We start from the raw sequence: 72089 nt of genomic DNA, 5'->3' as shown, positions 1-72089 counted from the left end.
AAAGTATGGTCACAAGACCGGATGGCTAAATGTAACAAGATCCTGAAATGGGAGACGGCTACGAAGGAGGACTGGACCCTGAAGAAGATGTGCAAGGGCATGGAAGTGGAAGAAGAGAAGAAGAGCAAAGAGAGGAGAGAGAGAATGACAACATCTGGGAAGGAGAAGACAAAGGAACTGGCGAAGAGACGACTCAGAAGGAAAGTAGGAAGGAACTGGACTAGAGTAAACGTGAATTGGAGCAAGGAAGCAACAGCGAGAGATATGGGCAGAACACCACCCATAGATCAAACGGAGGTGCGAGTGAGATGGAAGCGGTGAGAACTAGAGCCGGCAGAGTCGTAAGAGTTCCTAAGAAGTTCGATGACTTTACAATGAGCATCGAGTAAGACTGTTCCGTTGAACTGTTTACATATTGTTGAGGGTGCTAAAGGGGGGAGATATGTGGTGACGGTCTAGTGTGCCATGTAGGCGGAGACCGGAACGGGAAGGGCGGCCATTTTAGTTAGCGGCCGGACCCCGAGATAGCGAGAGCGTTTCCCCGGCGCTCCGAGGATTATACAAATACTCACCCACAACTCAGGCTAATGTTTTTTATTTAAGGTGGAAGGGCCTTTCGACACAATGTATCAGTTCTTTTGGTGCTTGGACTAATATGTAAGTATTTTATATTTTGTTAATTTCCCTTAATGTTGCCTCTGGATATACGAGTCATGCAATGCAGCCTAGTCGATTGCCTATTGCTGAGCTCCATCACTAAGTGTCTTTCCAACCTCTTTTGGCCTGGTATTTTATCTAGTGAGGCTATTTCCTGCTATGGTTTTATGCAGTATTGACACTATGTAGCTAACACCGCTACTTTCTTATAGCCACCTCTAAAATGTCGTTAATGGTTGCTTGGTACCCTCTATTACCCATGACTGAATAACTGACTGCCTGATTTGTAGCTAACAAATGAGTTCTGTTTCTGGCAGTTTATATTGTTCTTTAATGGCTTTAAAATGTGTAATCACTCCTTTTGCAAGCATGGAGCTGACTAATAAGCCTCTGACATTTTGCCAATGATGGAAATTGTTTGCTTCTTGCGCAAGGGTAGAATCTTACGTCACTGGGAAACCTGATGCACTCAAGCAATTTGTGACTTCTCTGTGCCCAAATAAGTTGTTCAGTTCTTGCTAGGTTTGGAAAAGTCTGTACTTCATCTCAAAAGAACCTTCTCTAACTCTCCCATGAGTTCAGTGACTTTCAGTGAGAGATGGTGTCCATTTAGTTTGCAGTTCTATATAAACCGTGCCCAGAGCTTCAATAATGTTCAGTCTGTAGCTGTTCACCACTAGACAGAGCTTACTCATTTTGCTGCTCATCACCAGGAAATTGACAAAAAAGGCCAGTGACTTAGCAAAAATGAACTGGACTTTTTCACAGCATATTTGTGAAATAAATCAATTGTGTAGAAAGATTAACATTTTTGGAAATAGAATTCAGATTAAAAACTTTGAATCTTGCACATTGTGTGTGAAAATAAATACTTTGAAACATTGTGACTTTTGGAATTTAAAGTGGCATGAGTCAATACCAATATATGAAAGACTGATATTAAGATAAAACCACTAACTAAGAAAAAGGTAATCAATGAAAAAACCAAACTATTGGTGAGAGAAAATCCTTGTTGTGGATCTTACGAAAAGAGCAAACAAACTGAGAAGTATTTAAGAAACAGAGTCAAGGGCCAAGTTAACTGTAATGTCGTAATTTGACAGTGATCGGGTTAGCGTTAAGCTTTGCTACACAAATTTCCCTTTATCTTGACTAATGTGTTCGGAGGCCATTTTGAGAACACTGGCGTCCATTTTATATGAACGCGCTGCCTCGTGATCAGCATGCCCTTTTCTCCTTTCTCTGTACCACTGACCACCTAACTTGCCCAGCAACAGGCTATTTTTAGTACTGGTCAAGCTTGCACATGCGTAGTCAAACCCTCTGTATTAGTGGACAGTCATCACTTAGGAATGCCCTTTCAAACTGACCAGTGGTGTTGTAACTCCTCCCATGAGTTGGCTGTGTTCCAAAAATGACCTTATATGTACCTAAACTGAGCAAATGTGTTCCGCCTACTCTTTTTATTACTGTAAAACTGAATAAAAGATGTCTCGCACCGATGTTCGGTGTGATACTTCTTGCATTGTCGAAGGGTGCTGTAGGAATGTACCACCACCCCATGGGGTCTTAATAAACTTGTCTTTTGCATTTCCAGTTTCCGTGCCAACGTCTGTTTATGGTGTAGCGGGTTTTTGCGGAATATGTAGGCCTGGAGAACCCAATACCACAAATTGGCGACCACGAAGGGACTCATCGGCGACTCGGATGCCCGAAGGAGAGGTCATGACGAAGGATTGGAAACTCGCCATGGACGCGTACGCTGCCACTGAGTGACCCGAGTCTTGGCACCCACTGTGTTTTTTCCTTTCCTTCTGATCTGACCTTCCAGGTGGCGCCGGTCCTCGACTGAGATCCTGATTGCTCGAGTGTCGTACAGTGCCGGTTTGGCTGATTCGATTAAAGAACTTGGCAGTTGGAACCTGGATATTTGAGAATTTGGTAAGCTTGTGATTGGTAAGATAGTCTACGGACGCTTACTGTGGCTTTTTGAATATGTTTTGAGTTAGCTAACATTTGATTCTATGATTTGAGTTATATGTGCAGTGCACTTCACATAGGCGGGCAATGTGGAGATATTTCTCTAACTTTGTATTTGTTTGAACGGCATACCTTGTGTGAAGTATAGTAAGTGCCATTTTTGTAATATCACCTTTCCGTGATATTTTGACATGCCCGTTTTAAGCACACTCCGAGGAATGTGCTGTCTTGAAAAAGGTACCAATTATCGATTAAATGTATCTCAGCCGGCTCCCCCAGAGGGGACACCTGATCGCGAAATGTACGTTAAATTTGGCATTCCCCCTATTCTATACAGTACATTGTGGCACAAATATACCAAGTCTGATCCCGAATTGCAATGGCCACTACATGGGTCATTTGATTTATGAAAGGTTCAGTATGTGGAGCAATGTTTGTTTCAGCGCAGGTCTAGACAAGATATGTTTGATTGTGTACGTATGTGGGAGAAAGCGGTGCATGAACGAATGAAGCGTGAATTAGCCTTGGCGGACAAGGAGCAGCGGAAGGCTGCTCGGGATAAGGCTTTACAGCTGGAGGAGAAAGAGTTGCAGGAAAAGAAAGAGAGGGAGGCACGGGAACGTAATTTGCAAACGAATGGTCAATATCCTATTCGACGTCCTCTTTATCCTGTCCTTACTAATGAAACTGATGATTTTTCATTATTAGATCGTTGCCCGCCTCCGTATGTTCCACCTACGGCCCCAGCTGAGGATTCAGACGGAGATGATCGAGAGGGTAGTCGTATTAGGCTAAGTGCTGGTGAAGCTGCGGAATTGCGTAGTTTTGCACGTAAGCTAAATCCTAATGCAATAACTATTGCAGAGATTGATGACCAAATGCGTAAGTGGTCCGAGTGAGAACAGTTGTATTTCTTGAGCCAGTTCGGAGAGGAAGTTGTAGACCGATTTAGAAAATATTCAGATGATTTGGAGCCTAAGGATGTATCAGTGGGTTGTGAGGATATGCGTAAAGGTCTTTTTGTTATTGCAGATGCGGATCGTTTTTTTCAGCGGTTGGTCCAGCTACGGGATGAGGCGTCAAGACTACGGAAGGCGAGAAAAGCATCAGATGCGCCTGCGCCGGGATCGACGGAGCAATCCAAAGAGTGTTCTATCTTTGGAGCAGATAAGCGTTCTACAGTTCATGTTATGCCCATGCGTGAAGCTGCACCTTTATATGTTCCTCCTAAAGGGCAAGGTACAAGTGATGATAAAACGTCTGTGGATGCAAAGGGTTATTTTATATATAATTGGGTTTACACACCGTGGAATAGAGCAGATGTTATGGCACTTAAAAATGCTTTGCCTGACCCCCGTAAGAATCCGGCAGCTTTCTATGAAGGAGTGGAAGGGGCTATTTCTTTGTGTGTTATGACGTAAGTTGATATTGACCTTTTCTTTGGGTTAATATTGCCTCCTGATATGTGGAGGGTGATTCGTAAGTTCGATGATCGAGCGATCCTGGGGGCGGATTGGAAAACTTTAGTCCAAGCTGATTTAGATAGGGAGCCTGCATGTAAGCCATGTCAATTAATCTTAGACCTCCGGACGGCTATTTTGAATAAATTAAAAACGCTTGTTCCCCCTAAAAAGATTGATTGGACCATGCTAGCCTCTTGTACACAGAAGGCGGATGAGTCCGTTTCTGACTTCTTCTCACGTTTTGAAGAAGCATTTCATGACTATAGTGGGCAGTTACTAACAGACGAAACGGGTAGGCATTTGTTCGTTGACAAGTATGTAGCGAATCTCCTACCGGGGATTGCAAAATGTTTAAAGACTAGTGAAAGTTCCTGGACCACGGCGACCCCTGCTTCTTTACTAACTATGGCTCAGTATTATGAATGACAGGAATTGGAGGCTAAAGAAAGTACTGATAAGAAAGCGAAAGAATTAAAGACGAAAGTGATGTTGCTCAGGTTTATGCTACACAACCAAGAGGGAGTGATAGAGGTAGGCGTGGATCGTACGGTACGTCTTTTGGTCGTACCGACATTTCTGAGGATCAGTGTGCATACTGTAAAAAGTTTGGACATTGGGCCTCAGACTGTCCGGTGCTTCGAGAACAACGTAATCAGTGTGGTCGAGGAGGTGGAAGGACACGGAATAGTTATTCAGGAGCGAGAGACGGAGCAAGTGATCGTGGCAGGTTTGAAGCGAGGGGTCGTGGTCAGGTTGACGATAATACTTTCGATCGATGGAATCAGTATCAGATAACGGAGGGCGAGCATGCAGAGTCTCAGGACTATGTCCATGCATAGGATTGCGTAGGATGGGGTGTGGAATCGGTTGAAGTACCAGTAGATCAAAGAGGTCCATATGTATCAGCGGGCGTTTTGGGTTCTACTGATCAGTTCCTGGTTGATACAGGAGCTACTCGTAGTGCTCTGTCTAAAAACTTGGTTCCAAGGGCTCCCCTGTCTGGCGAAATGATTACATCGATAGGGTTCGATGGAACACCCTCTCTTAGCCCATTGCCCATTGTCACAACCCCTTACATTTTACATTGACAGATTCTTTGGCCCGTGCCCGTTTTTATTGTCACCAAGCACTCCAGACAATATTATTGGAATAGATATGCTTAAATATTTATGAGCGACCATACGCTGCGCTCCTGAAGGAGTGCGGGTTATTTTGAATGACAATTACCCAGATGTAGAGAGATTGTGCTCTATGCAAGAAATCGAGGCGTTAGCCTCTCTCCCACAAACGTTATGGGCTACTTCAGACACGGATGTGGGACAGATGATTATACCTCCTATTCGAATAACTGTAAAGGAGGGAGCGTCTCTGCCTCATGTGCCACAGTATGAAGGTGAAGTTGCCTTAACGCATATTGTACACAATCTGATTATTGCAGGCATAGTAGAGAAAGTCCCCTATAATGTCTGTAACAGCCCTATTCTTCCGATGTTAAAGAAAGATACTGATGACAAAATCTATAGATTTATTATTGATTTGAGAGAAATTAACAAGATAGTAGTGCCCCAATACCCGGTGGTGTCTGATATTACTACTTTACTTACTTTGATTCCACCCACAACCACCACGTTCACCGTGATCGACCTGAAAAAGGCCTTCTTTTCCATTCCCATCCATCCTGATAGACGATATCTATTTGGCTTCACATTAAATAATAAATCGTATAGATTTTGTCGAGTTCCTCAAGGCTATACAGAAAGTCCTAGCATTTATAGCCAGGCTTTAAAAAGACAGCTTGATTCTTTCAATCTACAGTCTGGAGTTGCTCTCATTCAATATGTCGATGATATTTTACTTGCAGCAGACACGCAGGAGCAATGTGAGGAGAGTAGTCTTGCTTTGCTTTCTTTTCTTGCCCAGAATAATCACAAGGTTTCGAGGAAAAAGCTTCAGTATTGTAGACCAAAGGTGACCTACCTCGGTCATCTTTTGTCTAAGGAGGGACGTGCATTGACATCTGATCGAATCCAAGTGTTTTAGATACACCAGTCCCCGCACTCAGAGAGATGTTCGGGCTTTCATAGGTTTAACGTCTTTTTGTAGGCAGTGGATAATGGGGTTTTCACACATTATAAAACCTTTGTTAGCATTGTTGTCCAAAGCTACACTGATTCCCCTTGAATGGACAGATGAATGTCAGAACGCTTTTGAACAATTGAGACAAGCCCTTTGTTCCGTACCAGTGTTAGGTACACCAGATTATATGAAAATGTTTACACTATATGTACACAAGAGTGATGGGTGTGCATTGTCAGTCCTAGTACAGAAACACGGGGATAAACAGAGACCTTGCGCGTACTTCTCAGCAGTGCTTGACCCCTTAGCACAAGGATTACCTGGGTGTTTTCGGGCAGTTGCAGCAACAGCAGTGGCTATACGACAGAGTGAGGGAATAGTTTTGTCACATAAATTGTTGGTGCTAGTTCCCCAAGCAGTGGACGCTCTGCTAAACCAAACGAAGACCCAATACTTAACGAGTGCACGTTTAACAGGATATGAGCTAACACTGTTGGCGCCGCATATCACACTAAAGAGATGTGCTACTCTGAACCCTGCTACTTTATTGCCGTATCCAGTTGCTGAGGGCCAGGAGGAAGAACACCATGGTTGTGTTTTCCTGACTGAAGAACAAACAAAGGGTCGTGTTGACTTACAGGATACGCCACTTCCAGATGTGGATGGGGAACTGTGGGTTGATGGATCGTGTTTGAGGCTGCCAGATGGTACAACTTCTGCAGCACGACACTTAAGACAGTGGTAGAAGCAGAACGAATACCACAGAAATCGGCCCAAGCAGCGGAATTGATAGCCCTAACAAGAGCATGTGAATTAAGCGCTGGTTTATGTGTGAACATCTACACTGATAGCCGGTACGCCTTTGGAGTAGCGCATGATTTTGGCCTACTCTGGAGAGAGCGAGGGTTTTTGACTTCACACGGAGTGCACATCATGCATGGAGAACTAGTGCGTGATCTCCTGAATGCGTTACTCTGTCCTAAGAAAGTAGCGATAATTAAATGCAGTGCACATAGGAAAGTGACAGACAAAGTAGGACAAGGAAACGCCTTTGCAGATTGCATAGCGAGGGAAACTGCTATGTTACGAAATGCCTCGCCAATGTTTGTAGTGAAATCGCAGGCTGAGCGATGGCATGATGCTAGAGAGGAAATACTAGACATTCAGAAATCAGCATCTGAAGCAGAACTCGCAACCTGGGCAACGGAGGGAGTGTTGGACGATGAGGGTTGTTGGAGAAGCAAAGATATGGAGAGATGGAAATTGCCTGCAGCTTACTTGCAAGCAATGGTTCAAATGACACATGGATTGGCACATGTTGGAGCTCTCGCAATTAATAAATTGCTTACGCGAGTATGGGAGCATCCTGAGATTGCCAATACAGCCAAAAGAGTAGTGCAGACCTGTCTGATATGCTTGCAGCACAATCCTGCTAAAGGGACATATACTCCGAAAGGAGGGTTTGTTCCACCTACTGCACCATTCGAAGTGCTACAAGTTAATTACATCCAGCTTGAGCGTTGCAATAACCTTAATTATGTCTTAGTGGTGGTGTGTGCTTTCAGTAAATGGATTGAGGCCTTCCCCACGAAGGATAATACAGCGCTGACAACAGCCAAGGTGTTCCTCAAATACTTACCGCTCTATGGTGTTTGTAAATTTTTGTGGAGCGATAATGGTCCTCATTTTGTTGGGAAAATTGTGGAATACATCATGAAGGGATTAGGAATTCAGCAAAAATTCCATGCTGTATTCCATCCGCAGTCAGCAGGTCTGGTGGAAAGGTACAACGCTACTTTGAAATTGAAGCTAGCAAAGATCGTGGCATCCACGTCTTTGAAATGGCCGGATGCTCTGCCTCTGGCATTGCTATCTATTAGATCAGTGCCCCATTCCCGAACTGGCCTCACACCTTTTGAAGTGGTGTTTGGAAGGCCTATGAATATATAGGGATTTCCTAAGCCTCGATTGTTACATGATGTGCCTTGTATAATGATGAACGATTATTTGGCACGATTAACAAATTATTTACTTTCTATTCATCAACAGTTTCAAGAAGCGCTCCCCGACAATTCCATTGGAGAGGCTCACAATCTTCGTCCTGGCGACCATGTGATGGTCCGGTCCTTTGAGAGAACAAGCAGCTTGGAGCTGAGGTGGCATGGCCCCGAGCAAGTGCTATTGGCGACTCGAACGGTTGTGCGAGTTACTAACAGGAAACGATGGGTGCATTCGACTCATTGTCGTCGTGTCTCTCCGGATCTGGTGAGCCCAACTGTGCTGTCTGATTATCGAGACATCTTGGACGAGGAGAAGAGCCCAGCTGTTACGTCTACTGAATCGGAGGGAATGAATGAATGAATAAAATATTTAATAGAGCGCACTGCGGCCAAGCGGCTTCCTGGCGCTAGGGACCTGATCAGAACTCACAGAGGAGACCCAGGGAGACTAGGAAGGGAAAGCCTGAAAGAAAAGGAAGGTTTTGAGGGCTTTGCGGAAATGAGTGTAGATGGGGATGGAGCGGATGGAGAGTGGAAGACTGTTCCAGAACTGGGGGGCCAGGACTGAAAACCCGGTACCCCCCGTTCTGGATTTACGGAAGTGAGGGATGTGCAGAAGAGAAAGAGAAGAGTGCGGCTAGGGGCATAAGAGGAGATGAGAGAAGTGATGAACAAGGGGGCAGAGCGGGCGAGGGAGGGGGACCAAAAGAAAGGGGCTAATGTGCAGGAGACCAAGGGTTCGAGGGGCCACCAGTGAGGACAAGTTCCTTCTTGTCTGGATTGAGCTTCAAGTGGTTAGCGCTCATCCAGTCAGAAATAAAAACTAAAGTGGAACAAAACTTGGGGAGAGAGTCAGGAGTAGAGGAAAGATCAAAAACGAGCTGGAGGTCGTCTGCGTAGTTATACACAGAGACCCCCAGCTCAAGAAGGGAGGTGATAAGGGGATGGATATAAAGATTGAAAAGAAGGGGGGAAAGAGAGGAACCTTGGGGGACGCCACAGGTGACTGGGCGGGGAGGGGCAGAGAAACCGGGGAGATGAACTCCCTGGGACCTGTCTCGAAGGAAGGAAGCAAGCCAAGAAAAGGCCGCGCCCCAAATGCCCGCTGCGCTGACACGGTCGAGAAGGATGGAGTGGTCAACCGTGCCAAACGACGCGGACAGATCAAGAAGGACCAGGGCTTGAGGGAGGTTAGAGTCGGCCTTCCCCTTGAGCTCGTCCAAGACTGCGAGGACCACCACCATCTCCGTAGAATGGCCCGGGCGGAATCCCGCTTGATGGGATGCCAGGAGGCCGTTCTCCTCTATGTAAGTGGAGAGGCAGGAGGTAACATGGGCTTCAAGGATCTTGCCGAGATAGGGAAGAAGAGAGATGGGTCGGAAATTGGAAGGGAGAGAGGGGTCCAGGCCGTTTTTTTTAGAATGGGAAGGACTATAGCGGATTTAAAAGAAGAGGGGACAGAACCAAGAGCCAGAGAGGAATTAAGAAAAAAGAGGAGGGGCGGGACAGTTAGTGAAAAGAGTTTTGAGAATGCGTGCCGGCGCGCAGTCCGCGAGAGAGCCAGACTTGACCTTGACCAGAAGTTTTAGAAATAGATCGGTAGAAATAGAGGGGAAAAGAGCGAAAGAGGAAAGGGGGGGAGTAGAGGGGGAGTAGAGGCACAGGTAAGAGGGGGTTGAGGCACAGTGGGGATGTTGGCTTTGATCTTCATGATCTTGTTGATGAAAAAATCATTAAGTGAAGAACAGAGGGACTGTGAGGGGACCAGGCTAGGAGTAGAGCGATCAGAGGTGGCAAGATTGTGAACCAAAGAAAAGATTTCGCGAGATTTATTGGCCTAGAGAGCTACTCTCTCAGTGAAATATGTGGTTTTGGCCGCTAGGATCGCTTTTTTATATTCAATGAGGAGTAGTTTGTATTTGGCACGCAGAGAGGGACAGTAGTTCCGTCTCCAATGGCGTTCCGACCGCCTAAGGTCGAGTTTAAGCGTTTTAAGCTCTGGGGAAAACCATTTGTGCGCGTCATGGGGGCGGACCACCTTGATCTTTCTGAGCGGGGCGACTAGATCACACGAGGAAGAAAGCCAAGTGCCAATGGCATTGACCTGGGATTCGAGCGGAAGATCAGTGAGATTAGGGGCTGAGGAAGCCAAGGTAAACGAGAGGGAGTCAAGGTCGGTCTGATTCCAGTTACGGGCTAGAATGTTTTTCGGGAGGGGAGGCTTGTCGACCGCTCCCAAGTAGATAGAGAAAGAAATAATAAAATGATCCGACCAGACACAAGGCGATATGAGAGGAGGTGAAACAACAGGACGTGAGGACCGGATTTGATCCAGGATGTGACCCTGGGTATGAGTGGGGACTGAGACATGAGATGTGAGGTTTAAACATTGGAGAGTGGCAGAAAAATCTTTGGAGGGAAGGTCTTCCCTAGGGTCGCCCGGCCAAAAGTTAAAATCGCCGCGCAAAAGGACGGAGGAATTGTTGACCACAGGAGTGGCCAAAAGGTCCTGAAGGGAGGCTACAAAGGAAGGCATAGATTGAAGGGGATGGTACACAAGGACAACAGTGAGGGGGGCAGAAAGGTTGAGGGAGCGGGCCACCAGGTAGTCCACGTTGGGTATGGGGGGGTGAGTAAGAAGCTGAAATTTGAGAGTCGACCGAATGAACATTGCCACACCTCCACCCACCTTACCGTCCGGACGATCAGCTCGGAGGGCATAATGGGTATCGGGGAGAATGGCTAGAAGGTCGAGAAGGGAATCAGCGGTGAACCAAGTTTCAGTCAGGAAAAGGAAATCTGGGGAATCAGTGGTCAAAAGGTTGAAGAGTGCTGTCTGGTGTTTAACTGCAGAACGGGCATTGAGCAGATAAGCGGAGGCTACAGTGGGGACAGGAGCAAGGGAAGGATGGGGGACGAGAGGGGGGAAACAAAGGGAGGGGTAGGACTGTGAGAGACCGGGGTCGGATGAAAGGGGGAGGAAACGAGAATACCAAGTGAATCAAGATGTCGCAGAAGTGAGGGGGAAGGTGGAGAGAAAGCAGAGGAGGCCATAAGTTTAGCTGAGGTATAAACCAAAGAAGGAGCAGAATGTATGGCCCCAGGTCCCGGCCCGTTACGGATGGGCGCAGACGGGCTTAACTTAGGCGCAACTTTGGCGCGTCTTCGACGCGCCCGCTGCGCTCACCCGCTGCACGGCCAGGGTTGAGTAGCCATAATGTAGGGGCACATGGGGAGGAGGATCAGGGGCCGTGGCAAGGGGGGAGGGGCCAAAGAACTGCAACACCGAGCCCAGACCCACCCAAGATGGTGGAGCCGCCCTTCCCACTCCGAGAGTCAGGCAAGGAGGGGGCGATCAGCGGAGGCGGTCTGGGTCACGTGCAGGACAGGGGGCAGCCAGGAAGGATCAAAGCGCTAGGTCCGGAGCGCTGAAATAGCTGTGCAGGTAGGCGGTAGGCGGCTTTAAAACTTTCCAAGTGAAGTAAAGCAAAGTCTCTAAAATCAAACGTTGCTCCCGGAGACGCTTTAGGAGATCTGGGGTAGGTACAGGAAGCCTTCCCGGACTACACCATCACTGGTAGAGAGAGATATAATCTACGTCCAAGAAAAGCAGTTGTTTTGTGCGAGACTGGTTGAGTTACCGCTCCAGGTTTGTGAAACGGAAGCCGGGAATATCAAGGGGGGGGATCAGTTCTGCCAAGTGTAGCGACACCCGTCTTGAATCTCGGAGAAGAAACCAATGGCTGCCTCGGAGCTCAGCACTCATATTTTTATTTTTTTTAGTTGCTTTCTTTTTTGAGACATTTGTACTTTGAACTATGGCATCTTCTGCGATGCGGAATAAGAGAATTCTTGGTGCAGTACTTTTTGTTATGACAATTGTGGTAATAGCAGTAATAGCTTGGGTGGTAGAACTACTGGTGCCGGCAAGAGAACATTTATTGCCTACTACCCCAATTCCATCTGAACATTTTCATTTCACTTCGCCCTATCATGAAGAACGACATAGACAGACTTATCTGAATAATAGTTTCATCCAGATTTTGCATCACACCCATAATATGACGAACACTTCGAACTGTTGGGTGTGTGGAATGTTGCCTGGACATCAAAAGAAAGGAGGCACTCCGCTTATTCCTCTCCCGTTTTCTCACAATGGTTCCTGTAATGCTTGGTACACTCTTCTGTTCACTTTGAAATGGCCAACAAAGGGTGGACTACTTTTCCGACTTAATAAAGTCTATTTTAATGATCGAGATGGTATCCACAAGCTGAAGGAACTAAATTTGAATGGGAAGAATATCGACCAGATAATGTATCTTCGCCTTGAATTTATTCATTGATACAGTCATTGATACAAAAGCAGATCTATATGTCCGTAATAAAGGTACAATCCCAGTAGGAAGAAGTGAAAGTAACACTACTCTCACCTTTGACACACCAAATGGTATCACCTTTGTGGCTTCAGGAAATACTTATTTTATCTGTGGAAATAAAGGTTATCACTGTCTCCCTCTAGGATGGTTAGGAACATGTTATATATCCTTTGTATTACCTCCTGTGTTTATTGCCCCGCCTATGTACCATAATGACTTCGTGCTTTATCATGATTTTATATTGAATAGAGTGAAGAGAACATTAGCCCTCGATGATATTGACCAGACCGATACTTCTCTGCAGCAGTATGTCGATTTCAATTTAGGTCTCTTTTCGTTTGTTGGTGCTGCCCTAAATAGCAGAAAAATTAGACGACTGACACGTGTTGTAGAAGCTGTTGCTAATGAGACAGTTTTTGCTTTAGGGAACTTAACTGAGGAACTTTAAATCACCAGAATTGTAACACCCCAGAACTGAATGGTTCTAGACATAGTGTTAGCCGATCGTGGGGGTGCATGCCGCATTATCGGAAGTAGTTGCTGCGTGTACGTGCCAGATAATTCACCCTCTGTATATGATGCTATTTCTAAATTACACAAAATGGCTGCTGAGATACATCCTGATAATGGCGCTTGGACACTTTCGGGTTGGTTTTGGACATTGCTTAGTACTTGGGGCCGGAAACTGTTAACGATCTTATGTATAATAATTGGGTTACTATTCTTTCTATGTTTGTGTATTCAGTGCGGCCCTATGTTATGTTCCATATGCCTTTCTGCTTGTATTCCCTCCAAACAAGCTATTGTTAAGAATGAACAAATGATTCATAGAGAAGTAGCAAACATTATGTCAATCAATATTGATGATGAATATCCTGAGTATGTCCACTATGAGGTAGCTTCAGCTAAACGCTAAAAGGGTCGTCTGTCGTAATTTGACAGTGATCGGGTTAGCGTTAAGCTTTGCTACACAAATTTCCCCTTATCTTGACTAATGTGTTCGGAGGCCATTTTGAGAACACTGGCGTCCATTTTATATGAACGCGCTGCCTCGTGGTCAGCATGCCCTTTTGTCCTTTCTCTGCACCACTGACCACCTAACTTGCCCAGCAACAGGCTATTTTTAGTACTGGTCAAGCTTGCACATGCGTAGTCAAACCCTCTGTATTAGTGGACAGTCATCACTTAGGAATGCCCTTTCAAACTGACCAGTGGTGTTGTAACTCCTCCCATGAGTTGGCTGTGTTCCAAAAATGACCTTATATGTATCTAAACTGAGCAAATGTGTTCCGCCTACTCTTTTTATTACTGTAAAACTGTATAAAAGATGTCTCGCACCGATGTTCGGTGTGATACTTCTTGCATTGCCGAAGGGTGCTGTAGGAATGTACCACCACCCCATGGGGTCTTACTAAACTTGTCTTTTGCATTTCCAGTTTCCGTGCCAACGCCTGTTTATGGTGTAGGGGGTTTTTGCGGAATATGTAGGCCTGGAGAACCCAATACCACAGTAACAACTCTTTAAATTGTGAAAAGAACTTATGACCAAACCATAGACTAAGTTTCAAATTTAAGGAGGCTCATCTCATAATTAATTAAAGAGAGAAGGTATTAAGGAAGTGACTGTGGGATTAAGGAAGTGACTTATGTTTCTTTTTCCTGGTCAGGAAAGCAAAGAAAGAATCTCCTGTCATTCAAAGACATTGAGGTGTGAGCTTATCTCTGAGAAGAAAATATTTTATTGCTCTCTCTTTTCTGTCCTCTTTACCTTATATTGTCCAAGTAGACAAATACAATCAAAGAAGTACTGGTCATCTTTAAAAAAGCAAGGATGTATGGGACCTACATCGGTTCTGCATTGTGCCTTCACTCCTGGGAGCAATCAGCTGTGATGAAATACTAGTTTGTGCAGACCTCTCAGGAGAAATCACCTGAAAAACATAAAATATTCTGGCAAGGATCTTCATTTTGGGCTTTGCTACTTTGCTCATAAAGGAGAAGAGGGAGTACTGCCACTTCTAGAGGTCATGCTTAAGCTACTTCAGAAGATTAGAAAAGATGAGGACAATGATTTGTGGCACTGAAGATGATAGGTGGACTCCCATGTAGTTGACTACTTTGGAGTTCTAATGAATTGAGATTAGTGTCTTCTCTTTGTTTGAGTGAAAAGTAAAGCAACTTAAACCATTTAATGCACCGTTGCAGGTTATTTTATAACAATATTTCTGCAAAATAGCCTGCTTGGGCTGTCTTAAGATGCTACAGCAAATACTTGAGCTTCTTCCACAAACCAGTTATTTTACAGATACTCTAAAGAGACAACACCCAGCATGTTTCCTCTAGAGAAAGAGACACAATGATGGTAGTATAAATACAGAATTATGTAGTTAGATGTAGTGGTCATGCTGAATGTTGGGGGGGGGGGTGTGCAGTATATCTAATGGCTTTTTGAGCACTGCTGTGTTGTCAGCCCTATGGTTGTAGGTGATACTGTGTAGAGCTGAAAAAATAAAACGTTCTTAAACATAAAGGCAAGCAGTGGAGTATTCTGTTCATTATCTCCCAATCATAACCATGAATACAATCCCATATGATAGTTCTGAATGATGAGGAAATGGCCCTTAAATTCTACATCAACTCAATTTTCAGTTCCAATTTCAACATGAACCAACTTGTGTAGTAAAACGACAGACCTGTTGAAAAACTCAGCACTCTGTTGACGAAGTAATGTTTTGCTTTATTTTATGTATTTTTCTGCCAATATTATTATATATGAAAAAATATCAATTAATTAGTTATTTAGTTGAAAGCTGTAGTACTTTTATGGTTGATATGATAAGCTTTAATCTGACAAGCCTGTGATATTGTGTTTAAGAAAACTCAAAGAGAAAACCTTAACATAATTCTGTGTGTAACTTGGAAATATAATATGATAAACTTTGCTTAACTACATCCATTTTAAGTGCCTTAATTAACCAGTCACTCACTCTGTACTTGTAGAGCATGGTGTATCCACTGTGAGAGTATCCAGGCCCTGGGTATCTGGGCATAGTTGAAGGGCCAAGTCTTTAGTCTCTTCGTGGAGTCCATCAGTGAGGGTGATGTTTGAAGGTGAAGAGGGAGGATTTTTCAGGACTTGACGGTGAGGTGGGAGAAGGAGCTGCATCCACTGTAGCTACAGCAGATGTGTGGTGTCTCTGCTTGGGCAAGGGAGGTGAAGTGATGGTTTCTGGATGTTTGATGGAAGTTCAGGTGTGGTTCATAGATGTTGGTCCTTGGTCATAAAGGGCTTTGTGGGCGTGTCAGCAGTTTGAATTGCCTTCTTTCCTGGACAGGGAACCAGTAGAGGTTCATCAAGTTTATGGTCAAAGTGGACCCATTTGGGCAGGTTTAGGATCAATCTTGATGCTGGATGCTGTATGGTCTGAAGCCTTCTCATCAGATTGATGGTGATTCCTGTGTGCAGTACATTGCCGTAGTTCAGATGTGATTTTAAGATTCTTTGGAGCATACAGAGAGTGTGGAAGCAGACAGAAGAGTGTGTGTTGATCTGCTTTTTCATTATGTGTTTGCTGTTGAGGATGATGCAGAGGTAGCGGGTGTGCTCTTTTGGTGTGGGGGAGGGTCTGAGTTCAGCGGGCCACCAGGTGTCATTCCAGAGGGAGGCATGGTTGCTAAAGATCAGACCTTCAGTTTTGTCCAGGTTGAGCTTCAGACAGTTGGCCTTCCTCCAGGCTGCAATGTTCTTTATGCACTTGTGGAAATTGGTCTTGGTGGTGGTGGCATTTGCAGAGAGATAGGATTAGCTGGGTGTAGTTGGTGTAGGATATGATGTTGATATCGAGGGTTCTGACAATGTCAAGTAGGTGGGGGCTGAGGGATGATCCCTGAGGGACACTGCAGATGGTGCATGTAGGTTCTGATGTAAAGGTTGGTCGGTGGATTCTCTGTGTGCATCTTGAAAGTAATGATGCATTCAATCTGAGTGCATCTCCCTTGATGCCGATCTGGTGCAGTCTCTAGATGAGTGTGTGGTTGGTATGGTGTTAAGGGCTGTGGAGAGGTCGAGGACTATCAGGCCCACCAGTTCTCCTCTGTTGCGTAGGGTGTGAATATCATCCATGGCAATGATCAGGGCAGTCTTGGTGCTGTGGTTGGCTAAGAAACCGGATTTGTACGCATGTAGCAGGTTGTTCCTCTCCAGGTGTTTGGTGAGCAGTTGGTTGATGGCCTACTCCAGGACTTTGGCAGGAAACAGGTGCAGCACTATGGAAGGCTAGTTCTGGAGTTCTCTGGCATCTGCGGAGGGTTTCTTGAGGAGAGGTCTGACCTCTGTGTTGTTCCATTTATTGGGAAAGGTGGTTGTGGTGGTGGATACCTTGAAGATGGTCGTGAGTTAGTGTCTGATCTTGTTGCTTCGTATGTTGAAAAGGCAGTGAAAGCATGGGTCAGTGGGTGCTCCAGAGTGGATGGAATTCATGAGGGATTTGGTGTTCGGTGTGGTGAGCTGCTCCCATGCTGTAAAATGTTTGTTAGGGGAGTCTTCATTTGGAGTGAGGAGGCCAAGGAGGTTGATGGGTTGGCATCTGAAGTTCTTGTAGATGGTGACTTTCTTGTTATGTAAGTGATTCGCTAGAGAGTTGCAGAGTTCCAGTGTGAGAGAGAACAGGTTTCGGTGGCTGTTGGGTAAGAGAACTCTCTGATGATGGTAAAATGTTCCTTGGTGTGGTTGGTGCTGGCCTCGATGCAGTCTGCAAGGGTGTCCTTTTTTCACGTTTTTGATCATTTATGGTATATTTTGAGGGCTCACTGCATCGTCTCTGCTGGTACGTCATCCTCTTTCCAGTTGTTTGGATCAGCGTTCCATTGTGCTGAAAAAGTACATTGTACGAAGTAAGCGCCTGTATCTAAGGCTTCACTGAGTTGTTTTCGATCCAATCAGTCCGTCAATGCGTCAGAGTCGAGCCTTGCAGTCAGTGTCGAAGGAATGGCTCTGTGTCGACGTCCAGGCTCGAGGTTGGTGGTGAAGGATAGGTGCTATGTGGTCACCAAACCTCGCAGATGGGACCAATGTTGTCGTTGAATCAGCACTGCTTCTGCGTCTGAAAGTACTGAGCTGGTTCTGACTTTCACAAAGGTGTCACAGCATCACTTGTTGCAGAAAACAGCTGCAGAACCCACAAATGACTCCCAAGACTGGAGGGGGCACCTCAGGCAAGGGTAGGGCTCACAGATGACAGAGTCCAGCAGCATTAGCAGAGTTGCAAGAAGTCTTTTATGACCCTGAGACTTCAGAGACTAAGAGGCAATCAAAAAAGGCCGTTTGAGAAATGTGGGTTCAAGGATAAAGGGAGCTGGAACTGTCCCTCTCACTCTCAGGCAAGAAGCAGTAGGCCAACACAACACAGCAGAGCAGGTAGCAAAGTGGCAGTCATTCCTGCAGCACAGCAGCTCTTCTTCTATGCTGAAAATCCTTGTTTCCATCAAAATTCTGATTGGGTGGTATCAGGGATCCAGTGCTTATACCCAAATGTGCCCTTAAAGTAGGGGAGATATCAAAGAGGCCTTTGAACATCACATGCATTTCCTGCCCAGGCTCCAGACTCACTACAGGGGGTATGCAGCTCTTTGTGTGTGGATATGCACAGCACTGTCGAGGTGCAAGTGTCAGCTCCTTCTACTCAATCTACCTCAGGGTGACCCATCAAACTGTTGATCGGACATCTGGATGCAAATGTCACACGATTTATCCCTTTGTGTAACTATCTAGAGGAAATGCACACATCCGAGCTGTCACCCAACCCAGACAAGTATTCCTAAACAGGCAGAGGCACAGAATGGCTCAAATAAGAAAACATCAACTTTTGAAAAGTGGCATTTTCTAACTTCCAATTTAAAATCCGACATCACCATCAGTTGTGATTTTAAATTGTGAGACCAGAGACATCATACTCCAAATATATATCTGCTTCCAATTGGAAATTTCACTTAAAAGGTGTTTAAGGCAATCCCAATGTTTACCTATTGGAGAGATAGGCCTTGCAGTAGTGAAAACTGAATTTAGCAGGAAATGTAAAACTTAAAAGTAAATGTCATGTCCTACTTTTTTAATACACTGCACCTGCCCATTGGGCTAGCTATGGCTGCTTTTAGAGGTGCTTACATGTAATAAAACAGAAGGTTTGGGCCGAGCAAGTAGGTTAACCTAGCAGGTCAAAATGTCAGTTTAAAACTGCATACACAGGCTCAGCAATGCCTATCCTGAGCCACTGTGCGGGTGGCACAACCAGTGCTGCAGACCCACTAGTAGCATTTCACGTACATGCCCTGGGCACGTGTAGTGTATTTTGCTAGGGACTTAAAAGGAACTGTCATATACCAATTGTGGATAAGCCCAGTGTCCTAAAACCCCAAAAAACGTGTTCAGAAAAAGGTAGGAGGAAGGCAAAATGTTTGGGGCGACCCTGCAGAAAGGGCCAGGTCTGACAGTTATGGCCTCTCAACTACCCCACATCCTTCTCTCTCTGCATTTTGGACCATGAGTCACTGGTGGATGTTTTTGGCAGTTATGGCCTGTCAACTATCCCACATCCTTCTCTCTCTGCATTTTGGACCATGAGTCACTGGTTGATGTTTTTGGCTCACATGGCTCTCTTTTCTGATGGGGCAGTCCTACTCAAAGGCCTTCCTTGGGCACTGGCTTCAGAGAGAAAGACTGGAGCATTATTTCCTGCTCCTCTTTTGGGAATCTTGGGCAGGCAAGGCAGTTCCTTCAGTTTAAAGGTGTGTCTTTCTCCTTGTCTGGTTGGCAGGAGTGTTGTAAACTCTTGTTTGCCTGATTTTGTTGGGCTGTTACTGGTAGACCATCCCTGGACTTGTGGGGTTTGGTTTCTTCTGTTCTTGAGTGTGTTTGGGTCACCTTCTGGGGCGATATTAAACATTGTTCTCTGCGGTGTAAGGGGCATATGCAGTCTCTTGCCCCTGAGTCACAATTGTATTACGGAAGGGGCTGCAGATGCTTGTGCGTCCCCTTTTGTTATACTGATAGCACTGGTGCACATGTAGTGCCAGCGCTATTATGAAAGGGTGTTCCCTCATTTGCATATAGGCATGAAGCTGTGCAAATGAGGGAATCACTTTTCCTCTGCGCTTATGCCATATTTCCCATGTGAGCATAGAGGCAAACATGCTTTTAGCATGCATACTGGAAGTGCACCACAAAAAGGTGACACACTTTCAGTTTACCTCCTAAAGGTACCCTTCTGGTGGGAGAAAGTGGTTTCCATGGACCCCCGGATCCCTCTCTGCAGGCCAGTGCAGTCAGTCACTGCAACCCTCCTGCATGGGAATCTCTTTCCCCTCTTGAAAGTGCAGTGTCCTTGTTAGTGACATAGTAACCTTTAGAGCACTCTTTATATTGTCTTGTAATTATACAAAATTCACTTTTACTAAAGATAAATAATGATCTTTTAGATATAATTTGTGAAGGGTACTGTCTCATTATTTATGTATTTTGATTATTGTGTAAAATCATTATTGTTCTCTGTTTGATTGTGTATCCGAACCATTGTAGCATGCATATTGGTTTCATCCTTTGCCTCCTTTAAGTGGTGACTTCTGTAAATCCTATACCTGGATGTAGTTAATGGAGCTCTACTCTCTGATCTCCGTGAAGTGCCTCAAAAACTCTGACACACTCCATGGAGTTCTGCCAGCGGCAGGGTTTACTAAGTCGCTCTGCTTGTACTTATTGTAAGCGTCGCGAGTTTTTCCTGCACTGAATGAATGTTTCTTTATTCGTTTTTTTAAAATTTGAAAAACCATAAACGCAGTATCAAGGGTTAAAAAACAGATAATTCACTTTTAAAATAGATACAAATCAGTATAACAGACAATATCAAGAGGGAACAACACAGAACCCTAACCATGATATCTAATAGATAGTAATACTGAATTTATCTAAAACAATTCATTAGAGGGTTGTCACAAATTCATCCTATGTCTTAGAATACATTGCAGAAATTTGACTATGGGTTTAGAAATCCATTCCGTCTCTAAAAACTGAAGGCGTAGCAATGCTGGGCGGCATCTTCTAATACCCAACAATTGTAACAGAGGTACCAGCAAAATCTTTCGATGCCCATCATGAAATTTGCAGAACAAAAAAGTGTGAATGGTTGCCTGCACAGAAGTCTTGTCACATGGGCAAGGCAGTAAAGTTAAGTACCAACTGTTTCTCACTGGGAAGGTAACCCATCAATGAAAGATATTTAGCCTGAACCTCGTCAGGAGCAATCTCTCAAATGTGGTGAGGTCATAGGCTAAATACGGCTGGATTAGAAGGGTGGTTTGAACCGCCATTGCGTGTTGCACCGAAGCTTTGGTTACTTCCTTGGCTATTTGTAGTTCTTCTAAGTGACTAAGGGGCATTACTTTTAAGGTCCTCCTTGATATTGCCCGGACCGAACCAGGAGCAGTATAATAGCTCCCTAGTCCTAAATCATTCAGAAACTTTTTTACATATGATAGCCATCTAATTTTATACGAGTAATCCAGTGACATACAATCTGCGATTATTGGTTGGGTAAATACATTTTTTTCTGAGGACCAAATTCGATGCCAGAGAAGAAAAGGTTCAATTTTGGCCAAATCTAATAGGCGGGGGAGCCCCAATTCCATATGGCATACAAGTGTAGACACGCTCTTGGGTACCGCTAAAAAATTTTTTTAAATAGTGTTCTCAGCCACTTGCAGAATACTAATGTTCGCGTACCCCCACACACCAGCCCCGTAAAGAGCAATTGCCTGGCATTTGGCTCTGTATATCCTTAACAATTCTACAGGTGGCCTCTTACACAGCTTTTGAGAAAAATTTAAGAGTGCACCAATTGCTCTCATAAGATGGTGTTTTCTAGCCTCAATCGCCGGTTTCCAGTTTAGTTTATGATCAATAATAATACCCAGATAAGGGTATTGGCCAGTGGTTGCAAGTTTCTCTTTGTTGAGGTAAATGTCCTTTACAACTTTATTCCCTGGACCAGCTATCATTACATATGTTTTTTTATATTTATGTGTAAGTCTAGCTTCCCCATAAAGTCTAAGTATCTATCCAACGCCTTCTGGAGTTCACGGGGGTACGTGCCAATGTCACGGCGTATTCCGCGTTGAGCAGAGCGGGGATCGGACGGTTGTTTACTTGTGAAAGATCCTGGCCCCCCCTCAGCATGGCCGTCTACAGGCCATTAGTATGGAGAGAAAAGAGAAAGGGGGCCAGGACACACCCTTCCCGAACTCCCCGCTCTACTCCAAACGACGCCGACAACTCGCCTTTCACCCCAAACCGCACCCTCGCTAAGGCATTAGAATATAGTTCTCCTAGGAAATCCACCAGAGGTGAGTCGACCCCCATTGATAATAAGACAGACCATATTTTTGCGTGAGAGATGCAATCGAATGCTGCAGACAAATCAACATATACCATGAATAGTCTACTCGGCTTAGCGCAACCGTATTTACCCAGTCACATAGATAGATTCAAGGCTTGTTCAGTTGTTCCAAAACCCTCCCGAAATCCAAATTGGAGTTCCGAGAGGACCCTGCCATCGTCCGCCCACCGCTGGAGACGCTCAAGGACAACTCTGCCAACCAATTTCCCCAGCGAATCCAGCAGAGAGATCGGGCGATAGCAGGCAACCTCGTGGCGGTCTCCTTTTTTAAATATAGGGACCATGATAGATTTGGTCCAAAAGTCCAACAGACCCACCTCCATAACTGCGTTAAATATTCTTGTCAGCATTGGGGCCCACAGGTCCGGGTTGTATTTAAATAGATCTATGGGAACCCCATCTGGGGCTGGGGCATTTCCATTTTTGCTTGCTGTTAGGGCTTGGAGAACCTCATCTATAGTAAATTCTAGTGCGATGGGGTAGGACACCGCAGGAAGGCTACTAGTGGGAACTAGATCTATGCCCATTGGCACTTGGCCTTTCCGGAATATATTTGCAAAATGGGTCACCCAAACTGATTCCTCAATAGCTACATCGAGGGTCGGGCAATTTTTAGGGTCCACCAGGAAGGGACATTTAATCACTGCCCAAAATGCTGCGCTATTTTTGTCCATGCAGCTTTTATGTAGTTGGTCCCATAGTGCCTGTTTTAATTCTGCCTTCCTCTCCTTTAGTGCAGTATTATATTCCTTTCTTAGACTTGCAATTTCCTGTGGCACTCTAATAGTTTTTTGTAGGGCTATTTTTAGTTTTGTATGTGCTGCTGTACATCTGTGATTAAACCACCCTGCTTTCTTAGGTCGACTGTTTTGTGCTTGACCATAAGTGATTCATTAATTGTCCTTAGGATGACCCCAAAGTTACTTAGAACTTCCTCATTCGTTACTTGCTGATCTAAGCATTTAATAATTGAGGGATAGGCAGCTTTTATAACTTTAACCGTTATCTCTAACAGGTCGACCTTCTCCCATTTTAGAGAAAATCCGTTAATCTTATCCAATTGCAAAGCATTCTGGCTTAACACGCTAGGTATACTTTGAGTGACATGATGATGGATTAAACTGAGTTCACGTCAAGGGGCAGAATGATCGCTTAGAGCATTAATTAATGGGGCAAAAATCATTACACGACTGACCAAGACATTTGATATTAGGATATAGTCGATTGTTGTTTCACGCCCCCTCCCCAGAAATGCTGGATCCGACTGTCGTGTAATATCATCTGTTTTATTAGCAATGACAAGATCCAAATCTGAGAGAGTTTCATTTAAAAACTTTCCGCTAATAGAGTGATTAAAGTGGACAATAGGGTCCTCATTTTCGTCCACGAACCCACAGAGATTACTGTTACTAAGTTGACAGGGGTGTTGATTAAAATCGCCCCCCCAGATAATATTTACCCCTGCGCTACCTCCTGAGTCCCGCGTCCCGCGTCAAAGAGGATAACTTTTCCCGTAGACTGTACAAAACCTTCAGCACCTCTCCTTCTGTTAAGTTATTATAAAAATTAAGCAGAAGGATGGTGTCCTTATTACTAAAAGAAAGGGTGAGTAGCTGGCAGTTTACATCCAATTCTATAACTGTTGTCTTCAGTCCCCCTAGTGTGTTCGCTATAAAAATAGTCAGACCTCCCTTGGGCCTGCCCGATGAAACAGCTAGTGCGGGCGAGAAATAGGTTTTAAATCCTACCAAATGAATTTCGGACATGGACTACGTCTCTTGGAGACATACTACATTATGTTTCTTTAGGAAATTCAGGCCACTCCCATCCACTACCTTAGGAGTGGATGGGAGGAATTTTATTAATGGAAAATCATTAGCTAAGGAACTGTCTAATGAGAGGGTAGAGTGAGCTACCTGCCCGGCCTTAGCCCTAGTGGGTTCTGCCATGTTTTTACTACTACTGGGTGGTGAATCATGCCCTAAGGGCATTGAATCATTATTGGAGAATACCGCACTTCCTCTCCCAGTTCCTGAATGGCAAGATTCGGGCACTAGAATGTCACCGCCTAGTAAATTAGATGGAATACCTGTCTTGCCTGATGGAAAGCTTTCAGGAGCTATGGACAAAGCGCAGGTGGGTTTATCCACAACAGCCTCTTTTTTGAGTCAATCGACTCCTTCCAGCCCAGAAAGCATCAAAAAATGGTTAAAAGTGGGGATATTGAAATCAAAACCTTCTAAACTGGGCCTGTTAAAGACCATGTGCCTTGGGGAATATCTTGGCGGGTGAGGAAACAATGACTGGGGTAGAAGTAACTTAGGTTGTGCGTTGAAATGCCTTCACTACCTCCCATGTTATACCAGTCACCGATATGTCTCACTGCTCTATGGTCCTTAGAGTTGATGATAACGATGTCCCCCCCTCTGTCCTTAGGCCGATTCCCCACCCAGCCCAAACACCTTACATTAAGGATTTCTCTGTTGATATGTGCTGGTAAAGGTCTATTATTACTCAACCAAAATATTACTTTGTTTTTCAATACTCGATTATCCTCTATTATTCCCTCCGGAAGTGCCGGGACCCCTGCCATCACTACGACAAAAGGTGCATCCTCCGGAGGTAAGTCTATTGTTTTATGGATTGGTCTATTCCTTTTGTTAGGGACAGTAGGCCCGTTTGCCATTGACTGACGAGTTTCCTGTTTTTTAGCCACCCCTTCGGATCTTTCCCCCTTATTAGTGTTGTTTATAATAGGTTTAGCCGTGACATGGCGGACCAAGGTATTCTGGACTTGAGGAGGAGGTCGGTCCTTACTGAGAGATTTAGGTGATAGTCTCTGTCCAGGTTCAGTGCTCTCCCTGGGGTCCATAGATCCAGAAGGAGCTGAATTGCTAAACAACTCCGTATGTTTTACCAATTCCTTTTCTATGGACCCCAATTGCACACCTTTTCTCTTAACCCTCTCTATGAGGGGCAGGATTAATGATTTAACCATAACTTCCAGGCTCGCCATTAAATCATTAACAGATAGAGGTGGGGGGAGCTGTTGGACTGGGATGTTTTTGAAAGTATTTGCCCGAACGTTCCCCACCGAGCATTGAGATGGTTTTAAGTATTTAGCACTCTTACCACTATTACTGGCCCTCCCACGTTTCCTCTTTTTTGACATTGGACCTGTGTCTGGATTCTTTAAGACTGTACTATGTCCTGATGAGGGCTTATTAACCGATGACGTTAATTCAGAAACAGAAGAAATGTCTACAGAAGTATCCAATGTTATGTCTGTTCCATTGGGGCCACGTGTAGGAAGTTCAATTTGCGGCGGCAGCTTTGGAACCCCCACCCCTTGTAAACCTTGAGGTAGTGATTGGATATTTTCTTCGCTTTGCCTTGGGGGAGTAACTGCTAAATGTATTGCCCCCAGAGAAGAGCGTTTTTTATTCATTAGCTCTAGGGAAAGACGTTTTTCAGTCAGGGCTATTTCCTTTTCTAGTACGGAAGCCACCCTGGTAATAAAACCATCGAGAGTCCCCCTAACCGAGCCCCCCACCAAGAAGGGTCGTCCTAAACTACTACGCTGACTCATACTTCCTGCTTAGGTTATACTAAACAAACTGTGAGCAACTAAATAAGCGTGAGAAAAGTGCAAGGGATTAGGAAAATCCTAAACTCATTGACGAATGGCGAACTAGCACCTTTTACACAGATTGCGAAAGCTTATATATGGCAAATGAGAAGAAAAAGAGTGCAGATGACAGTAAATAATGAAATGACAATGTTTCCTTATGTCGCAAAATGTCCAGCAGCAAAAGTCAATAGGGTGTCCCAGCCCAGCCTTTGCCAGGCCCGGACGGCCACAGACCGCCCGCCCTTTGCCCGGGCTTAGCCCGGTGCGCGGCCCGCGTGCGCAGCTCTAGCTGTACCTTTATGTGAGGAGATGGAAGGCGGGAAGAGGGTCAGGTGCGGCGGATTAGGAACCGCACTGCAGTCTGGTCCTCACAGTCCCGTTTAACAGCAGCCAACACGATCTCCAGCCCAGGGTCCACAATACAGCCGGGTGAGTCTTTCAGCAGTTTCCAAGGGTCATGTGCGAGTCTCTGCTCAAACGCACCAGTCCAATCTCTCAGCATGAGCGGCTCCCACGGAGCGGGGTCCGCGAGAAATTTTGTGCTGCCAGAAGATGGAGGGCGGGAAGAGGGCCAGGTGCGGCGGATTAGGAACCGCACTGCAGTCTGGTCCTCACAGTCCCGCTTAACAGCAGCCAACACGATCTCTAGCCCAGGGTCCACAATACAGCCGGGTGAGTCTTTCAGCAGTTTCCAAGGGTCATGTGAGAGTCTCTACTCAAATGCACCAGTCCAATCTCTCTGCACGAGCAGCACCCCCTGCACTGTAAAATCAGCATGAACATCACTCTGCGTTGTGCCGGAGGACACTGCCACATTTTTGCCGCTCAAGTGGACATTCTTCTCAAGTGGCAGCTTCCTCAATATGAGCAGAAGGTTTCTCAACGTGAACGGTTGTGACCTGCCAATACCACCCACTTTGAGAAATCTCTTCAGAAGGAGGTCTAACCTGCGATTTTTTCTCACAAGCACTCGCCCAATTAACGTTGGCAATCCGCGGGAGAACAAAACATCTGCTCCTTATCTTCTATTTTTTGCGGAACTCTGTGCTCCTGTGGGTAAAACTCTGCAAACCATACAGACAGAGCAGAATTATTCACCAACTCCTAGTAAATCCTCAGATTTCCTTAAAAGAAGGAGGAAAAGATGAGATGGGGTAATGTTGAGATTACATATGGCAATCTCCCTTACACTCTTTCTTTTCTTTCGTGGCATGTTCATTAGTTTCCACCTCCCTACCTAAAGCAGTGGGTGGCAGAGCTGAAAGAGTTACATAACACTTGTATATGTTACTGCATGTGCCCTGTAGGTCGTTCCCTCCTACAGGGTCTCTGTGAGATAGGAGTTCTCAAAGAGAAGGTCAGACACTCATGTAAGTTTGAGGAACCTAAAGTTGGGATATTTACAGCAGTGTAATCGGAGGCAGATTCAATATACATGGTGAATGTAATGAAGGAGATGACTTCTATCTGTTTTCTCCAGTTGCATCAACATGTTGATTTCATATACTGATACCCTCTCAGGAACCACCATAGAATGGCCCATACTTCAGAAAAGAGTCGCTGGAAGCCTTCATTTAAAGCACACCATCAAGAAAAGCTTTGACTTTCTCCATTGAAATGTGATTCAGAAAGTGCTCACCACAAGCAGATGTTTCCTGTACATTTCTGAATGAGCGCCAAGGCTGCTATTGCAGCATGCAGCACTTTAAAACTGAACTACACAAATAATTGTTTTATATGTGCAGTTAAATTGCAGTTTTTGTATTATTGAGCTTACTGTTCGACATGCATAAAGAATAGTATGGAAACAGTGATCTGAGTGTGGTCAGTGAGTTTGGGGACAGGGTCAGAAATGTGGCTGAAAAGAAAAAAATATTCTCTATTTTGATGGTCTTTCATCTACAGGTAACTGCATTTAAAATATTATGCACACTTCTTATTTTTTTGCCAAGTATTTTTTTTAACATTTTCTTAAGAGAAACACATTGCATGATAGTACATGAAAATTGGCATTGTTTCGTGTGTTTCCAATCTATGGAACCACGGTCATGTCTCTGGGTTTATAATTATCTAATAAATAGTAAAATTGCTGCCATAAACGGTATCACCCAACTTTGCATGTCCTTTCACATGAAGATGCATCTCCTTCCCTTTTGTTGCTAGTGCGTTAACTACTGGTTACAATGCTTAATTACTAACTGAGGAGTCTAAGTGGGGTAGTGTTCATAAATTCTGAGGTGTATGATTCAGACAGGGTTTTGAGGCTTCTGCATATTCTTCTTGCGTTAACGTGTAAAGTCAATGGGTTGGGACCTGCCTAGCGGCTACTGTCTATGTGGTTGATCTAGGATGTGAGTGGTTGCATTTTTGTGGACCGGTGCGCACATGCAGTTTTATGGGAACCACTGTGTGTGTTATTGATCTAGATCTGTGGTTACAGGTTTATCGGGGTTTGTAACGGGGTGTCGGAATTGTCTGGCGTTGTTTGCTGTTTTAATTGGTGTAGCAATAGGGTCCACTCAATGGATATGGGGTACCCTTTACCTCCTCCTTCCTGAGCGTTTCCTCATCCTCTGCTGCCCATTTGTTCACCGCTCCCACTCAGGCTGCTATCAGTAGTCCCCCAGGAGCTCGCCAGTGCATAGCTATACCTCTTTTTGCCAATAGTCTTGCCAGCGAAGCAAAGCCAATTGGTACTTTGTAATGTTCCCGTCTCCGGAAAATTCTTAGTGTGCAGGCCTCCCACGTGTTCATGTTAGGAAGACCCGTGAGTTCCCTGAAAGTCTTGTGAATAGTGTGCCAATATGGTCCTATTGTAGGGCAGGCCCAGAACATATGGTGAAAATCTGTGTCTGTTGTTTGACATCCGGGGCAAAGAAAGTGTGTGGACAGATAAAATCGCTGGAGACATGCTGGCATTTGATAGGCTCTGTGTAAGTTGTAAAAGTGTATGTTTTAAAGCGCACGTTTCGGGAAACCTTCTTAGGATATTTGAGCGCCTGCTCCCATTCCTTGTCGTGCAGCTGGCATCCTAGCTCTTCCTCACATGTTACCCTGGCGCATCCAATGGTTTGTTTAGAAGCTCCTGTATGGCTTTATAAAGCTAAGTGACCAGGTGTCGACTCCCCCCCCCCATGTGCAGGATTGCGTGAAGGACCGGATGTGTTGCTGGTTCTCCCTCTGCCAAATGGTGTAGTGAGCGGTAGCTTTCTCGAATTTGTCTGCGGAGTAAAAATTGACCAGGGCGAAGATAATATTCTTCCACCAGTTGGTGGAACGGTCGCAGTTGTCTGTCCTCAGAGAAGGATTCTATCTCGGTGAGGGAGTGATCTGTCCATATGCGGAGCATATTAGTCGTGTAGTACAGCTCTCGTCTAGGCCAGCCCACCAAAGGCAGCAAGGGAGAGTACAGAGGTACCCCTGTGGACATTCGGTGTATCCTATGAATGCATTTACAAGCCACCGACACTTGTATTTATTTATTTATTTATTTATTTATTTATTTATTTTTAAAATTTATAAAGCGCGACGTATGCCCATGGGCGTCTTGGCGCTGTGACTCATTATGGCCTAGGCTCAGAATATATTTTAATTTTAACCGTGCAGGAAAGTGAGGGTATTATTGGTTAAAAAGCCACGTCTTTAACCGTTTCCTAAACTGTAGCAGAGTGGGAGAGGATCTGATTTCCAGTGGGAGTGTATTCCAGAGTCTGGCTGCGGCGATGGTAAAAGATCTGTCTCCCCAAGTAACAGTCTTTGTTCTCGGTACAGTGAGGAGGAGAGAATTTACTGACCTTAGTTGTCTAGCGGGGCGGTAGAGTATAAGCTTCTCCTTCAGGAACTTTGGCCCTTGGTGACGAGTGGCTTTGAAGGTGATACACAAAGTTTTAAACTTGATTCTATTCGTCACCGTCAGCCAATGATAGCTCCTGATAGTCTGTTTGATTGGTTGAAATTTAGGGGTACCAGACAGCAGCCTCGCAGCCGCATTCTGGACCATTTGCATTTTAGCCACAACCCGGGCCTGAACATTCAAGAACAGGCCATTGCAATAATCTAAGGCGGACAGTACTAGTGAGCTCACCACTGTTTTTCCTCCTTTGTCTGAAAGAAATGGTATAATTTTTCTAAGGAGTTTGAGCTTGAAAAAAGCTGTGGAGGCTACTTGATTGGCGTGTTGGACAAAGTTGAGTTTCTCATCAAAAATCACACCTAGATTTCTGACTTTCTGCACCGGGGATGGCAGTGCCCCTAGCAACGGGGGCCACCATATTGAGGACCAAATCGGGAAAAGTTTTCCAAAAATGATCACCTCAGTTTTTTCTGAGTTCAACCTTAGGCAATTACAAGCCATCCATTCCTTGATGGCCAGCATGCCTTCTTGAAACCTGGCTGCCACCTCCTCGCCGTCGTCATTGATGGCCAGGACCAGCTGAGTATCATCCGCATAGGTGGTAAGGCTCATCCGGTAGGTGTTAATGACCTTAGCTAAGTCCGCCACATAAATGTTAAAAAGGGTCGGACTTAGGGATGAGCCTTGTGGCACACCACATGGGAGAGCCAGGTTCATTGATCGAAAAGGCCCCATTGTTACTGCCTGTGTTCTTCCTGAAAGGAAGGAAGCGAGCAGAGCCCTGGCCACGGCCTGGACGCCCAGCTCCTCGACACGGTCAATCAATATAGAATGATTGACCGTGTCGAAGGCCGCCGATAGATCCAGCATGATTAGGACCGCCGTGCCACCTTGATCTTTAATGGCCCTGATATCATCAGCTGCCTTGATGAGCGCAGTTTCGGTTCCATGTAGTTTCCGAAAACCAAACTGCGACTCATCCAGCAGGTCATTTTGATCAATATATTCCGAAAGCTGGGCATTCATGACCTTTTCCACCACTTTCGCTACAAAGGGAAGACTTGCAATAGGTCTATAGTTTTTTAATAGCTCTTTATCTAGGCCTGGTTTCTTCAATAGTGGTTTTAATAGTGTGGTCTTCAATTTATCCGGAAAGACACCCGAGGTGAACATATTGTTACAAATTTGCTTTACAAATGCACCGATCAGGTCCATCACTGGAGGAAAAATCTTAGGTGGACAAGTGTCTAGAGCGGAACCTGTTTTAACAGATTTAATCAAATCTATTATTTGATCCTCTGTCGCCTCTTTAAATTGAGTGAGTGAACATGTAGTTTGTTTATCAATTATCGTAGGTGCCGAATTGCTTGACGGGTTGATCGTAGAAAACTCGGCATAGATATCGTTCACTTTGGAGTAGAAAAAGTTTGCTAAGGCGTCACAGAAAGTCTGTGAAGGGGGAGGGGTCAGGTCAGGTTGATTTCCAGTTAAAGATTTCACTACCTCATATAGTTGTTTGCTGGAATTTTTCGCGCCATTAATTTGTTCCTCATAAAAGGTTTTCTTGGCCTCCAAGATCATATTTTTGTATAATGCCAGTGTCTGTTTATATAGTGTTCTTGAATCATTATCGTAGTTTTCACGCCATTTCCTCTCGACACTCCTACAAACCTGTTTCTGTTTTCTCAAGGATTCCGAAAACCAAGGGGCTGAGGGCGTCCTCCGGTTTTTAGAGATGGTTTTTAGTGGCACCGAGGTTTCTACTGCCAAAGTTAGCCAATCTGAGAATTGCTGCACAGCTACGTTGGAATCCTCAGAAATGGATGGCCAGGTATCGGCTAGCGATGTTCTCAACATCTTTGTATCCACGTCCTTCCAAACTCTGAAAGGTTCTGAAGGTAGGGTGTTCTGATTAGTTTTAATGGCCTTGTTTATGCTAAAGCTACTCACAATAGCAAAATGGTCAGTCCAGGTTAGGGGTAATATTTCTTTTATAGTTATGTTATTTATATTCGTAAAGATCCCATCTAGGGTGTGACCGGCCTCATGTGTCGGTGCCGTCACCAATTGGGATAAACCCATGGTAGCAAGATCAGCCACCAGTGACGAGGTGTCAGAGTCATCAGATTTTTCCAGATGGAAATTTAGATCCCCCAGTACCATAAAGGTATCTTTGATTGCTAGAGGTTCCATCCAGGAGAGTAGAGAGGCCAGAAAATCTGCTCGTGCTCCAGGAGGTCTATATATGAGTACTCCTTGAAGGTTGTGTGAAGGAGAAGGCTTAATTGCAAAATGTAGGGCTTCGCAAGTAATAGATGATATTGGCGAGACTCGAACTGAGTAGTTGTTCCTCGTAATGATTGCCAGGCCCCCTCCTTTTTTATTTCCTTGTCTATCCTGTCGATATACAGAGTAACCACTAGGTACCGCTATCACTAAATCCGGACCGGATGAGTCATCCATCCATGTTTCGGTGACAAAAAGCAGATCTAAGCTTTTATCGGTAATTAGATCAGAGATTTCTTGCCTATGCTTTCCTACAGAGCGGGCATTTATAAGTGCGATGGTAATTTCACTGGTCTTGCTTTTGGGAGATTTAGTTGGTGTACTTCTCCTATTATTAAACGGTATTTTGGTTTTACATCCCGGACAAGAGGTACTTACATCATGGATGTTATCAGGGCTGTGTTGGACGCAGTCTGATCCTTCCATAGGTCTGAGCCGGTATAAGTCGGCCGCAGAGTATCTGCTTCCATCTGGCTCGATTGGGCCAGGGGTTATGGCGCTGGGCGCGGGTCCGGCGCGGACGGGCGCAGACGGGCTTGCCTTTGGCGCGCCTTCGGCGCGCCGCCGGCGCGCCCGCTGCGCCCGCCCGCTGCGCGGACGTACAGCCGTTCTGTTTTTGTCCAGTGCTAAGGGGGGGGCGGGTCCAGCTACTGTGACGCTACCCTTCGTTCTCTCGGCGCCAGCACGCAGTCTGCTGCGCTGAGAACAGCGTGGGGAGTCAGCGAAGTCCTAACAATCAGGCTCGCATTTTAAAACTAGTACAAAAGTTGTAAAGGAAATGCCACAAACATAAATGAATGCACACTTTTTAAAAATCACACTTCAGCCCCCGGCTTCCGCCTCAGGGGTAGACCATAACAAAGTCAGCGCGCTTTGCGCATGCGCTCTTTAAGTAGTGTGGGAGGGCGAGGCGGTCCAGCTACTGTGACGCTACCCTTCGTTCTCTCGGCGCCAGCACGCAGTCTGCTGCGCTGAGAACAGCGTGGGGAGTCAGCGAAGTCCTAACAATCAGGCTCGCATTTTAAAACTAGTACAAAAGTTGTAAAGGAAATGCCACAAACATAAATGAATGCACACTTTTTAAAAATCACACTTCAGCCCCCGGCTTCCGCCTCAGGGGTAGACCATAACAAAGTCAGCGCGCTTTGCGCATGCGCTCTTTAAGTAGTGTGGGAGGGCGGGGCGGTCCAGCTACTGTGACGCTACCCTTCGTTCTCTCGGCGCCAGCACGCAGTCTGCTGCGCTGAGAACAGCGTGGGGAGTCAGCGAAGTCCTAACAATCAGGCTCGCATTTTAAAACTAGTACAAAAGTTGTAAAGGAAATGCCACAAACATAAATGAATGCACACTTTTTAAAAATCACACTTCAGCCCCCGGCTTCCGCCTCAGGGGTAGACCATAACAAAGTCAGCGCGCTTTGCGCATGCGCTCTTTAAGTAGTGTGGGAGGGCGAGGCGGTCCAGCTACTGTGACGCTACCCTTCGTTTTCTCGGCGCCAGCACGCAGTCTGCTGCGCTGAGAACAGCGTGGGGAGTCAGCGAAGTCCTAACAATCAGGCTCGCATTTTAAAACTAGTACAAAAGTTGTAAAGGAAATGCCACAAACATAAATGAATGCACACTTTTTAAAAATCACACTTCAGCCCCCGGCTTCCGCCTCAGGGGTAGACCATAACAAAGTCAGCGCGCTTTGCGCATGCGCTCTTTAAGTAGTGTGGGAGGGCGGGGCGGTCCAGCTACTGTGACGCTACCCTTCGTTCTCTCGGCGCCAGCACGCAGTCTGCTGCGCTGAGAACAGCGTGGGGAGTCAGCGAAGTCCTAACAATCAGGCTCGCATTTTAAAACTAGTACAAAAGTTGTAAAGGAAATGCCACAAACATAAATGAATGCACACTTTTTAAAAATCACACTTCAGCCCCCGGCTTCCGCCTCAGGGGTAGACCATAACAAAGTCAGCGCGCTTTGCGCATGCGCTCTTTAAGTAGTGTGGGAGGGCGGGGCGGTCCAGCTACTGTGACGCTACCCTTCGTTCTCTCGGCGCCAGCACGCAGTCTGCTGCGCTGAGAACAGCGTGGGGAGTCAGCGAAGTCCTAACAATCAGGCTCGCATTTTAAAACTAGTACAAAAGTTGTAAAGGAAATGCCACAAACATAAATGAATGCACACTTTTTAAAAATCACACTTCAGCCCCCGGCTTCCGCCTCAGGGGTAGACCATAACAAAGTGCGTGTGTCGCGGTTTGGTGCTGGGCAGCAGCAAGCGGTAGAGTTCTGGATGGGTTTGGGGCCTGTTTCTGCGTGGGATTCCCCCCTGTGCCTGCCCCCTTCCAATAGGATAGCCACTGCAATTGTGCCGCCAGAAAGTATGACTCGAAGGAAGGTGCGCCTAGCCCTCCCTGAGTGGTGGGCAGTTGTAACTTAGTCAGTGCTATTCTATATCTGCCTGCTCCCCAGATTAGCTAGCTGAGTAACAAGTCTAAATCCTTGAAAATAAAGCGTGGGTGGGATTACTGGTAAATTTGTAGAGTGATACAAGAGACATGGGAATATGATAATTTTTGCTAGGGCTGTACGTCCTATTGGGGCCAAAGGTAGGCTCTTTCAGAATCCCACTGCCAATTTAATCCCAGCTAGCGCTCTACGGCAATTGCATTCGAAGAGATCAGACGGGGAGTGATACAAGCAAGCCCTTAGGTATTGGGGGGGCACTCATGCTCCATTTTATGCTCTGTTTCCCTATCTGAATGTCCCGAGGGGCAAGGTCTGGATGCAACGGGTAGACTATGGACTTGTCCCAATTCACTTTGAGCCTGGATGCCTCTGCAAATTCTTCAAGTGCCGTCCATATGGACGTCAGGTCCACAGTGATATCCTGCACATATATTAAAAGGTCATCTGCGTACATGTAGACACTATGTGTGATGCCCGCAATAGATGCCCCCCCCCAATGCAATCAAATTGCAAGAGGCTCTACCGCTATGGAAAACAGTGGGGATGAGAATGGTCAGCCCTGTCTCGTGCCTCTCTCGACTTGAAACACAGATGATATATCCCGGGAGCTCACCCTTTCCTAGCACTTCTGCGAATACCTCCACAAGGCAGCGGTCCAGCTGGAGGGAGAAGTCTGCGTAATACTCTAGGGGGAAACCATCTAGCCCTGGTGCTTTGCTACAGGCCCGGGCATGGATTGCTTGGGTAATGTCCGTAGATTGGACATCTGTGTCTAGTGCAGTTTTCTCTGCCACTTTCATTTGTGGCAGTGTCAATGGGTGGTGGAAATGGTTTACTGTACCTTGCCCGGTCCGTACTGGATTTCTGTATACTTTTCAGTGTAGTACTGTCGGAATAACTGGATTATTTCTGCCTGGAAAAGAGCTAGTGTACCGATGTGGTCAAGCACTTCTGTAATGGGTTTTATTTCAGTATCCTGTCGGGCTAGCCATGCTAGTAGTTTTACTGTTTTATCTCTCTCCTTGTGTATTCTGGTTGCGTATGCCCTGAAGTTGTATTTAGGTAAGTCCGAAGCGGCGGCTGTGTGGGCTGTTTTCGCTTCCACTACCTGACCTATAGTCGCCCTGCTCACATCATCCTTCTTTGTTAAGGTTGCTAGTGTCAGTTCAGCTTGTGTCAGTTTGCGTTCCAGTGTCCTCTTTACCCCTGCTATTTGTTTTATGCACTCTCCTTGAGCTACTACCTTAAATGCATCCATTCTATTAATTTGGATGTCGCTGTTACAGCGTTTGTAAAAAAAAAGTGCTCTTGTGTGCTGTGTCTCTAGTCGTTTTTAAAAACCTGGTCTGTCAGGCATTCCCTTGGTAACCGCCTGGCGGGTACTGGGGGTCTCCAATGTAGTTGTAACATATGGGCATCATGGTCGCAAAGGACCCGGCCTAGGTGATTCACCTGCTGATTTTTGGGGACTAACGATTTTTTGCTTAAAAATCTGTCTAGTCTGACCCATAGATTGTGTGGGAAGGAGTGAAATGAGTAAAGTCTTGTCTGCGAGTAGCGGTCTCTCCCTGCATCCGTGAGTGGCCAATGTGTGACCCATGTTTGATAGCGTCCCGTTTGCATGTGAGCAGGTCAGTGTGCGGGTGGGAGCGGTCCAGGGTAAGATTCAATACACAGTTATAATCGTCCCCCAATATCCATGGTATATTTGTGAATTGGTCAAGGACTCCGGTTAGGTGGTCCCAAAACCGGTCTTGCTCGGTGTTCCGGGCGTAGATGCTACCTAAAAGTATCATCTGTCAATCGAGTAGGCCCTCTAAAAATGCGCATCTCCCTTCTTTGTCCACCATTCTTCAGAGTTCTTGAAATGGGGTCCCTGGTCTGACCCAGATCAATGCCCCTCACACGTAAGCGGAATATGATGTGACACATAAGGTCCCCCGCCATTTTGCCCACCGCTTGTCTGTCTCCCATGTTGTTAAGTGTGTCTCTTGCAAGAGAGCGATCTGTGCATTTTGATGTTTGGTGTAGGGATAAATTGCATATTGTTTACTTGGTGTGTGCAGGCCTCTAACATTCAACATCAAGAGGCTGATATCTGTATTCGTTACTCTGGGTGTAATGTTGTGGTGTCTATGGGGGCTGTGAGGCCGGTCCCGGCTGGGCTAGAGTTCCCGGTGATTCCCAGTCAGATTAGTGTTCTTGTAGAATGCGCAGAGCTACCTGTCTGTGTAGTGTTGTGAACTAGTAATGCAAGGGTCTGTGGGGAAGGGGGATTGAACTCAACATGGGGTTCTCGTCCCAACTTTGAGCACCTACCTCACGTGGCGTTATGTCCTAACCTGACATACTATGTTAACGTTAATTTGTTTTAAACAGGGGGGGGTCATGGCCTCTGGCACCGGGGATATGTATTCTGATCCACCCTAGGTGATTGGTGAGTTGTGTATGGTGCCAGCAGTTCTCTCCATCAATGCACATTGGAGCCCTACTATAAGGTTGTGGTGGTCTACCCAGAGTCCTTCCAAAGTGGTAAGGGGGTTGCCTGAGTGTTCTCTATCTCCAACCCGGAATGTAATATGGTGCATCCGATGTAGTACAGATCTTACCACTATATAGCATGCTAATTAAATGAGCGTGTCTGCAGTCTGTGGGGTCACCTCTAGTGGGGTGCCCAAGCCATCTCTGGGCGTGGTGGTATTGTCTACTTCATCTTTGGAGGTGAAGATTTGAGGGCCCCTCTCTCCATCCAAGCTACCCACTGTTGGCCCTAATTCTGCCGCTGCTTGTAAGGCTCTCCTATGTTCCTTGATAATTTGTTCTAGGTTTGGGGGGCCCCTCCCTGGCGTCTCTGAGCGGGATGTGGTATGTCCTTGGGTCACTCTGTTCGGATGGTGAAGTTTGCCTTTGGGGCTTCGCTTGTCATGTTGATTAGCTCGGGGTTTCTCTGCTTGTAGATGCTTGTCCACCCAGTCATATGAATCCTTGGGGGACGTAAAGAAGCTGGTGTGTCTGTCATGCATTATTTTAAGCCGTTCCGGGAGGAGTAGTGAACATTGAATCCCTTTTTTCCAAAACAAGCATTTGACTTCTAAGAATGATGCTCGTTGTCATTGCACTGTGCAGGAATAGCCTGAGAACAGCTTGACTGTCTTATCTTCGACCTGTATGGCTCCTTTTTGTCGGGCTGCTCGGAGCACTGCATCCCTATCACGAAAGTGCAAGAGTTTAAGCAGGAGTGGTGGAGGCGGGTTTCCAGTCTGTGGCTTCCGAGCTGGCACCTTGTGTGCTCTTTCCATCGCGAAGTTTGGAGTCTGTTCTGTGGCCGGGGAGAATTACTTGAGCCATGACTCCACATACTCGTAAGACTTAGGGTGTTCCACTCCCTCCGACAGTTTAACCACCTGTATGTTGCAGCGTCGGGAGCGACCTTCTACATTGTCCTTCTTATCTTCCAGGATCTTAACCCTGCATTGAGGTTCAATCAGGGTTTCCAGTTGAGTTTTGAATTGAAGTTCTATGTTCTTGAGGACCCGGTTTCCTTGTGTCACTTTATCCAACAATTTCCGATGGTAATCCCTAAGCAAGTTAAAATCCATGGCTAATGCTTCAAATCTATCCTCCATCGTTGTTCGCAAGTGTTCAATTGCTGCTAAAAGTTTGTCCAGTTTGTCGGACATTGATGCTGATGTCGTGGCTTTATTGTCTTCTGTTCTGGGTGTTTTGTTGATGGGAAGATTGCCTTGTGTGGGCAGGTGTTTGCGGGTTCATGGCTGCGCGCTGCCTACCCATTCTGAGAGGCTTCAGGGATATTACTGTTTGCGATGTCTTGGTTCACTGTACGCTCTCCCGCGCCAAACGCTTGTATCCCTGGTTTAGGAAGGGTATTGGCTTCCCTCTTCTTCATGATAGCTCCTCCATATCACCATCACGTGCCTTCTCCATTATGTGTCACTGGTCAACTGACTCACCGCGTCTTGGGTCCTGCTGCCGAGTGCCGTGCTCTTCTCAATGAGACAGTGGGTCCAGAAGGGTACCTGACGGATGGTTGTATCCTCCATGTCCCTCTGTTGGTTTGTTTTTGGGGGCCCCCTTGGTTGCAAGCGGTGAGGGGGGATCTGCACTGTGTCCTTCTTGGTAATCAGGTGGTTGGGGGCGCGATGAGTGCAACATGGACTTTGGTGTTGCGGGTGCAGAGGGTGTCACTGCCCTTTGTCGGTTCAAGATTTCCAGTTCTCATGTGGCAGTGTAGAGCCCTCTACCCTCTCGTCTTGTGTCACCCCTCTCCTGGGAGGGGGGAGTGTCCTCCTGATGCCCTCTGCGAAGGCCACTCACTCTGCTGTGTCTTCCTCGCCACCTGGCCCCTTTCCTGCTCCCCCTGTATGGGAACTCAGGGTCCTCTATCGTGAGCGCACCTCTGCCGCGTCTACACTCTGGCCGTCTGGGTCGGATGTCAGTGTGCATAGGCTTGTGATCCCTCAACGGTAGTTCAGTTGAAATCTGCTCAACTGGGGGCAGTTCCCTGCAATTGCGTGCAGTTGGAAAGTTATCCCCCTAGGTAGTGGTTGCCCCCATTCACCTTAATCAGCCACAGTGGGCTGCCGCCATCACTGCTGCCTCGGGCACCTTATGCTGCATCGGAGGTGTCATGGCGACAGTACTGTATCTCTGGGTGTCGCCAACTCGATGACCCAACCTATAATGCCTGCGGGCTTCGCCTCACGTATTTCTTGTCGCTGTTGCCATATGGTCCCCTAGCGATCCACTGGCTTTGCTCCACGCCTGCCCCCAAGGTCAGTGTTGGCTCTCCTCGGAGCCGGCCACAAGTCCCATCTACGCCATAGTGAAGATCTGTGAGCTGGGCGCCGTCATTTTGTTGCGGTCCGCTGGCCCGCTTGTCCTGTCCTTGGGTTGATTTAGTGTCCCCTTCACTCCAATTAGATCAGGGACAAGTGCAGGGGCTCCTCATTCTTCCCCAGATCGCCCTGTCCTGGCAATCTGGGTTCGCTGGCAACTGCAATTGCCGCTTGTTTGGGCTGTCAGACGGAGCTCTACTCAGACACATCCGCCATCGCGGCTGCCTAAGCCATGCCCCATGCACACACCTTATATGAAAAAGATATGTAACTTACATTTATCTATGGGAAATACATTTTTCAGTCAGGAAAGCTTGCTGTGGTAATGTGATCACTTCTGATGTCTCTGGTTAAAACAAGACGGTTACTTATTTGTATTGTGGTTGGTGCACTTGGTGACTATTTATACTGCTGACTATTTATGCTGCTAAGAGATCTAAGCCTGCGGCTCAACACACTGTGAATATGTGTCCTTAATTGAAAAATATATTGTACACAGTATAAGGTTACACCCAATATAAATAGGCTGTCACAATATGTGCAAAAAGATTCTTCAAATGTTTACAATAATTTTGAAAGTTAAGTTTTAGTAAGACACTGACTGTACCTAGTATATACCTTTTTTAATAGGGTCCCATTAAAGTTCCAGAGTCTATTAATTAAACACTTTTACTGGTTCCTAGCAGCCTTTAGATTTCCTGACCAATTGCACACATTTTCCTTTCTTTCAGGTAGCAGCCATCCTGGTGGGAATTCTTGTTTCTGGCTTAGCAACCACTCAATGCTCTTCCTTCACATCAGAAGAGACCCTTCACTTCCGATTTTCAGCGAGGGGGAACTCACCATTCAGGAACTGTTGTTCTTTTTAAATAAAATTATGGGAACTGTTTTGATCAAATGAATAAAGCTTACAAACGTTTTTCTTTCGTTCCTCTGCCCACTTCAACCACTGGTATATCTGTAGTATATGACTCGAGATCAGTGGCTTAATGCAAAATGATGTGCTCCCTACTCCTCACAGATAATCATAGTTATGGGGCCGAGTAGGAGCCCCTGGAGACATGGCCCCCCACCGCACCACAGTATCTGATTGGGCCTGCATTACACCCCTGCAAGTGATGTGAAGGGGAGTGAATGTGGCGTAACAGCGGTTTACCCCATTTATTTCTAAATTGCAAACATGACCCAAAGGTATTGGAGTACTTTATATGAGCACCAGCTACATTCATCTTATAAGCATGAGGAGATTGAGGACCACAATTTTCTTACCCTTCGCATCACCCTCGTGTTACTTACAGCAATGCAGGGTAACTCAAAGGCTTTATTGGAATTTGCAAAGCCACGCAAGGCTTGATTTGCATGGTTTGTAAACAAATGTGACAATGCAATACCTTACAGGGGCGGCTCCTCCTAAATGGCGGAGAAGCATCACCCCGCCAGTGGTGAGTGCAGCAGGCAAACACTAATAAATAAAATGGCATTATAATGCAATTTTATTTATTTGCCTCCATTTTGCGCTGTGTACAGGGCACTCGTGAGACAGGGGGGACACATTGCTGCTGTTGAAGGATTACTGCTGCCCCTTTGAGTGTGAATCATCGGTTTGACCGGCTGACTACCTAACGCCAGCCCGACATTTGCACTGTACATCTAGCAATCCCTGGGCTATGAAACAGCCTGGGGATTGCTGGCATAGGCCCCCAGTCTCAAAATGAGCACTGATTTAGCCTGCTTCCCCCAGTCCTGGAGATACTCTCATGGTGAGGGCAGCTCCAGGATTGGTCAGGAGTCACATTCAACTGGGCAGCAAGGAAAGTCCTTCCCTTTCCTGCTCATAGACATCAGACCAGCATTGCCGGGAGTGCCTCACCGGGTGGGAGTATTATTGAGATGAGTTGGGCACATGTTATCACCCTATATTTGTATTGCCACCCCCTGCTGATACCTTGTTCTGCGTTACATTATGTTTCCCCGTGGTAGGCATTCCATGGGTGGAGCAGGGGAAACAGGGAATTCCCCTGCATCTACCCAGGCATTTCACACTGGAGAACTGGGCCTTAAATCCCTTGTACAAAACAGAGACACAAGACACTCCGTTGAGCGTGGAAGCTAGGTTTATTAGCTGCAGCTAAGCACAGTTGTCCTAGAAGTTACACAAGGTGGATTCTAAGGAGACTGCCACTTCAATCAGTGACACACAGTCTTTTGTAGGAACATATTTACAGCATCTCACTCTTTACACATACAAAACAGACAAATAGGAAAAGTTGGAAAACAAGCTATCAGGTGTCTCAAATATGCCCCTCTCTCAGACCCCGTGTGCTACCCCTTCCAACAAATGAATCAGTGATGGCGTCCACAATCCCCTCTTGCAGGTGGCAGGACGCAATTGTGTGTCTCAAAGGATGGTTGTGTAATAGGAGCATACAAGGAGAGAATAGCGAAGGCCAGTCGGATAAGATAGTATAAGGAAAGAATAGGAGAGGGCAAATAGTCGGCCGAGACAGGGATCAATGGAGCCAGACATGGATTATTGAATTCAGCCAGACCCTGACATCAGGTTTCGTAGACAAAGGCAATGAAGTTACTTTTTAACTGAAAGGACACGTAGCAGCTGGAAAAGCAAAAGCACATCGTTCGCCGAGCTGCCTGAGTGAGGGCAACACAAAATGGCGACAAACCACAAAATGGCGGCAAGATATGGGATGAAATCCAAAATCTAAGAACCTCAGACCCTCCTTTTGCCATTACTCAGGCAAAACACCAGGGACTCAAGTCAATCTGAGTCGTTGTCAATGGTCATGAGGTCATCGCGCTGTTGCTGTAGCATCATTCTAATATTCTCTGTTTTCTGTGACGCGGCTTCAGGACACACAAAGTGGCACAAAGACCACATATTGCAGGTCCGCAATGTACACAGAGACTACAAGAGAAAATTATGGCCAAGATCATTCCAAGGAAAGTTAGTATCTTCCATCCTCATGTGGACAGTAGTCCCCAAAACCATCCCATCACAGACCAATCTCCCGTGTCCTGGTGTATAGACTCGGAGATGATATGTAACTTGGAGATAGCTTGGTATACTGTAGGGGCATTATCAGGAATGTAAACACAGCAACTAGACCCGATCAATTTACAGACTCCTCCACGATCTGCAAGGCTAATGTCTAAAACTATCCGATTCTGCAACGTCATAAGACGATCCGCCTGAAGTTCGGCTGTCAGATTACTCAAGGCTCCAGAAGTTTCATTTATGGTAGCCTCAACAACACAAACCAATTGTCTGATGTCTCTGCTATTGGCCATTGGGCCCCAGAAAGGAAGTAACCCTTTAATAAAGTCACCTTCCTCCTGTCCTGCTATATCTGTCTGATCAATAACTCCCCTGCCATGTCTTTTCCTGAAATGACCTGAAGGAGCAGTATACGTTGGGGGACGAAGAAAAGCCACATAACAAGTTCCTGAGAAATAAGTAGAAAGCCATGTATAGGTTCTGTCGTGACAGATAAAATATGTGCCTTGTGATGGCACTAGGGGTGAGGGAATCTGAGGTGTATAAACATAAGTATGAGAACATACACTATTCTCCTGTTGATTTTTAACATTCTGGCCATTAATTTGTAAACAGAAATCACCTCGATGAAGTACAGTCCAAATTGGCGGAGAGCTCCTTCGTTTAGCCTTCTCTGTAAGGCTAGTAACATATTGTGTTATATTTCATCCATCATATGCTCCTTTCTCATCTATGGGAATCTTGTTAATCTGAGCAATTTTAGCCATAGTCACTATTCCCTTAATCAAGGAACTGTGACTGAAGTCTGCTCTGCCACCATATGGAATACCAGGAGGATACCGTAGCTGATTCTGATAAATGTTAGAGAACATAGCCAAATAAGCCCAGGAGGAACCTTCATAGGAGAATGGAAAGACTAAATATGGCATACCTCTCTCTGTATTATGAGGCATGAGCCCACAAACCCAACAGTCAGTAGTATTCATCACCAGTTGATGTTGATGCAATAACTGAATAAACAAATTGTTTAAATATTCTGTTCGCCTAATCTGTTCATGTTCTGAAAGTGTATTAAACCGATGTGGGGAGGCACTAGTAGGAAAAGATAAAGAGACAGAAGTAGGGACAAGTGATGGCTGTATAACGTAAACAACCCAACTTCCACACGCTAATAAAGTACATAAACATGTCAGAGCACATAAGGTTATTTCACATGGACTAACCATTAATTTCTTAAATCTACTTTTCATGTTTACAATCTGATCATTAATTTCCACTTTATGATCCATTACTCTAAAGCGTTGCTCACGATAATCTTCCTAGATCACTTAGCTGTGGTTGTTAGCCGTTCTATGACACTGCAAGTCCTGCAGACCTATGTCACTACTCAGGACACAGCTTAAGACTCCTACTGTGACCCTGCAACTTGATGGATAGTGGAAGAAAACATCAATGTCTTTCAAAAAAAGGTATAATCCAAAAAATCTAGGAAAAAAGAAAAGTTCAATTGTCTTTGATCGTTCTTGGTTGTAAATTATATCGAGTCTTATTAGGGATCGTCTGGTCCTTAAACAAGGCTTCTGGATTTGCTGTGTTCAAACGCATATGTGTTGGGACTGCCTCCTGTAACACGTTGTCGTCTTCTTTCTCAGCGTTCGTTTGTTCCAGGCGTGCACTACTAAACGGTATAAATCTAGGTACTTTTTCACTTTTGTTATCACCTATGCCCTCACAAGTCCACTGGTCAAAGGGTAAAGGCAAAGGTACCCTCTTACAGTGCACGCCATGGATCCAGTTCTTTTTTCCAATGACTTTCACTGACGTACGTGTCATCAACAGCACTTGTCGCGGTGGGCCCCAACGAGGTTCCAAATTCTTTTCCCGCTGAAAGTTTTTCACGCAGACCCAGTCGCCAGGTTGGATGGAATGACCTGGGTCTGCGGAAGTCTCTTGGTTTTGAACCTGTTGATGAAGAACATGTAATTTAGTGGTGAGGTCATGCGAATAGTCAATCAGCATTAGGTATGGAATATCAGAATACTTTTTAGGTCGAGGGACTCCCGAAACATTTGCTGGGAGCCCGAAAACGACCTCATTCGTACTCAGACCTAAACGAGAATGCACAGTAGTTCTCGTAGACAGAAGTGCTAATGGCAAGGCATCTGGCCAAGCGAGACCTGTGCTAGCCTGCATCTTTGCCAATTTAAGCTTGAGAGCGCCATTATAACACTCTACCAATCCTGCTGACTGAGGGTGGTTTGCCGCATGGAATTTCTGTTTAATACAGAGACCTGTACACACTTTCTGCATAATTTGGCCTACAAATTCACTCCCATTGTCAGACCAGACAATGCGCTGTAAATCAAACTTTGGGAAAAAGTCCTTCAAAAGGACTTAGGCAGTATACAAAGCAGTATTGTCCTTTAGGGGGTAGGCCTCTATTCATCTGGAAAAGGCACAGACCACCACCAGAACATACTTGAGGTTAATACAACGATCCATATGAATATAATCGATTCGTAATATCTCGAAAGGATACGTAGGGGGAGCAAAATGACCTGCTGGTGTTGGGGTTCCCTTTCCTGGATTATGCATTAAACAAACAATGCAATGCTTCACTACATTTTCTGCACATTTAGGAATTCCTTCATTCTGCCATACTGGAGCCAGAACCTTGCATATGCCTTTTGCACTAATGTGGGCTGGATCATGCGCCATAGTAACTACAGGTAGTACATAGGCGTCTGGTAACAGCCATCATTGATGTTCTGACAACTCCGTCCAACACCCAGTCGCGTCCAACATTCCCGTACTTTCTCTCCACTTACTCAGCTCTTTCTCAGTAGCCTCTTCTTGATTCATTCCCACACTTTCGACCCATCTTGCAGGGCCCGCAACATACATACGACTTTTAACATCTCTCGCTGTCTCCTTTGCTACTTCATCCGCAAAAGCATTCCCACGACCCACATCATCAGTAATCTTTTTATGAGCACTACACTTGATTATTGCTATTTGTGTAGGCAAAGCAAGTGATTCGAGAAGGGCAGTCACCAACTGACCATGCTGTATTTTAGTCCCATGGGAAGTAAAGAATCCTCTTTCCTTCCACAAGCGACGGAAACTATGAGCCACACCAAAAGCATATTGGCTATCAGTGTAGACGTTTACTCTCTTTCCTTTTGCCAACTCACATGCTCTTGTCAAAGCAAGTAATTCAGCTGCTTGGGCTGAATTCTGTGCAATGCGCCCTGTCTCTACTATCATATGCAAAGTAGTAACAGCATAAGCTGCAGTTGTCTCGCCATTTGGAAGCTTGAAGCAAGATCCATCTACCCATAGGATCCCATCCGGATCCACAAGTGGTGTGTCTTTTAGATCTATTCTACCTTATGTTCGGAGAAAGCAATCATGCTGTTCTTGAATGCCTTTCTCATCCGGAATGGGCAACAATGTTGCTGGATTCAAAAGAGTATCTACTGCATGTGGTACCATAACAACAAGAGTGTTGTCTAATACCAATCCAGCAGATTGACAAATAGAAATCGCTGCCGCTGCTGTAGCTCTGAGACAACTAGGCAATGCCTTAGCTACTGGATCCAACATAGCCAAAAAATAGGCACATGGCTGTTGTTTGTCTCCAAATTGTTGTGTTAAAACTGACAACGCACAACCTTCTCTTTCATGAACGTAGAGTGTGAAAGTCTTACTGTAATCTGGAGTACCTAACACAGGTGCAGAACACAAAGCAGTACGTAAATCAGAAAAACTCTTTTGGCATTCGTCAGTCCAAGGGAGAGGTTGTGGCGTATCTTTCAACGTAAGCGCCAGCAAAGGTTTAGCTAACAAAGAAAAATTCGGAATCCGTTGTCTACAATATGAGGTAATGCCCAGAAAGGCACGCACCTCTCTCTGTGTGGTTGGCTCAGACATTTGTGCAATCGCTTGAATTCGTTCTGGGTTCAAGCGTCTTCCCTCCTTCGACAAGAGATGACCTAAGTAGGTAACCTCTTGGCGACAATATTGCAACTTAGAAGGGAACACTTTATGATGCAGATCAGACAAATAACGCAGCAAAGAAACCGTCACATCCTTACAAATATCCTCCGAATCAGCAGCAATCAGCAAATCGTCAACGTATTGAATCAAAGTGGCACCTGGAAGCAAAATGAAAGCATCCAGCAGAGATTTCAAAGCCTGACTGTAAATGGAGGGACTTTCACAATATACTTGAGGAGCACGCTTGAACCGAAAACTTCGGCCTTCAAGAGAGAAGCCAAAAATATCCCTACTTTCCTCAGCAACGGGAATACTAAAAAAAGCATTCTTTAGATCAGTAACAGAAAACCATGGCGCTGAGGCGGGAATCATAGTACGCAAAGCAGTGATATCTGGGACAACAGGAAACTGGGGAACAACAATCTTGTTGACCTCCCGAAGATCAATCACAAAGTGATACACAGGAGGCTGAGAAGGATTGCTGCATTTAAGAACTGGAAGAACAGGACTGTTACAAACATTACCCCTCATTTCTTCAACCACACCCTTCTGAACCAGATCATAGATAATAGCCATCAAAGCTTGTTCACCATCATTAGAAATCTTATACTGTGGAATACGTGGTAACTTAACATCAGGCTTAATAGTAACCACATAAGGAGGAATCTGCAACAAACCAACATCATTCGGACCTGTAGCCTACAGTGTAGCAGGAAGAGATTGCAACTCAGGCGGAAAGCTATCTTTCGATAGATATATAGGAGAAACCAATTTCTCACCCAAAGTGAGACGCACACCAGAGGGGGAACAATACAACGTCGCATGAAGACGTTTCAACAGATCCAAACCCAACAAATTCTCTCTGCAACCAGTCATTAAAATAAATGGAGCTTCTCAATCGTAAGGACCAATCGAAAGAGGCAAAGTACAAGAAACTGGGTTAGCAACTGGGGCGCCAGATAATCCTACAGAAACATTCGTTAAGCCAGACAAAGGTGCCCCAGGGAGTTTTGAATAAATCATAAAACTTCTCATTGCACCAGTATCCAAAAGAAATGGCTCTGCAACACCCAAAGCAACTACCTCAACATAAGGCCCATTCTGATCCACTGGAACTGATACGACTCCTTTACTTTGTCCATGGCTGTCCTAACTAGATTGAAAATCCTGAACCTCACCTTCAACACAATAATCATCATTGTAATATTGCGCAGACTGAATATTCTGCTGATCAAAATAATTCAAAGAATTCTGAGGGGGAAAGGAACGCTGTCCTTGAGGCAACGCACCTCCCCCTCTACCCTTAGGTGCTGATTGAAAACCACCACGACCTCGCGGCCCTTGAAATCCACCATTACGCTGCAATAAAACCGGACAGCTATTCTTAAAATGGCCTTCTACTTTACAATAGGCACACTGATTAGGACCAAGCAAAGGTTGCGGAACAAAAGGCTCAGGTTTCTGTAGCAACCTCTGAGGCTGAGTAGGTTGCTGAAACTGACCCTGGCCAGAACGAGGAGGATAAGCCAGCTGAAGAAGAACCTTCGTCTTTAAATCCTTAGTCTTCTTCTCAGCTTTATCTTTTTCTTCTTTGTCCCTAGTCTCATAATACTGAACAGTGGCTAATATTTGGGCAGACAAAGAAACAGCCCAAGAGCTCTCCGAATCTTTCAACTTATGGGACAATTCAGGGAGCAGATTAAATACAAATTTATCCACAAATGATCGTTGTCCGCCTTCAGTACTTAAATCCTGACCACTATGGTCAATAAATGTCTCCTCAAACCGGGTAAAGAAATCAGAGACACTCTCATCTTTCTTCTGCTTACATGCAGCTAACTTATCCCAGTTAACGCGTAAGGCAGGTATCATCGTCTTCATTAAAGTAAAGATCCTACCAGGCAAATGTGTAATCAAATCATCTGGCTTAGCACCACCCACTTGTGCTGCATCTGCGGCAGATATATCAGCCCAACTACCACCTAAGGCTTGGTCCTGATCCTCTCTAGGAATCCGAGCCCACATTGCTTGTGGAACTACATTCCCCATCAGCATATCAATATCAGCCAAATTCATAATACATGCGTCAACAGTCTGGGACAGCTCTCTATAATAACCAGCAGGATTTTTACGAGGGTCCGGCAAAGACTGCTTAAGTGCTAAAACTTCAGCTCGGTTCCAAGGGACATGTACCCATATACTCTGGAAAGGAGCAGGGACACATGGAACAACGCCCGCTTGCGGAACCGCTTCTCTCCATATTGGAGGAACTTCTCTCATAGGATAATTCTTCGTCCTCTGTCTAACTGCAGGATCAGGTTCAGGAATAGTCTGGGAAGAATATAAGGACCTAAAAGTAACAAGTGTCTTTATAGCACCCTCAACGTCAGGACCCACAATGAGTCCTTTATCAAACCTATCCTGTATATCCAATAGACCCTGAGGAGTTAGATCCATCTCCATATGCTCCCATCCTTTAACAAGTGTGTCACACATAACATTAAAAATGTATCTCTCCATAAGCGCATTCCACTGGAGAAAGGTACTCAATATATCGGGTACACTATACAGTGGACCATTCATCATCCATTTATGAGCGAGAGAGTCAAATATAACTTGTTCTTCAGAATCTGGAATTTGGCTACGGGATTGCCTTCGGGAAAAAGCAGGAGTCCTATTAAACGGCCGAAAGAGAGGGGAGAAAAGACCAGAAACAGTATCAACCAACCGATTACAAATCGGAGAAGAAGTAGAGAGTAAATCTGGAGACGCAGTATTAAACAAAGGAAGAGAAGAGCTAGCCGTTACAAGAGAAACAGAAGGCGAAGGAGACTGAGGTACAGAAATTGGTGGCAAAGGAGATGCGGGCGGTAATACGGGAAGAGGCAATTGCGTGGGAGCCGGAGCTCCTGGCTGAACAACAGGTTGCTGCACAGGTGGCAATAATATAGGTGCATTAGCACCTGGCGCATAAGGCGGAGGTAATTTCAACAAATGGGACATTAAAGGATCGTCATCAAGATCTTTGCGCTGTGGAGGTAACACGGGATAGCACCTATCAATTGCCATCTGATGCTGTCTATCTGAGACCTCAATCGCACGATCAGTCTCATCGTCTTTAAATTGCTGGGCAGCCTGTATAACCGTCATAACTTTCATTTTCCTATTTCTTTTTGCTTGTTTAATTTCTCTCTGTTTGGATTCCTTACGCCAAAGGCGGAAAGAGTCAAATATTGCCGGCCGGGCTTTTCTTTTGAACAGAATTGCTTCCAAATTATCTAATATGTCAGGCTCAAAGCTACTATTTTGTGGCCACCGCAAAACACCATCTTTCTTCGTGTATTGGATCCATGCCTCATAACCCTCGCATGTGCCTATTCAGCGGAGACCCCAGTCTCCATACTTACCGGCCCTCGCATTCTGCTGTTGCCAAAGGTGGGAAATAATGTCAGCCAACAAAACCTGGTATCATTAGTGGTCGTTGTTGGCCGCAGTTTATTAATAACCAAAGACATATTAATAACACAAACTGGTTTCAAGCAATCTTCCATTTTGCTAACATTACTCATGAATCATAATTATCAATCATAATTGGCATATTACACATTATGACACCCTCTTGTGATAGCGGGTGTCAGTCTCTTTGTGCCCTCCTTAGTTCGAAAATGGGGCTTGTACCCAAACCAGTTTGTACTTTGTTGCCAGTCTATTGGTGCTCCAGTGGTTGGTTGACCACGCCCTTTGCGTGTTGCGGAGGGGAGCTTTCCAGTCGGGAGTTAGGTCCCCAGCTCGCTACCAAATTGCGCCCTGCCGTCGGGCCGGGTCTGGGCCGCGAGTGCCGTCTCCTCCTGTTACTCCCCTCCTTTATGCCGCCACGTCACCCTGCCGTGCGGCATCCAAAAGTGAGTGGCCATCCTCTTACACACCGCCCGCCGGTGTGTTTTCTTAGCCAACCAGTGTAGGATTTCCGCTAACACCCTTTCCCTTATCCAGCACTGCGACTTTTGCTGTTCCTTAGGTGTGGGTGGGTGGGCTTCAGTCGTTGTTGCTGTCGCGCCGTTCTCCCAGCTCCTCGAATGCGATGTGCTTCTGCTGGGAGGGCGGCGTCGCTTAAATCCTCTTGAGCCCTCCATGCAGGTCTCAGGTGAGTCCCCCTGATTGGGGGGTTCAAACAAAGCCAGGTTGACCATTGGGCGCCCTTTGGGGGCGCTCAGGTCAACAGGTCACTTCCGGTCGGGTGGCTGGTGCGCACCCCGCTTCCGCTGGTTCCTGTGCGCATCGAAGCGCCCAGAACCAGTTTACCCCCGCTGGTGGCACCACGAGGGTTATGGCGCCGGCCTTCGAGCCTCCCCCACCCTTCGGGCGGGTGCGGCGGCCTCTGCAATAACCCTCGCATGTGCCTATTCAGCGGAGACCCCAGTCTCCATACTTACCGGCCCCCACATTCTGCTGTTGCCAAAGGTGGGAAATAATGTCAGCCAACAAAACCTGGTATCATTAGTGGTCGTTGTTGGCCGCAGTTTATTAATAACCAAAGACATATTAATAACACAAACTGGTTTCAAGCAATCTTCCATTTTTGCGAACATTACTCATCAATCATAATTATCAATCATAATTGGCATATTACACATTATGACACCCTCTTGTGATAGCGGGTGTCAGTCTCTTTGTGCCCTCCTTAGTTCGAAAATGGGGCTTGTACCCAAACCAGTTTGTTGCCAGTCTATTGGTGCTCCAGTGGTTGGTTGACCACGCCCTTTGCGTGTTGCGGAGGGGAGCTTTCCAGTCGGGAGTTAGGTCCCCAGCTCGCTACCAAATTGCGCCCTGCCGTCCGGCCGGGTCTGGGCCGCGAGTGCCGTCTCCTCCTGTTACTCCCCTCCTTTATGCCGCCACGTCACCCTGCCGTGCGGCATTCAAAAGCTAGTGGCCATCCTCTTACACACTGCCCGCCGGTGTGTTTTCTTAGCCAACCAGTGTAGGATTTCCGCCACGCCGCAGGGAGGCCCACGTCTCACTGTGGCTCCCCCCCCTGCACCTGGTTCGTGGCTCCCACCTTTCACCATATCTTTTCCCTTTTTTTTTTTTTTTTTATATGCAACCTGCGAGTGACATTGCACCCCACAAGATATCCCAAAACACCTTCATCCCCTTCTCGGATAGGTGTACCCCGTCTTGCCCATAGAGCTCCGGGCGGCCCGGGTGGATGAGTCCGTGCCGAATTGATTCCAGGCCATTGGCGAGGCAAAACTTGTGCATTGCCACATTTAGTTTCCTTCTTGCGTTGTCGATGGCCTTGTTGGAATCGGCCCCTCTCCAATGTTTCCTGCTGATCATTTCGGACCAGACTACCGTCGTGGGTCCCAGCCACGCTGCTGTCTTGGTGAGATCCCTTTGGATGGCTTGCTCGACTGCTTTTCGCCCTAGCCGGGTCAGGTCGTTGCCCCCAAGGTGGATGATCAGGACGTCGGGCAACCAGGCCGAATCTGCCATGAGGCCGTCCAGCGTCGGCAGTAGCTGCTCCCATCTCATACCTGGCTGCCCTATCCACCGGATGTACGTCGCTTTGGGCCTGTTTATGCTGCGGCCCCCCTGCCGCCACCAAGACTCCATCCGGGACACGAATGAGTGCCCCACCACCCAGACCAGCTGCGGGCGTCCCCCTGTCGAGAGAAAGCATTCTGTTAGGTGGCTTATCTGCGCACCGTGTGCATTTAGGAGAGGGAGGGGGGGTGCTGTCACCCTGCCGTGCGGCATCCCAAGGCGAATCCCTCTCGTTCCTTCCCCCCCGTGGCTTTCTCTCTCTTTTCTCTTCTTTTTTTTTTTTTTTTTTTTTATATGAGGTGAGGGCGTATGTACGACTTGTACGTCCTGGAGCGCCATCTGCCCACTGCCTGGATCCTGTCCTCTGGCATGCCATGCTGCGCTGCCGAGGTCGCTGCGCCGATCCTGAAGGAGTGAGAGGCAAAAGATGCCGCGCAATACCCGGCTTTACCCAAGCCTTGGCGCATTATGGCTGTAAACTGGAACTTACTAAGGTTCTTCCCGTCCTTATGTATGAAGAGAGGGCCCTCACCGGCTGGTCGAGCCCCCATGTACTTAAATAACCAGCATACCGCACAGAGCCCCGACTCTGGGATGCAATGGAGACGTATCGTCGTCCCCCTCCTTGCCCTGTCCGTTTTGGACTGTCTCAGCGTTAATTCGACTGCCCTCTCCATTGGTTTAATGTCTCTTGCCTGCAGGCATTGCTGCGCTGGGCCCGATTTGCTGGGGGCTACCAGTTCGCTGATACGGAATGCTCCGAAGAAAGCCGTCGTGAAAGCTGCCCTAAACAGCAGCAGCTCATATTTATCCGATATTAAGCCTGTGAGGGCTCCAAGGAGCTGGCCCAGTTTGGCAAAATTGATGGGACGCCTGTCGTCCTTCTTTCTACCTTCAACCCTCCTCCAGCCTTTTAAGGCCGCCTTTAGATAGGCCGAGGTAGTGGGGTCCTCGCCTGTGTAAAGCCTGGCAAAATGGGCGATGGCGGATAAATGCGCCTGGGCCCACGATCTCGTTTTTCTCGACTCGAATGCCCATTGCACGAATTTCTCGACTGCTGTGCGAGTTTTTGCCCTGTCTTCCAGCGATCTTAGGCCCCCCACTCTCATTACCGTGCCCGCGTATGTCTTGTACCTTCTGTTAGCCTCTGCGGTAAGTGATTGCCCTATTAGCCATGATAAGTCTACTCCCCCAGGTCCCAAAGGGACGATGGAAAGGGGGGTCATCTCCTTGTCCGCCCCGGGCACCAGTTCTCTGAAACGTTTCATTTGTTATATGTTATGTTATGTTATGTTATAAAATATTTTATTACGCGCTCTGCTACTACAAAGTATCCTGGCGCGATATGTAGGCACTAAACTGACCCAGTCCAAAAAGAAAGAAGCAGAGAACTAGATACTAAGATTAAAAAGATGGGTTTTTTAGCCCTTTCTTAAATCCTGCCAATGTGGTTGCTGATCGCAGAGAGAGCGGCAAGGCATTCCAGGCCCGTGCTGTTTGGACTGAAATTGACTGACCGCCCAGTCTCGCATATCTGATTTTAGGCATAGACATCAGACGAAGATTGGCCGATCGGAGAGCACGATGAGGCGTGTAAAAGGAAAACCTCTTGTGCAAATATTGTGGGCCTTGCTGATGCAGGGCCCGAAAGGCCAGAACCAATGATTTAAACATAATGCGATGCGCCACAGGGAGCCAGTGGAGCTCACGAAGATGGGCACGCGCACTAGTTCTTCGAGGAAGATGGAACAGAAGTCGTACGGCCGCGTTCTGAATAATCTGCATTCGCTTGACAAGGTATTTGGGGAGACCACTATAGAGAGCATTGGCATAGTCAAGCCTAGACAGAATCAGAGCACGCAAAACAGTCTCCTTCGCCTCCCTATGGAGAAGTGGAAGGAATCGCTTGAGTGACTTTAAGGTGGCAAAACAGGTTGCAGTAAGTTTTTTTAGATGGGCTTCAAACTTAAGATCCTGTCCAAACCAGACCCCCAGGTTTTTAGCCGGGCCTCCATGGTAGCTAGGGCATGCAAAATCTGTCGGCCAAATAAGCTCTCTAAAATTGGCCGGAAAATTGCCATAGAATAGTAGCTCAGACTTGTCCTCGTTGCATTTAAGCTGGGCTGAGACAAGCCAACGGAAGACATTGGTCAAACAGGAACAGACTGTCTGAGCGTCTAAGCAGTCCTTAGGCCAGGTGAACAACAGCTGCGTGTCGTCAGCGTATGACATTATTTTGGCTCCCCACTGCTCAGCCAGATAGATCAGCGGAGTCATGTAAACGTTGAACAGCAGTGGGCTCAACGTCGAGCCCTGTGGTACCCCGGTGGTGAGCTTCTTGGGTGATGAGGAAAAAGGAGGCAACCATACCTGCTGCGACCGCTCAGACAAAAATGAGGACAGCCAGGCCAGAACCGCACCCGACAGCCCCACCTCTGCCAGCCTAGTCAGCAGCTGGGCATGGGGCACCGTGTCGAAGGCGGCAGATAAGTCTAGCAAAACCAGGACCGCTCTGCCGCCTCCGTCAAGACACTCCCTAATGGCCTCTGAGACTTCCACCAGAGCCGTTTCAGTACTGAAAGCAGCCCGTGGGCCCGTGAGAGCGCGTCTGCTGCTGAGTTCTCTGCCCCTGGCACGTAGCGTGCTTTCAGCTCCAGGTTCCCTTCCAGCTGCAATTTAATTAACCGTCGCATTAGCCTCAGCATGTCCGGGCATCTCGCTGCGCCTCTGTTAATGGCCTGTACTACTCCCATGTTATCTGACCAAAGCGTGAGTTTCAGGTTTTTTATTTTCTCGCTCCAAATGGTCAGAGCCACAATGATTGGGAACAGCTCGAGAAACGTGATGTTCCTGGTGAGCCCCTGCGCATGCCATTCATCCGGCCACTGGCTGGCGCACCAACTGTTTCCCAGGACCGCGCCGAAGCCAAGGCTTCCGGCCGCGTCTGTGTAAAGAGCTATCTGTTCGGCCGTTACCCAACCTGCCCTCCAAATCAGCACCCCGTTGAAATCTTGTAGGAACTCGTCCCACACCTGCAGGTCCTGTTTCACGCCTGCGCTCAGCCTGATGTGGTGGTGCTTGTGGGTGACGCCGGACGTTAGCCCTGTTAGGCGTCTTGAGAATACCCTGGCGGGCGGGATTACCCGAGCCGCGAAGTTAAGTCTCCCTATCACTCGTTGGATTTCCCTCAGGGTGGCCTTGCTCCGACCCCGTAGCTTCGATACTTCCTCGCGAAATTCTTTCACCTTGTCGGGAGGCAGCCTGGCCGTTCCCGCTATAGAGTCCAATTCTATGCCCAGGAACGTGAGACTTGTGGTCGGGCCTGTAGTTTTCTCTTTTGCGAGGGGGACCCCTAGGGACCTAGATAGCTCCTCGAAGGCTGCCAATGAGCTTGCGCACACTGAGGACCCTGACGGGCCTGTGAACAGGAAGTCGTCTAGGTAGTGCAGCTTTCCACCTTCCTGGTGCCGGTCATGCAGCGCCCATTCTAAGAAAGTGGCGAACTGCTCAAAGTATGCGCATGAAATTGCACATCCCATGGACATGGCTTTGTCAATAAACACGACCTCGCCCCATTGGAAACCCAATAAATGGAAGCTGGAGGGGTGGACCGGCAATAGTCGGAACGCAGATTCAATATCGGCCTTCGCCATGAGGGCTCCTCTGCCTGTCGCCTTAACCAGCTCGATAGCGTCGTCGACTGACGCATAGCTCACTGAGCAAGCTTCGGGGTCGATACCGTCGTTCACGGAGGAACCTTCCGGAAACGATAGGTGGTGTATCAGCCTGAATTGACCTTGTTCCTTCTTGGGGACCACGCCTAGCGGGGAGATGACTATGCCTTCATGCAATTCCTTTGGGAGGGGGCCCTCAACTCTACCCAGTTTCAATTCTTTCTCTATCTTGGCGCTAACCACTTCGGGGTGTTGGTTTGCCGACTTCAGGTTACTCGCTCCCGCCGAGGGGAGCGGGCCCTGGAATGGAATAACAAAGCCTTGCTCGAAGCCCTCTACCAGTGATCTGGCCTCTGCTTTGTTCGGGTATTTGTTTGTTAATCTGCGCAGCTGTTGCGTAACAATGGGGGATCTGGCCAGCTGGCGCCTACAAATGTCCACCAGTCCCCTCCTTTCCCCTGCGTTGGGGCTAACGCTTCTTGCTCTTTTCTCTCTTCTCTCTTTTCGCTTCGTGCTTGGAACCTTTGCACGCAACGGTGGCGTGCTTGCCCCCGCAGCTAGCGCATGCGTGTTGAAACTTACAAGACGAGCCCCATGAGCAGTCCCCCGCCTCGTATCTCCAACAGATCGCCTTGGTTGCGGTTGGGGAGTATGATCTCCCGTTCGACCGCCTTTGATAAGAACCGCTCTTCCCCTTTCGGTAGGAGCTCCGAAAGGGCTGGTCGCCTTTTCCCGCCCAGGCCCTAACATCTTTGGCTGTGAGCATCTTGTGGATAAAACCCGAGACATCCTCCTCATTCCACTCCATTTCGGGGTGCATCTGCATTTTTAATCTAAACCCTTTATCGTATTCTAACCAGGCATCCCCCGGGAACTGCCTCTGTGCTAGGTGGATATTGGCCTCGTAAAGCCACAAGTCAGCCGCGCAATGGGGGAACCTTTCCACTATAATGCACGCCATGATTCTAAAGGCATCTAACCAATTGTCGAAACTGCGCTCCTTTCTGGCCCCACGCCTTTCTCTCCTGTCCTCTTCCTTCCTGTCGCACGTAGTTAGATCAAGTCCCTCTAGTTGTATTTCGAGCAGCGAAAATATCTCAATGAATTATTTGGGCCATATCCTCTCTTTCAACGCTAGGGGGATGAGACATGCCAAGCCGGTGGCTTTCGTAGTCAGGGACGCCGGACCGGGGGATGGCCTGATGTAATGATCATTGACTACCCCACTCGGAGGCGGGCTTCCCGAAACGGGGCCGTAACCCCAACCGGGTAGTGGGGAGATTTGTTCCCCCTGGGTGGACAAGCTTACCTGTTCTTGCACTCTTGTCTGACGGGCCCACCCCGGGTCGACCATATGCCACGTGAGACCTGCCGCTTCCTCCGCACGCTGCTCCCTAGGCCCTGGTACCCCCTGCCATGTGCCATTAAGTAGCCCCGGCACCAGCGATTTTATACATTCCCTTACGATGTTGCTAATATGCTCACCCTTTTTCTTTTGGTCGGTGGTCTCGCTCTGGTCGCCGCCCTCTGGTCTCGGCGGGAGGGGTTTCTGCCGCACTTTCCTCGGAGGGTTCCTCTTCGATGTTCTCTTCATCGGCGTGTTTTTCAACTTCTTGGGTGCGGAAGGCCCTGGCTCTTCGTCCGCCTGTTCTACCGGTCTGTTCTCTTTCCCTTTGCCCAGGTGGGGGTGAAGCCAGTCGTCGCCGTGGATGGCCGATAACTCTCGGATCTTCAACAGCACCTCTGCCATCTCGTCCGCCTGGCCTTCCGACATGTCGTGAGTCCCTGCGCACTTGTGTGTGGCTTCTTGGTTTCCCGCGTCTGCGTCAGGCCGTCAGCTGGGGGCACAACTAGCTGCGTGTGCTTCTCCCGGGCTCTGAGCTTGCTGCGGTTTTTACCTGCTGCTGCTTCGGGGGAGCTGGCACGGAGCGCCGCGCTCCATAAGGCGTCCTCGGTGATGACGATCTTGATCTTCAACTGGAGCCTTGCCGTCTTCCTCTTCGTCCTTCGCCGCGTCGCCTCTCTTCCTCTTCAGTCGTTGTTGCTGTCGCGCCGTTCTCCCAGCTCCTCGAATGCGATGTGCTTCTGCTGGGAGGGCGTCGTCGCTTAAATCCTCTTGAGCCCTCCATGCAGGTCTCAGGTGAGTCCCCCTGATTGGGGGGTTCAAACAAAGCCAGGTTGACCATTGGGCGCCCTTTGGGGGCGCTCAGGTCAACAGGTCACTTCCGGTCGGGTGGCTGGTGCGCACCCCGCTTCCGCTGGTTCCTGTGCGCATCGAAGCGCCCAGAACCAGTTTACCCCCGCTGGTGGCACCACGAGGGTTATGGCGCCGGCCTTCGAGCCTCCCCCACCCTTCGGGCGGGTGCGGCGGCCTCTGCAATTAAAGGCAATGGGAGCAACACCATGTTTGGAATTGAGCTCATAGGTGGGAGTTCCAACCGGAGGAATCGGACATGAATCCTCAAGCCGGGAATCCCTAGTACAGCAAATGCAACAAAATTTCCTAAATCCACTCAGACCAGGCATCTTAAGCATACTGATCGGTTTACTAACTTCAAGGAGTGAAAGCAAAGAACACAGTACAAAGGTACTCACCCCTCGGCTTCGACCATTGCAACAGATGAATAACAAAAATCAAAAACAAAACAAAGAAGGGGGCGCTACCCACGAATACTTAACTAAATTGTCTTCTCACGCCAACAGAGGTCCATCTAACATCTCGCGATACCAATCATCACCAGAGGGTCCAAGGCAGGGCGGTAGTCAGGGCAGCAGTCATCAGCAGACGTCGGAAAGAAGTAGCCGCGCTGCAAAAGACCTTCGGTCCACTTCGACATACAGGGGTTGCTTGACGTGGCTCGCGAATCCTCCGGCTGAACCGCTACCACTGAACCGCCCCACGAGCGCGCCAGTTGGAGAACCGGGCCTTATGGGCCGGGCGGCGCATGGCACGCCTTAAATCCCGGAGTTCACCTGCCTTGTACAAAACAGAGACACGAGGCACTCCGTTGAGCGTGGAAGCCAGGTTTATTAGCTGCAGCTAAGCACAGTTGTCCTAGAAGTTACACTCGAGGTGGATTCGAAGGAGACTGCCACTTCAATCCGTAGCGCACAGTCTTTTATAGGAACATATTTACAGCATCTCACTCTTTACACATACAAAACAGACCAATAGGAAAAGTTGAAAAACAAGCTATCAGGTGTCTCAAATACGCCCCTCTCTCAGACCCCGCGTGCTACCCCTTCCAACAAATGAATAAGTGATGGCGTCCACAATCCCCTCTTGCAGGTGGCAGGACGCAATTGTCTGTCTCAAAGGATGGTTGTGTAATAGGAGCATACAAGGAGAGAACAGCAAAGGCCAGTCGGATAAGATAGTATAAGGAAAGAATAGGAGAGGGCAAATAGTCGGCCGAGACAGGGATCAATTGAGCCAGCCATGGATTAACAAATTCAGCCAGACTCTGACATCAGGTTTCGTAGACAAAGGCAATGAAGTTACTTTTTAACTGAAAGGACACATAGCAGCTGGAAAAGCAAAAGCACAACGTTCGCCGAGCTGCCTGAGTGAGGGCAACACAAAATGACGATGAACCACAAAATGGCGGCTAGATATGGGACAAAATCCAAAATCGAAGAACCTTAACACAATTCCAGATTGAGTAAGATTTTCAAAATTGGAATTGTGTGAAATTGAAATGCCTACTACAGTGAGGTGTAAGGAGGAGAAATGTTTTTTTCTCCTGCTTAATTCTAAAGTGTGATGCATCCTGCATCATGCATAGAAAGAGGTTAATGCCTCTTTGAATTGTTTTTGGTATCCCTTTCTGCATAAAAACATGCTACTCATAACACAGGCGCCCTGGCTGCATGGCGCAAGGGTGTCTGCATTGGAACTAGGCAGACACAAGTGCGCCAGCACTGGGAGGGCACTGAGGAGTGCCTTATCTTTGTAAAAATAGCGCTCTTCAGCTCACTCCAATTCATGCAGCACAGTGCAGCAACTTGCACTACTGCACTCTACTACATGAATTCTTAATAAATGCACCCTAAGGGATTTTCCCAGAATCACAGGCTGTTGAGCCAAGACTCTTAACTGGTTCTCCAGTTCCAAAGTCGCTGGATGTGGTCTTTACGACCTTTGGGTTGTGTTTGCACTATATAAAACAAGGGCTCGAGTCGAGGTACCACACGGGTGGACGGCGTCCCCACACTTATTTTACCCGGAGCTCGATAACTGGAGTAAATGGAGCCACACATTCACTCTTTGGCCTCTCTGAGGCGAGATCGGAGCCCATTCAGAACGCTGCTCACGTGCTGACTTCGCTGATGCAATCGCATCTAAGGGGCGAGCGAGGGGAGGCAATGAGTCTGATGGTGCAAGACACCTTTCGTGACGTCACTTTCTGTCGTGACATCAGCGCCCCCCCCCCCCCCACTTTATTTTTTTAGGACTTGTGCCCTGTATAAAACTGCAAAAATATGTAGGAGAAATGTGACGAAATACCCTCTGCACATCTACAATGTCCAAAGCTGCAGCGTATCATTTGCCTTTGTGATTGCAATCGTGTTTTCTTCAGAAAGTTGTCAATACGTTAACTTTTCCCACTGGTACTTCTAAATCGCTGTACGGTGGAAGGACTTGGCATGTTTTAGTGAATCTAGACTTGCGTCTATGAAGCAATTGGTATTTATCTTAATACTTCTGAATATTTTGTGTTCAAGCCATTGCAAGTCGAAAACACATTATTTGTTAGGCATTTATCGAATCTCTACAAAGATGTGCCTAATGCTAAAAGAATTGGATCTTTCCAAAGATGTCCCATCGCAGTGGTAGCGTTGATCTCTAACGTCTTTCCCTAGAGTTTACAAAAGTAAGAGTGTTTAGTAAACCGAATGGAAATCAAAAGCAGTGCATTCCTGACTGATGCATGTCAGAAAACTATGTAACTCGACGCAATATACAAACAGCTCGTGCGCTGAATGGCTAGCCGCCGCTGCTCTCGCTTGTTATTTACAGCCAAGATATAATTCCCATTATTTTCGGTTGCAGTGAATAATGCGATTGCCATGGAAACAATCTCCAGCGATTCCCCAGTGGTTCTCCCACTCCTCGCCGGTACTGCGGCTTCTCCTACCTTGCTCGCTGCCTCCTCTAACCCTTCTCAGCTTTCACTGAGTCACTGTCGCTGAGCTGGGAGGGGAGAGGGGACAGTGCTCATGTATTCTACTGCACGGAGGAGGTCTGCGTGGCAGCGGATGGGAGCTCGCAGCGTACCTCCTGTGGTGATATCAGAGATTCAATTCGCTTTTTAATTAGGGGCTACCTCATTAACATCTATTTTAAACAGATGATTTGCTTTTAATAAGCACACTTTCAGTGGGTGAGATTTTCATGTTGTGTCCCTCGAGTTTAATGCACTCAAAAGGCACAGGTACACAGTATTGACCCAGTTCGGATGATTTTCTAGTTTGTCTTTTGAAATAAAAATACTTCTGCAGGCGACGGATGGAACCCGTATGTCATTGTCAAGTTGCAGCTAACCTACTTTGAAAGTCAGACTACATTTTAACCAGTTCTGTGTCAGGGCGAACCAGGTGTAACATTTCAGATCTTGGTTGAGAATTGAGAAAACTCTGCCAAAGGATGCGGCATCTTAAACACTCTTAAATACTTCGAAGTAATTTATAAAGTGGCAGAGCAGGACAATGTCAGCTAGTGGTACTCTAGTGCTGGCAAACCTGGTCTGTTTACTGCCCGGGAAACACTGGGTTCATGCCAGGGGTGCTTGAGCTGATTCCTCAGTGTGAAACCTCTTCTAGGGCGGCCTATCCACGACTGGGCTGCTAGGTTACAGTGTACAGTGCCAGGTTACAGATGGGGAGCCTGTCACTCAGCCTCTCATGGCATGATGGTCGAAGCCCTATGCACAGTGAGAAAACTCCCTACGCATTCCTTTTTAAGTTTTTTTTTTTAAATATGTTTTTTTTTATTTGCTTAGTGGGCTGCTCAGTAAAGTTCAATGTCTTCTATGGAACCTTTGCTTCAACGGGTTTACTGAAGGCAGAAAGAATCAACACCCCTTGCAAGGATCTCTACATTGGGCAGGAGGTTTACAGCAGTGTGATGGAGGCCAGGGCCTCCACTAATCCCAGTGGGCTGATGGACTAAATGAGGCTTTTATCCTTGTATCCCCTCAATTTGTGTGGGGAGGTAATATCGTGTGCAAAAGCACCTGATTCAAAACAAACACAGCTGTAGTAATATTCTGGGAGATTACTCTACCTAATTTCAAGTTTTCCCTCTCGTAATGTGCGATTACAGACTTATCAATTTATCAACTGGCAAATTAATGAATTATTAGACTTTCTGCATTGTTTCCCAATGCAAATTCCTCCAAGCAACACATGTATGTATTTGAGCATATTAAACCTCTAGTCCAGGCTTAATTTATGCCAAATTCAAAATGTAAAATTGGATGTAAAGCCTGTTGAGAATTAGCCTGTGAATTGTAATTATTCTTGCTGCTGCACACAGAATTCGTTTGGGGGAAGGGAATGAGTTGGTGAATACTGAGGGTTCCCCCAGTGGATAATTAACAAGTGACATCTTAATGTCATAATAAAACCCAAGCTCTAAGTACTTAGCATTTCCCTGATTGAGAGACGAATGGTCAATGATTCGCTCAGGGCTGAGAACCCAACCAGGCCACCTGAATTAAAGAGGTGCTGGTTTAACTTCCCTCCACCCTGGCCTTGAGTAGCACCATAACGAATCTATATGCTGAGCCCCAGGGAGTAGGACACATGTGGTCACTGAAAATGTAGGGAGAGGTGTCCTCCATATGCTACTTTACAGCTGCGTCCAATTCCTGAGGCTGCAACAAAAGTGAGAGAGAACTTGGCTTAAATTAGCACATGCAGTGCACACTTTACGTGATGCTGCCCAATTTGTTCTTTTAATATTATTGCTAGACTTGTTTGCCTCATGATAACACTATTTCAAGACACTTGTCTTCCTTTTTGGGACAAGATAATATAATTTGGGAGGTTAGTCTTAACTCAAACACATTTCCTAAGTGGTATGTAGTTTGAGAGAGTAATATACTAATACATCATATACATCAAATATTTGCTTCCTAGTTGATTTAACATTCTATAAAATTAATAAGCGGCTCTCTCCCAGCTTGTCTTTTCTAGTTGGAGTTATCTGCAAGCTAGTTTTATGTTGTAGCTCTCGGTTGGTTACAGTTGCCATCGGTTTGCATGTACTGGGAGACGTCATTAATATTAACCCCTTCGATGCGTGTGACAAGGTTAGCTCGTCATGGGCGTTACCTGCGCTGTGCGTGTGACGAGTTGACCTTGTCACGTAACGCGGGATTTTTAAAATCGCAGCGCTCAGCGGGAAAACCCCTAGCGCACATGCGGTTAAGAATAGTTTAGGAAACTGGCTCTCAATATACTGTGAACAAAAATCAATAATTCCAAGCACAGCCTAATTGTTCCCAGATTCAACAGGTTGTCGCGTGCTCCCGAGGTATCACTCTCCAATCCTTTGAAGTGTTATACGTAATAAAAAGCAAAATGCATCTCCTAATTAGGGGATCTCCCTCAGTGCACAGCCGTTTGGCCATAGAGGCATACAATGTTTAATTACAATGATTGCATCAATCTAAACAGGATTAGGTTGAAAAGCTTTAATTGCGTGTGTTCGCTTGCTTTTTCCTTTTCTGAGATCTGATGTATAATCTCAGATGTTTAATTTTTCATATGTTCACAAAAATTTGTCAATCAACATAAAATATTCCCGATGCATTTCGGGCAACTGAGTGCCCTTCTTCAGGGGTTCATCTGTAAATGAAACCAATAATATGCGCTAGTACTCAACACATGATTAAACGTATTCATGATGTGTTCAACTTCAATATATTCAATATATTTTGATGTTATTCCAATCTTATAAACATGCACATGCATATGTTATTGCTGAGGGTGTTTCACAGTGGTCAGTGGTTGTCTCTAAAGAGTTTAGTGCTGTGGGTAAAGTATATAGAATCACTGGTTGATGAACGGTGATATTAAAGACGGATAACCCAATGTGAAACAATAGTGTAAAACCGTGCTGTACAAAAACGCAATACGCAAAAAGAGTGGGGAGTGCAAAAACACAGTGAATGCATGTGTCTGTGAAGTCATGCTCAATGTAAACACAAAGCTACTTACGACCATGAAGTCATGGCAACATATACCTGAGAATTGAAACAACAGTATAAACAGGTCCAGAAAAAGATGCATTGACCGAGAACACTCTGGTGACCACAGGCAGGAAGGGCCGAGGCAGGAAATAATCAATCATGATAACCTAGTTATGAATATTTCATCGCACCAATTGCCATCCTGTGAAATACGCTCTCTTCAAAAGGGACAATCATTTGTTCCTACGACCTTCACCAACACTTTAGAACTTGAAATCAGCTTTTTCAAATGTATGAGGAATTTAAGATTGAAGAAATACTTTGAAAAAGTAGTAACCTACGTACAGTCAGATGAAGACACTTTATTGAAAGGGTTAAGACCAAGGAGCACTTTTTTGGCTCCAGTAAGTCACAAAAGTTTGGATCTTTTTGAAAAACTTAGTGAAACAAGATTTATCTAATCTCAAATTTCAACACAAATCCAAACATTGCAACATGTCTGTTAAAGAAAAGGCCATTTTATGCAACCTGGCCAACAAACCTAAAATTGTCTGTCAAAATGCTTATAAGGGCGGCGCCTTGGTGATATTGGATAGCCAATTCTACAAGGAGCAAGTTGACAAACATGTGAATGACATCAACACCTATATGGCATTAGAATATAATCCTACAAATGAATTTTAGAGTGAACTTAAAAAAATCATATTAAGAGCAGTAGAAAATGGAGTTATTACTGAAAGAGTTATAAAATACCTGACTCAAACTAACCCAAAATCACCGTCAATGTACATGTTGCCGAAGGTACATAAAAATTTGTAACACCCACCTTTCAGACCCATAGTCTCTACCCGTGGCAGCATACATGAGCCAATTGGAATTTTTTTGGATAGACACCTGCAACCTTTTGTAGCAAACATCAGCACCTATATAAGGGACACCACAGATTTCATTGACAAAATCAGGCACTTGAGGTTTTCCACTGAAGAGGAAATATGATTGTGCACAGCAGACGTAAAATCCCTTTATACGTCTATTAGGCCTGGGCTGTAAATTCCGTTAGCAGAATTTGCGGAATTTGGGTAATTTTGCATTACGCTGAGAACGCGAGATGGGCCAAAATTCTGCATTCCGCGACTTCACGAAATTTTTCGCGTTCACAAAATGTGTGTTCGCAAGATATTTCCCCCCAGCACGGAAACAGTGATTGCAAACAATAAAAAAGCTTCGCGAACAAGCAATTCCGCATGTTCGCGAAATTTCAGCGTGTTCACAGAGATTTTTTACCGTTTCGCGGAGATTTGCTTAACGCGATTACGCGAATTCTGCCCACCCCTAACATCTATACCCCACAACTTGGGCATCGAAGCCATTGAGAATGTATTGTTAAGATCAAACATAGACACAGAACTACTGGTCTTATTGATGGAACTTTTACATTTCACATTGTACCAAAGCTATTTTAAATGGGACAACAAATGGCTTTTACAACTCTCCGGTACATCAATGGGGAATTGTGCAGCCCTAGTATTCGCCAACATCTTCATGCATCATTTTGAAGAGAGCCACATACTCAACAAAGAACTATGGATTACACATATGAGAATTTTCCTCCGATATATTGATGACCTATTTATCATATGGTCAGGAGCCAGAGACAAATTACTACTATCACTAGAACAGCTTAACAACATCGATGAACGCATTCAGTTTACTTTTCAAATTCAACAAAAGGTATACACTTCTTGGATGTTCAAATACAATGTTAGCAGGATTATCTTCAAACCACCATTTTTGGCAAGGATACAGATAGAAACAGTATTTTGCATTTCAATAGCTTTCACAGACCTAACCTCAAATATAACTTACCGTACTCTGCGGGTTAAGAGAATTGTCTCAGATACAACAGAAAGCACCATACAATCTGTCTATGGTGGCTGGCTAGTTGAGACAATCAGTCAACACACTAGTTGTCTGTAGGTTTCCAGGGGGCATCTCTAAGGTACTCCCTAAAATGTACTATTGTTCCACAATTGTCACTGCTTTAGGGTCCTTGAAAGTCCAAAGTAAGTGGTACCCTAGGTACCTAGGGCTTTGGTATTAAAGAGGGTCCCTAAGGGCTGCAGCATGAAATATGCCACCATAAGAGATCCCTCACCCAGCTCATGCAAACTGCAATTGCAGCCTGCATGTCTTGGTGCAGATAAAACCGAAGAGTCAACATGGCACACACCTCTTTGTGCCATGCTAGCACAACATTGTGTGGTGTATAGGTAAGTCACCCCTACGACAGGCTTTAAAGCCAAAAGGCAGGGTTCACTATACCCATGTGTGGGCATATCTGACTGAGTGGATGTGTCCATCTGATATCAATGTTCACTCTTAGTATTTACGAGTGCACAGGGAAGTCATGATAAGCAAATAGGCTGGACACCCGTGATTGCAAGTTCCCCAGCTACATGATGGCTTCACTGTACTCCTAGGTGTTTGGTGACAAACACCTTGTCTTAATAAACCCACACTGATGCCAGTGCTGGAGTTAGTAGTAGATGCACCCAGAGAGTACCTTAGAGATGCCCCCTGGAAACCTACAGACAAGTGCCCTGAAATTTGAGGTGCAGACCTGGTCAACAGTAGTTTGACTGACAGAAAGCCATTTAAAATTGACTAGCTCTGTACTATTCTAGGAGTCATGTGAGGATGCCAGGTGCCACCACCAGGACACTGATCTCCAGCAACAATAAAAAACAGAACATGGTTGTTTTGTGGAAACACTATTCCCATATAGAAGGGAGTATGTCACTGGTGCTTGTGGCATATCTATAAGTACTTGAAAATGAGTTGTTCTTCTTACACCAAATTTAAAATGCAATTGGTCTTCTAAACATTTAGTTAAATCTCATTATACAATTCAACTCTGTTGTGAGCCAAAACATCTGTTCAGTCTAACCTCCAGTTCGAGGGCCAACCAGGTGGACCATTGCAGTGTTCTCCATCAAATGTGAATGAGCATGTCAAATGTAAACTGTTATCACTGTTGGAAAGTATTACAAGATCTACTCCTGCAGGAATGATAATTGGCAGAATTGTCAGCCTCCAATAGCAAAGCACCACAATTATAAATGTGACATGAGTGAGGCTTTTTGAAAAACTAAAAGCCATTGAAAACAATACAGTAGGCATCAAACAGATGTATAATGTATACATTCAGTTTAAAATTAAGTTAGAGTAACGTTTACACATCAACACTTTTGTATGTCTGTATGTCTGTGTAGATGTTCTGTCAAGTTGATGACCAATGAATTCAGGATCATCTGAGACTGGAGTGGGTGCAATGTAATATAACAGCCTTGAGTGATTTACGTCAGTTTCATATTTCAATAAAGTTGATCAGTGCATCTTGTTCAGCAAGATAACAGAGAGCATATTAGCAAGGAGATGCGATAATCATTGCAAATCGAGCTTAACGCAATTTGCATTATCGCAGTCTATTGCTGGATTTCTGTCCCGGGTTAGCGGAGTATTATCAAAGCTTTACACCGAGGCAATGTGAAATCCAGCGATGGAGGGTGAGAAGCAGCATTGGCATGCAAAATTCAGCAATAATTATCCTGCAAGAATGAAAACCTTGATAATATTTTGTGTGGACCTAGCCTTTCAATCCTCCTCTCATGTTACAGATAACTAAGTAGAAATGTTAGCAGAAGTTAACATCCAGCGTTAAAGGGGCCTTAGCGCTACTTTAAATTTCATTACAAGAACGGAGGCTGACATTATGCAAAGAATTTTAATGCAGTCTCCAAGCAGCCGCATGTGTCATAATACAAAGGTTCCTAAAGAAAATTGAAACAAGCTAAGAGATATGACATGACAACCATCTGCCTCTTTTAAATGTGGCTCCGAGCAGATAAGTAACCTCTCTCTTTCTCTAACCGAAATTTCGTTATTTTACTGTTAGTGGTTAATTATATAGTTACAAGAGATATTGGTGGCCTAATCCCCACCCTCACCTCCCTCCCCCTCTACCCGATGATCTGCAATTTATGGAGATCCTCCCCCTTTTCATTCACCTTGTGTGTCTTTTTATGTATTTCACAGTGAATAATTATTTTCTTTTTCAGCTCTTACTAAGTTCATTGTTAAAATGATGTATTTATATCCATACCGCTAACCGGCAGCGCCTTATGCAGCGGCGGGCAAATCCATATTTCCCCGCTTGCGCTCGCGCTGCCGGTAGACGGGTCACTTTCCCGCTCACTCTGCCAGTATCATCCTAATGCTTTGACGCGAGCAAGGTGGGAGTCTTTCTCTCACCCCCCGCTTGTACAAGGTGTACTTGGGAGACTCCTGTACAAGTGCGGGGTCATGCAAAAGCGGGTTTACCTTCTCCTGTGTATACCGCAATAAAACCTGCCTCGGCCGAGTCGCGGGTAACCGATATTAGAGGAATTGCCCTTAGCAACAAGCACGCTTCGTGCATAGCTTGTCAAGGGCCTTTCCTCACCCTTCTCGATCGTCAGTTGACGATCAGCTGTTTTTCTCCTTCGTCGAGCCTCGCATGAGAACAGGCCTCCCCCCTTTTATTTAATGCTCATTCTATTAAAATAAAAAAAATAAAAAGGGTAAGGAAGTAAGTAGAAATAAGGCAGTAGGAAGAAATAAGGCAAGGTTTTTCCTTCCTTCAAATCTGCCTTTATAGATTATTATTAAAAAAAAAGCCAAGGAAAGATGTCTGACTCTGATTCAGAGCAGGCTAGCACCACTCTTCCTAATTTTGATAAGGAGGGTTTTAGACTCTTACTCCAAAGGGAAACGAGGTCATGCATGTTAGAGACTCTTGGCCAGGTCATTCCCTGCAAAAGACCACTGCCTTCTCAAGAGGATGGGTTTAATGAAACCCCTTCCTATGATAATCTACCTATGACAGGCAAACAAAGTAAAAAATCTAATAATATCGAATTTACTGTCCTGCGAGCAGAGGAGGTCCAAGCACCTCTTCAGATATGGGAGATCTTAGTACCTCAAAACAAATTGGAGGTCCTCGCAATTTGAACCAGAAGGTTGTCCTTAGCGACACATCATCTATGGGTGCACATTGCGGTCCAAATAATTTAGATGCCCTTAGCGGCACGTTGTCTTATAGTGCTCAGCATATCATGGGAGACTTCAACGATGATAATTCAGACGTACCTGATGAGTACATACTAGATCTAGACGATGAGGATGTTGGCCTTTTTGACACAGAGGATGAACTTCCTACATCCTCGAAAGATTATATTCTAAACCCCTTAGGGAAAGAGATGTTTTCTCCCCTAAACTTAAAATATCCTCGATTCTCTCAATGATCCCCTCAGGATCATGTTTCAAAGTTTCTTAAAAAATTGATACGTTTTTCCCTTGAAAGGGAGACTAGAAAAATACTTAGAGCAGAGTGCTCAAGGCCTTCTATTGACGAAAAAGCTTGTCATGCCCCTAATCTGGATCCTAAGCTTATAAAATTCCTCTTCAGGCTTGGGCGTGATCCCAGGAAGGGGCTAGAAAAATCATTCAAGGGCTGTCAAGACCGTCTGTTAGATGTCCTTGGTTCCCTTACTAGGATCCTTGACTCTGCAGAAGAGTGCCACCTTCATGCTACCCCTCTTAATACCAATCTAATTAGAGGATGGAGCCAAAGAGCCCCTTTTCTTCTGGGCAATGCTAATGCGAGCATTAACACTGAAAGGCGTAGGTTAATTCTAACATAAGCTCGACCCCAAACGTTCCGACATGGCATAGAAAGAGCCTTCTTCTAATCCTAAAGGCCTCCTTTTCTGAGAAGAGCTTATCAAATCACTTGGAAAGTACATTTCTACTTTTACAGCCCTTGATAAGTCCCAACAGAACATTAAAAGGGTGTTTAATAGTAACCTTTTTGGGAGGGCCGGAAGAAGGGGTCTTTCTTCCGGCCCATTTAACCAGAGGCCCTATCAGAGAACCCGTGGCTTCGGAAGAGGTTATCAACAATACAACACCCCTTACTTCTACTCTCAACGCGGAAGAGGAAACCGCCCGAGAGGAACAAGATCTCGTGCTTCATTCACCTTCAACACTCCAAATAAGTCCTCCACCCTTCCCCCCTTCCCCTTCTATCCCCTTAAAGGTGGGAGGCAGACTCATACTTTTTTTGAAAATATGGGAAATATTAACTCAAGATCGTTGGGTCCTTTCCACTGTAAAAGTATTTATGATAGATTTCGTTCAAACTCTGTTTCAAACTACCTTACCAAGAGACATCCCTATTTCCTTAGAGAAAGAGAAAATAGTAGAGGAGGAAATCTATTCCATGCTCCAAAAAAGGTGCAATAATAGAGGTTCCTTTGGATTCTTTAACTTTCGTAAGTACATTGTTCCTCATGGAGAAAAAAGGGAAAGGGTGGAGACCTGTAATTTGAAAAACCTCAACAAATTTCTTGTTTACAGGAATTTCAAAATGGAGGGTATCCACCTCCTGAGAGACCTTCTCCTGAAAGAAGACTAGTTAGTAAAATTAGATTTAAAGGACACATATTTCACCATTCCTATGGCCCAGATCCATCAACCATTCCTCCAATTCATGTGGAAAAATCACATTTACCAGTTCCAGGCCCTTCCTTTCGGTCTTTCTTCCGCTCCATGGTGCTTTACCAAGGTCATGAGGGCCGTAGCCTCCTTCCAGAGGGAACGGGGTATCCCCCTTATCATTTACCTCAATGACATTCTGATAATGTCTCAAGACCTCCAACAAATTCTCCTAGATCTGGAAATGGTTATGAATCTTCTAGAAAGACTAGGATTCATTATCAACAAAGAAAAGTCCATCCTAACCCTCTCGAAATCTCTGGAGTTTCTGGGCTTCACTCTGGACACTTCCAAGTTTCTCCTTCTCCTACCTCACTCTAAAATATCAAAGATCAGGAAAGAAATAAGACATGTCTTAAAGCAAGAAGATCTCACTTTGAGAGAACTAGCCAGACTCCTAGGTCTCCTTTCTTCCTCTATTCAGGCAATTTTTCCAGGCCCTCTAAATTACCACGCCTTGCAAAGGATAAAAGAGAGAGCTCTAAGGTCCAGTCTCTGGTACGAAGACCGAATCACCCTAGATTTGGAGGCCAAATCAGAACTATTCTGGTGGTTGGAGAACTTGGAAGCATGGAATGGGAAGGCAATCTTTGGTTCAGAACCAGATTTTGTTTTGAAATCGGATGCTTCCCTTCACGGTTGGGGTGCATGCCTCCTGGACTAGAACACGTTAGGGATCTGGTCTTGGGAAGAATCATCTCACCACAAAAATTTCCTCGAGCTCACCGCTGGCCTTTATGCTCTTATGATCTTCAAACATTCCCTCCAAGGGAGGTCGGTCATTTTAAAGATGGACAATATTTCCGCAGAGGGCTACATCAATTGTTTGGGAGGTACAAAGCCTGCCGACCTTTCAAACCTAGCCAAGAGACTCTGGATGTTCGTTCTAGAACACAAAAATGCCCTCAAAGTGGAATACTACCCAGGGAAATCGAACGTCTCTGCCTATTGGAATTTCAGATTCCTTTCGGACTTCAGCGACTGGAAACTCAACGTCGCTGTTTTCCACTCGATGAATTCAATCCGGGGTCCTTTCGAGATAGACCTTTTGGCGAGCTGTCTCACTTCTCAACTGGAGCATTACTTCAGCTGGATGCCGGACCCCGGCGCTCTAGCAGTGAATGCATTCCTTCAACCCTGGTCAGGGATCAATGCATATGCATTTCCCCCATTTGCAATGATCCAGAGAATCTTACAGAAAGTGAGAAAAGACCAATGCTCTCTAGATCTAATAACTCCCTTTTGGCCGTCCCAGGCATGGTTCCTCACAACTCTGGAGCTAACATTCGACCTTCCCTTTCTAATACCTTCTCTAGACAACCTCCTTACAGACGTAAACGGAGATTCCGACCTCCTGACCCAGACAGGGAGTTTGAACCTTCTTCCTTGGAGAGTGTCAGGTGATCCAACAAAGTCTCAGGACTTTCGACATCAGATGCTACTCTCCTCTGAGAGACATGGGCGCCAGGAACTCACTACAGATACAATAACATCTGGAAATCGTGGGTTCTCCTGAGGCACAGCCGGGAGTGTTGTTTGTTTACGTAAAGCGCCATTTTTAAAACCTGTTGCTCTAAAGATCACTTTTAACTGTTGTCATTTTGTTCCCTTGCTGCACCTCATTGGGCACTTGCTTGCACATTAGAACATCCGTGCAGCCGAGATAAACACTGCTGCGGAAATAACAATTAATCGGAAGCCATCAGCGAGTGAGCCGGTCTTTAGGCCACGCCCACTCGCCCGAGGCCACGCCCCTCCAGCCTTTATATATGAACTGACTGATAGCTCGGGTTAGATCCTTCTCCTGAGGCACAGCCGGGAGTGTTGTTTGTTTACGTAAAGCGCCATTTTTAAAACCTGTTGCTCTAAAGATCACTTTTAACTGTTGTCATTTCGTTCCCTTGCTGCACCTCATTGGGCACTTGCTTGCACATTAGAACATCCGTGCAGCCGAGATAAACGCTGCTGCGGAAATAACAATTAATTGGACACCA

The sequence above is a fragment of the Lissotriton vulgaris genome, chromosome 7 (genome assembly GCF_964263255.1).
Source record: "Lissotriton vulgaris chromosome 7, aLisVul1.2, whole genome shotgun sequence".
In the NCBI taxonomy this organism is placed as follows: Eukaryota; Metazoa; Chordata; class Amphibia; order Caudata; family Salamandridae; genus Lissotriton; species Lissotriton vulgaris.
Note: the sequence above shows the minus strand (reverse complement) of the source record.